Below are 72,089 nucleotides of genomic sequence, written 5' to 3' on the forward strand. Positions count from 1 at the left end.
GAGATACAACACTAACAGTCTTCAGAGAAGAGGAGATACAACACTAACAGTCTTCAGAGAATAGGAGATACAACACTAACAGTCTTCAGAGAAGAGGAGATACAACACTAACAGTCTTCAGAGAAGAGGAGATACAACGCTAACAGTCTTCAGAAGAAAAAAAATACAAATTAAGTCAAAAAAAGAGAGGAAGGAGAAGCATGGTGTCAATTTTCAAGGGAATAATTTTGATAGTGGTACAATATGCAAAATGCTATAATGTACACTTGTTACAGGACTCATAAAAACTATATGAAGATGAGAATGGAGTAGATCTTACCTGTGCTATGTAGAGTCTGGAGATGAGCGTCTGTATCTCAGTGGAACCAACCAATGATGGTTTTTCCAATGCCCATTCGCTGTTTATATATACTTCATTGTGCTTCCCCAATTCAAAGGTAATCCTAGATGGTCTGTTTTCAGTGATGCCTCAACCAATGAGATTACACGGAGGCAGCGACGCCTACAATACAAGCAAGCTTTCAGAGAAATGACAGCCAGGCTTTTGACCAATAAGGCTATTCCAAGTTGCACAATTAGACAAACAGGAACTTGGCATCATCTCAGGGTTGTTGGCATGATATCAGATTAATTAGAAGAATCAAGTTTTTTTTTTATATGTTGTGGTCTCTGCTCCTGTGCTCTGTGCACTATGCAGTGTACACCTTCCCACTCGCACACAGACACCACCCCCTCCCCTGATACTTAAAACAACAAATAGATGAAAGATCACTTCTTCCCCTCTGACATCAAGCAGTTTCAACTGGCTATTTGCATTTGAGGTTTAGTCATATGGACACCGATACACATTGAGACATTATTTTACTGAAATAGATACCCTTTTTATATCTCAACTCCCAAAATTCAGAACAGAACAGAACAGACCCTACTAAAACGGGAGTATCAATGAACATGATTGTGGAAAATGAATGCTCAATTCTGTCGCGTGCGGCATCGCGGTACCATGTCAATCTAGCAGCATTTTTGCCACAGACTGTTATGCGCTAGCTGTCTAGTCTGTGTTTTATAAATGTGCAATGAACATAAAAAAATATGCAATTGTATACATAGCCGCGGGAAGTAGAGGTGCTGAGGGTGCCGCAGCACCCCCTGAAAAATCTGAATAAAAACAATATATAATAAAACTAAAAAAGATAGACATACAGTTGAAGTCGGAAGTTTACATACACCTTAGCCAAATACATTTAAACTCAGTTTTTCACAATTTCTGACATTTAATCCTAGTAAAAATTCCCTGTCTTAGGTCAGTTAGGATCACCACTTTATTTTAAAAATGTGAAATGTCAGAATAATAGTAGAGAGAATTATTTATGTCAGCTTTTATTTCTTTAATCACATTCCCAGTGGGTCAGAAGTTTACATACACTCAATTAGTATTTGGTAGCATTGCCTTTAAATTGTTTAACTTGGGTCAAACGTTTCGGGTAGCCTTCCACAAGCTTCCCACAATAAGTTGGGTGAATTTTGGCCCATACCTCCTGACAGAGCTGGTGTAACTGAGTCAGGTTTGTAGGCCTCCTTGCTCGCACATGCTTTTTCAGTTCTGCCCACACATTTTCTATAGGATTGAGGTCAGGGCTTTGTGATGGCCACTCCAATACCTTGACTTTGTTGTCCTTAAGCCATTTTGCCACAACTTTGGAAGTATGCTTGGGGTCCACTTTGCGACCAAGCTTTAACTTCCGGACTGATGTCTTGAGATGTTGCTTCAATATATCCACATAATTTTCCTTCCTCATGATGCCATCTATTTTGTGAAGTGCACCAGGCCCTCCTGCAGCAAAGCACCCCCACAGCATGATGCTGCCACCCCCGTGCTTCACGGTTGGGATGGAGTTCTTCGGCTTGCAAGCCACCCCGCTTTTCCTCCAAACATAACGATGGTCATTATGGCCAAACAGTTCTATTTTTGTTTCATCAGACCAGGGGACATTTCTCCAAAAAGTACGATCTTTGTCCCCATGTGCAGTTGCAAACCGTAGTCTGGCTTTTTTTATGGTGGTTTCGGAACAGTGGCTTCTTCCTTCCTGAGCGGCCTTTCCGGTTATGTCGATATGTGACTTGTTTTACTGTGGATATAGATACTTTTGTACCTGTTTCCTCCAGCATCTTCACAAGGTCCTTTGCTGTTGTTCTGGGATTGATTCGCACCAAAGTACGTTCATCTCTAGGAGACAGAACGCGTCTCCTTCCTGAGCGGTATGACGGCTGCGTGGTACCATGGTGTTTATACTTGCGTACTATTGTTTGTACAGATGAACGTGGTACCTTCAGGCGTTTGGAAATTGCTCCCAAGGATGAACCAGACTTGGCTGATTTATTTTGATTTTCCCATGATGTCAAGCAAAGAGGCACTGCTTTTGAAGGTAGGCCTTGAAATACATCCACAGGTACACCTCCAATTGACTCAAATTATGTCTATTAGCCTATCAGAAGCTTCTAAAGCCATGACATTATTTTCTGGAATTTTCCAAGCTGTTTAAAGCACAGTCAACTTATTGTATGTAAACTTCTGACCCACTGGAATTGTGATACAGTGAATTATAAGTGAAATAATCTGTCTGTAAACAATTGTTGGAAAAATGATTTGTGTCATGCACAAAGTAGATGTCCTAACCGACTTGCCAAAACTATAGTTTGTTAACAAGAAATGTGTGGTTGAAAAACTAGTTTTAATGACTCCAACCTAAGTGTATGTAAACTTCCGACTTCAACTGTATATAATAAAATAAAAAAAGTAAAATAAAAATATTTTATCACAAAAATAGTACACTGGGCCTTTACTAGTCCTGTATTAGCGGACCTACAGTGGGGGAAAAAAGTATTTAGTCAGCCACCAATTGTGCAAGTTCTCCCACTTAAAAAGATGAGAGAGGCCTGTAATTTTCATCATAGGTACACGTCAACTATGACAGACAAAATGAGGAAAAAATTTCCAGAAAATCAAATTGTAGGATTTTTAATGAATTTATTTTCAAATTATGGTGGAAAATAAGTATTTGGTCAATAACAAAAGTTTCTCAATACTTTGTTATATACCCTTTGTTGGCAATGACACAGGTCAAACGTTTTCTGTAAGTCTTCACAAAGTTTTCACACACTGTTGCTGGTATTTTGGCCCATTCCTCCATGCAGATCTCCTCTAGAGCAGTGATGTTTTGGGGCTGTCGCTGGGCAACACGGACTTTCAACTCCCTCCAAAGATTTTCTAGCTAGGCCACTCCAGGACCTTGAAATGCTTCTTACGAAGCCACTCCTTCGTTGCCCGGGCGGTGTGTTTGGGATCATTGTCATGCTGAAAGACCCAGCCACGTTTCATCTTCAATGCCCTTGCTGAAGGAAGGAGGTTTTCACTCAAAATCTCACGATACATGGCCCCATTCATTCTTTCCTTTAAACGGATCAGTCGTCCTCGTCTCTTTGCAGAAAAACAGCCCCAAAGCATGATGTTTCCACCCCCATGCTTCACAGTAGGTATGGTGTTCTTTGGATGCAACTCAGCATTCTTTGTCCTCCAAACACGACGAGTTGAGTTTTTACCAAAAAGTTCTATTTTGGTTTCATCTGACCATATGACATTCTCCCAAGCCTCTTCTGGATCATCCAAATGCACTCTAGCAAACTTCAGACGGGCCTGGACATGTACTGGCTTAAGCAGGGGGACACGTCTGGCACTGCAGGATTTGAGTCCCTGGCGGCGTAGTGTGTTACTGATGGTAGGCTTTGTTACTTTGGTCCCAGCTCTCTGCAGGTCATTCACTAGGTCCCCCTGTGTGGTTCTGGGATTTTTGCTCACCGTTCTTGTGATCATTTTGACCCCACGGGGTGAGATCTTGCATGGAGCCCCAGATCGAGGGAGATTATCAGTGGTCTTGTATGTCTTCCATTTCCTAATAATTGCTCCCACAGTTGATTTCTTCAAACCAAGCTGCTTACCTATTGCAGATTCAGTCTTCCCAGCCTGGTGCAGATCTACAATTTTGTTTCTGGTGTCCTTTGACAGCTCTTTGGTCTTGGCCATAGTGGAGTTTGGAGTGTGACTGTTTGAGGTTGTGGACAGGTGTCTTTTATACTGATAACAAGTTCAAACAGGTGCCATTAATACAGGTAATGAGTGGAGGACAGAGGAGCCTCTTAAAGAAGAAGTTACAGGTCTGTGAGAGCCAGAAATCTTGCTTGTTTGTAGGTGACCAAATACTTATTTTCCACCATAATTTGCAAATAAATTCATTAAAAATCCTACAATGTGATTTTCTGGAATTTTTTTCTCAATTTGTCTGTCATAGTTGACGTGTACCTATGATGAAAATTACAGGCCTCTCTCATCTTTTTAAGTGGGAGAACTTGCACAATTGGTGGCTGACTAAATACTTTTTTCTCCACTGTATATAGACATCTGTATAATTAAGAACAGTATCTTGCAGGAATCAATAGTTGGAATTGTAAGAGTTGTTGCCCTGTCCCTTTCTCTGTGATCGTCATTCTAATGGAATCCAGAAAGAACAAAACCCTGTCCTCAAACATTTACATCAAAAGGTTCAAAGTTATGGGCAAAGACCCAAAATATCCACATCAAAGAAAATATTTTTCTTGATCAAATAACATAGAAAACCACCACTTTTTGTGCAGTATTATTTTACCGTCCTTACAAACCACTTAATGTAAATGTACATTACTGTATTGTACAGAGGCTGGTCATCTAGGTTTCTACCTGTAGACTTTCTATCACCATGAAGAAAAACAATGCACAATACAGTAATTGAATACATTGAGACATGAAGTGGTTTGTGATGATGTGATGTGATGATGTGGCTCAGTTGGTAGAGCATGGCACTTGCAACGCTAGGGTTGTTGGGTTCAATTCCCACGGGGGACCAGTATGAAAATGCATGCACTCACTACTTACTGTAAATTGCTCTGGATAAGAGTGTCTACAAGAAACTGGAAAACATACCAAGCAAGTATTTTTATATTCCACAAGTATTATCAGATTAACTGTTTTGTACAGAACATTATTACACTCAAGCTACAAATGCTCGTAAACACTCAAATAGAAATCACCCCCCCCCCCCCCCCCCTTCCCGCATTTGTTTGTATAAGGAATTGGCACATTGTTCTGAGAAATAAGCTCATTTTTATCCACGTAGGCCACTTGATTTCACCATCTAAACAAAGTGAACAGACTATTTTGTTCAAACAGTTGGAGACAGACAGGGGGGTGTAATTCATAACTGTTCAACTGTTCTACCTTGTTAGCAAGCAAATAGATCCAAGTTGGCTAGACTTTAAATAGAAACATTTGCTGGCTACTCACTAGCAGTGGGCTTTTTTTGAGAAATTGTTTGAAACCTGTGTTCATTTTCTATAATGCCTGCTACCAGACGTTGGTCATTATTACATTTTACATTTACATTTTAGTCATTTAGCAGACGCTCTTATCCAGAGCGACTTACAGGAGCAATTAGGGTTAAGTGCCTTGCTCAAGGGCACATTAACGTCATTTAGCAGACGCTCTTAGCCAGAGCGACTCACAAATTGGTGCGTTCACCCTATAGCCAGTGGGATAACCACTTTACAATTGGGGGGGGGGGGGGGGGGGTAGAAGGATTCCTTTATCCTATCCCAGGTATTCCTTAAAGAGGTGGGGTTTCAAATGTCTCCGGAAGGTGGTGAGTGACTCCGCTGTCCTGGCGTCGTGAGGGAGCTTGTTCCACCATTGGGGTGCCAGAGCAGCGAACAGTTTTGACTGGGCTGAGCGGGAACTATGCTTCCGCAGAGGAAGGGGAGCCAGCAGGCCAGAGGTGGATGAGCGCAATGCCCTCGTTTGGGTGTAGGGACTGATCAGAGCCTGAAGGTACAGAGGTGCCGTTCCCCTCACTGCTCCATAGGCAAGCACCATGGTCTTGTAGCGGATGCGAGCTTCAACTGGAAGCCAGTGGAGTGTGCAGAGGAGGGGGGTGACGTGAGAGAACTTGGGAAGGTTGAACACCAGACGGGCTGCGGCATTCTGGATGAGTTGTAGGGGTTTAATGGCACAGGCAGGGAGGCCAGCCAACAGCGAGTTGCAGTAGTCCAGACGGGAGATGACAAGTGCCTGGATTAGGACCTGTGCCGCTTCCTGTGTAAGGCAGGGTCGTACTCTCCGAATGTTGTAGAGCATGAACCTGCAGGAGCGGGTCACCGCCTTGATGTTGGCGGAGAACGACAGGGTGTTGTCCAGGGTCACGCCTAGGCTCTTCGCACTCTGGGAGGAGGACACAGCGGAGTTGTCAACCGTGATGGCGAGATCATGGAACGGGCAGTCCTTCCCCGGGAGGAAGAGCAGCTCCGTCTTGCCAGGGTTCAGCTTGAGGTGGTGATCCGTCATCCATACTGATATGTCTGCCAGACATGCAGAGATGCGATTCGCCACCTGGTTATCAGAAGGGGGAAAGGAGAAGATTAGTTGTGTATCGTCAGCGTAGCAATGATAGGAGAGACCATGTGAGGATATGACAGAGCCAAGTGACTTGGTGTATAGGGAGAAAAGGAGAGGGCCTAGAACTGAGCCTTGGGGGACACCAGTGGTGAGAGCACGTGGTGCGGAGACAGCTTCTCGCCACGCCACTTGGTAGGAGCGACCGGTCAGGTAGGACGCAATCCAGGAGTGAGCCGCGCCGGAGATGCCCAGCTCGGAGAGGGTGGAGAGGAGGATCTGATGGTTCACAGTATCAAAGGCAGCAGACAGGTCTAGAAGGACAAGAGCAGAGGAGAGAGAGTTAGCTTTAGCAGTGCGGAGAGTCTCCGTGACACAGAGAAGAGCAGTCTCAGTTGAATGACCAGTCCTGAAACCTGATTGGTTTGGATCAAGAAGGTCATTCTGAGAGAGATAGCAAGAGAGTTGGCTAAAGACGGCACGCTCAATAGTTTTGGAAAGAAAAGAAAGAAGGGATACTGGTCTGTAGTTGTTGACATCAGTGGGGTCGAGTGTTGGTTTTTTGAGAAGGGGAGCAACTCTCGCTCTCTTGAAGACGGAAGGGACATGGCCAGCGGTCAAGGATGAGTTGATCAGCGAGGTGAGGTAGGGGAGAAGGTCACCGGAGATGGTCTGGAGAAGGGAGGAGGGGATGGGGTCAAGCGGGCAGGTTGTTGGGCGGCCTGCAGTCACAAGTCGCAGGATTTTATCTGGAGAGAGAGGGGAGAAAGAAGTCAAAGCATAGGGTAGGGCAGTGTGAGCAGGACCAGCAGTGTCATTAGACTTAACAAACGAGGATCGGATGTCGTCAACCTTCTTTTCAAAGTGGTTGACGAAGTCATCCACAGAGAGAGAGGAGGGGGGGGGGGGGGGGGGGGAGGATTCAGGAGGGAGGAAAATGTGGCAAAGAGCTTCCTAGGGTTAGAGGCAGATGCTTGGAATTTAGAGTGGTAGAAGGTGGCCTTAGCAGCAGAAACAGATGAAGAAAATGTAGAGAGGAGGGAGTGAAAAGATGCCAGGTCGGCAGGGAGTTTAGTTTTCTTCCATTTCCGCTCCGCTGCCCGGAGCTCTGTTCTGTGAGCTCGCAGTGAGTCATCAAGCCACGGAGCTGGAGGGGAGGACCGAGCCGGCCGGGAGGATAGGGGACACAGAGAGTCAAAGGATGCAGAAAGGGAGGAGAGGAGGGTTGAGGAGGCAGAATCAGGAGATTGGAGGGAGAAGGAGTGAGCAGAGGGAAGAGATGATAGGATGGAAGAGGAGAGAGTAGTGGGAGAGAGAGAGCGAAGGTTGCGGCGGCGCATTACCATCTGTGTAGGGGCAGAGTGAGTAGTGTGGGAGGAGAGCGAGAGAGAAAAGGAAACAAAGTAGTGGTCGGAGACATGGAGGGGAGTTGCAGTGAGATTAGTAGAGGAGCAGCATCTAGTGAAGATGAGGTCGAGCGTATTGCCTGCCTTGTGAGTAGGGGGGGACGGTGAGAGGGTGAGGTCAAAAGAGGAGAGGAGTGGAAAGAAGGAGGCAGAGAGAAATGAGTCAAATGTGGACATAGGGAGGTTGAAATCCCCCAAAACTGTGAGGGGTGAGCCATCCTCAGGAAAGGAACTTATCAAGGCGTCAAGCTCATTGATGAACTCTCCAAGGGAACCTGGAGGGCGATAGATGACAAGGATATTAAGCTTAAATGGGCTAGTGACTGTGACAGCATGGAATTCAAATGAGGAGATAGACATATGGGTTAGGGGAAAAATTGAGAATGTCCACTTGGGAGAGATGAGGATTCCTGTACCACCACCCCTCTGACCAGATGCTCTCGGGGTATGCGAGAACACATGGTCAGACGAGGAGAGAGCAGTAGGAGTAGCAGTGTTTTCAGTGGTGATCCATGTTTCCGTCAGCGCCAGGAAGTCGAGGGACTGGAGGTTGGCATAGGCTGGGATGAAGTCAGCTTTGTTGGCAGCAGAACGGCAGTTCCAGAGGCTGCCTGAAACCTGGAACTCCAGGTGTGGGCTGCGTGCAGGGACCACCAGGTTAGAGAGGCAGCAGCCACGCGGTGTGGTGCGTTTGTGTAGCCTGTGCAGAGAGGAGAGAACAGGGATAGGCAGAGGCATAGTTGACAGGCTGTAGCAAATGGCTACAATAATGCAGAGGAGATCGGAATGAAATGAACTAAACATCTGGGAGAGAAACTTATACCTCAGAAACTATAATTGTTTCACTGAACCACCCGAGCAAAAACTCTACCAACTTCCACCTTAGAAATCAGAATTGTTGTGAACCACAGCGGTTCAATGTTTAAAGGAATAGACTCAACCCACTTTATTCAGCTAGCTAACTATGACACCATAGCTAACTAGCATGCTAGCATCCAAAAAAAAACACCGTTTAGCACCAACACTTGGTCACAACAAACCACCAATAGTGGTTTGTTGTTTTTAACGTTGGCTAGCTTTAACTCCCAAATATAACTCTCCCAACTTCCACCTCAGAAGCTATAATTGTTGTAAACTACAGCGGTTCAATGTTTCTAGGAATAGACTAACTCAGTTTATTCAGCTAGCTAACTAGGTGCAGTATTATTCCGTGAAAAACGTCCGGGCACCTAGTCATAAGACGCCACAGCCAGCTAGCATGCCGGGCTCCAACTACACGGTTTAACGCCAATACTCTGCCACAACAAACCACCAGTGTATCAACGCGCAAGCAGATCGTTCGTGTCCGTGTCGAACGTTGTGGGTTAGTCCCGACAGCTTGAGCGAGTCCGTCGTCAACTTATTCAGCCAGTTAGTTAGCTAGAATAGTTAGCAAACTAGCTAGCCATTGCTTTCAGACAAAGAAGAACCCCTCCTTTCACGGCACGAACACACATAGAGAGCCAAACGAACGTTAACTAGTCACCCATGTCCCAAATTCCTTGAACGACTCGGGCTATCAATATGTAAAAAGCAAAACAAATGTAGGTTATGACTTACCCCTATCAGCTACTGTTAGCTAGCCAAGTGCAAAGCTAGCCACTGAATTGACTCAGCCAGTTCGCGTCTGTTCACACGGTCGTTCCAGCTATTGTTTACTAGTAGCCAACCAGGTAGCAACAAGCTAGCTAATATTTCAAGCACAGTAGCCACTTGCTACCTAACGTTAACGGTTCAGACAATGAGGTTAGGAAAGAGCTGAATGGTAGGCAATTATTGTATGTAATTATTGTAGGCAGCCAGCTGGCGTAATTACAGGCACTCTCAGGCGTGAAATAACTGTACCGTTGCTAATAGCTACTCGCCAGCTAGTCCCGGTGGTGGGTTAGCTAGCTAGCTTCGTGCAACGCTGGGCACAGCCGAATACAATACTAACCTACAATAATTACATACAACAACCCACAATAACTAACTACAATCTAAATACGTAGTTTAAGCCTTACTCGACGAAGCCCAAGCTATGTGTAAAGCCAAGCTAACCCGACGCCAAGCCAAGTTGACTCCCCGTCCGTGAATACTTAAACAATACGTAAACAATACAATACTTACCTACAATAATTGTCTACGGTTCCTCCTCTTGGGGACAACAGTGCTGTAAGTCACATCATCACCATTGCACATCCATTATTAGTGGATGTGCATGGTTCTGGTTACATTTGTAACAAAAAATGGCATTTACATAGCAACACTTGAAAGCAGATCAGGTGATTATTGAAAAAAAGCAGGTTAAACTATTTTGATAAAATAATACAATTATTAGTGGGTCTAATGGTTGAATGCTTATAATTAGCCTAGGTGTAATTTTACAAGCCCGAAATTCATTAGATTATTCCCGACTGGTTGAAATGCAGTGTATTAACCGTTTAATTGTGCAACAAAGCTTATTTAGAAGAAATATATATATATATATATATATATATATATATATATATATATATATATATATATATATATATTCAGACCCCTTGACTTTTTCCACATTTGGTTACTCTACAGCCTTAATCTAAAATTGATAAAATATTACCTACACACAATACCCCATAATGACAAAGTGAAAACATGTTTTTAGAAATTTTAGCAAATGTATTAAAAATAAAAACAGAAATACCTTATTTACATAAGTATTCAGACCCTTTGTGATGAGACTCGAAATTGAACTCCAGTGCATCCCGTTTCCATTGATCATCCTTGAGATGTTTCTACAACTTGATTGGAGTCCACCTGTGGTAAATCTAATTGATTGGACATGATTGGGAAAGGCACACACCTGTCTATATAAGGTCCCACAGTTGACAGTGCATGTCAGAGCAAAAACCAAGCCATGAGGTCGAAGGAATTGTCCGTAGAGCTCCTAGACAGGATTGTGTCGAGGCACAGATCTGGGGAAGGGTACCAAAACATTTCTGCAGCATTGAAGGTCCCGAAGAACACAGTGGCCTCCATCATTCTTAAATGAAAGAAGTTTGGAACCACCAAGACTCTTCCTAGAGTTGGCCGCCCGGCCAAAGTGAGCAATCGGGGGAGAAGAGCCTTGGCCAGGGAGGTGACGAAGAACCCAATGGTCACTCTGACAAATCTCTAGAGTTCCTCTGTGGATACGGGAGAATCTTCCAGAAGGACAACCATCTCTGCAGCCCTCCACCAATCAGGTCTTTATGGTAGTGGCCAGACGGAAGCCACTCCTCAGTAAAATGCATATGACAGCCCGCTTGGAGTTTGCCAAAAGGCACCTAAAGACTCTCAGACCATGAGAAACAAGATTCTCTGGTCTGATGAAACCAAGATTGAACTATTTGGCCTGAATGCCCAGCCAGAGCCCGATCGAACATCTCTGGAGAGACCTGAAAATAGCTGTGCAGCAACGCTCCCCATCCAACCTGACAGAGCTTGAGAGGATCTGCGGAGAAGAATGGGAGAAACTCACCAAATGCAGGTGTGCCAAGTTTGTAGCGTCATACCCAAGAAGACTCGATGCTGTAATCGCTGCCAAAGGTGCTTCAACAAAGTACTGAGTAAAGGGTCTGAAATCTTATGTAAATGTGATATTTCCGTTTTTTAATTTTTAGCAAAAAAAAATTAAAACCTGTTTTTGCTTTGTCATTATGGGGTATTGTGTGTAGATTGATGAGGGGGGAAAAACTATTTAATCAATTTTAGAATATGACTGTAACGTAATAAAATGTGGAAAAAGTAAAGGGGTCTGAATACTTTCCCGAAGGCACTGTATATATAGTGAGTCGCACATAAGTTGCCATATCGCCCAGCCCTAAGCTGGTGGCACATGTTTTCGACAAATACCATAATTTGTCATCAATTTATACATAAACTTCTATTCTATTATGTATTATATTGTTCATTTTTGTATTTGAAATTGTTCCATTCTTTTTTTACATACAATACTAACTATTACTGTATTTGTAAATAACATGAATAATAAATAATATGTGAAATATCCCTCTCCTTTTTAGATACATCCTTCCTTTCCTCTCTTTGTACCCCTGCATGTTTTACTTGTCAAATGTTTGCCTTTGCATTTCAAAAAGCAGCCAAAGGCTTTGTCTCCCGAACTTTAATCCAAGCTACATTTATTTTCCATCCCCCCCCCAGGTGACGATCATCATCTACCTGTCAGTGGTGGGCTCTCTGCTACTCTACATGTTGTTCCTGCTGCTGGTTGAACCTCTCATCCGTAAACATGACCCCTACATCCAACCCCTTCACAACGAGGAGGACTCTGAGGTATATGAACAGATATACACCACACAGAGGAAACAAACTGGGGTTAGTAGGTGAAGATATGGTCTCTGCTTCTTAACATCTGCAACACAATGTTACGTCTGTAGGGAGGCTGTGGGATGTGAGGGTTATGAGGAACAATTCTACAGGTTTGCTGGTTTTTTCGTCACTAACACTCTATCTGTCTCTCTCTCTCTGTCTCTCTCTCTCTCTCTCTCTCTCTCTCTCTCTCTCTCTCTCTCTCTCTCTCTCTCTCTCTCTCTCTCTCTCTCTCTCTCTCTCTCTCTCTCTCCCCCCCCCCCCCCCCTTAGCAGCCTGAGTATGCTGCTGCTGCCCAGGGAGGCAGAGGTAACACGGTACTGGAACGGGTAGAGGGGGCCCAGCAGCGTTGGAAAAAACAGGTCCAGGAACAGCGCAAGACTGTCTTTGACCGACACAAGATGCTTAGTTAAACCCCAATGTCTGACTTCAGATCAGAGGCTAGAGTCACCTCCCAAGCTTTGTCCACATCTGCTGCTGTTGTACTGTCATTAGCTACATTGTTGTTGTTCAGGATTTCAGTTCCTTTGCCATTTCAGTACGTTCCCAGCGCATTTAGGATTGTTTATGAGCGTTACGGTAATTCTGTTTGGAACGGTCGCTGGTCCAATGTCCTTTGTTACCAAAATGGTGGTTGCTGTCATGAGAATATAGATGTGTATCAAAATGAGGAGTATAGCCAAACAGCATAGTGTAAGTTGTGGTTGCATCATCATCTCTGCATCATCTGCATGGAAAGATCAAACGGAAAATGGAACTGGATATATTGCAAACACAGTATCAAAAATAAGCTGCTTAAGAATATTTTTAACAAGCTTAAGCACCTTTTTTAAAATCATTTTTAATCCTCATTGTAGCATTGTTGTATTGTGAAGCTACCTCAGCGCACCAGATACTTTAGGTAGGCTGAACGCTTGTGAATGATAGGCTCACTAAATAGGCTGCCGGTATGTAATTGGTTACCTTAATTATTAGCTGGTGCCAAGCAATGTTCATTCCTTAGTTTAAGCACGACGCCAGGACAGCGGAGTCACTCACCACCTTCCGGAGACATTTGAAACCCCACCTCTTTAAGGAATACCTGGGATAGGATAAACTAATCCTTCTACCCCCCCCCCCCCCCCCCCCCTAAAAAAATAAAAATAAAAATAAATAAATTGTAAAGTGGTTATCCCACTGGCTATAGGGTGAATGCACCAATTTGTAAGTCGCTCTGGATAAGAGCGTCTGCTAAATGACGTAAATGTAAATGTAAATGTAAGCACTGTTTATCAGAACCACAGCTCACTGCTTGTGGTTCATTTTGCACTTCGTGATGATATCCTTTGCACTTAAAGACACAAGAAAGGAAAAGGTATTCCTTTATTTAGCCATGTAATGATGATTGATAGTTTGGCTGGCTTTGAAATATTTGTTGTTTGAGAGGCTGTCTCTACCTGGAGTGGACACAGACAAGTGACACCTCTGAGGATGCTAAATGTGAATGGCTTAGCTTTTAACGCTCATTGTAATGTAGTAATTAACTGTAGAATCACTGGTTAATATTTTTTGGAATCACTGGAATGCCAAAGGGCTTTATATGATTCCAGAGTGGAATGTTGCAGTCAGTGGATTGTCTCACATTCCATTAACTAGCACTAACTGAGGCTCTGTGCAATGTGTGTGCAGGGGGGTTATTTCCAGTCACAGGTCAAGTTATGCTAGCCTGCTTTACCTCAAACACACACACATTGAGAATTGATTAAAATGTCTGTTTAATTATTTAATTATTATTTAATTTATGTTTTAGCTGATGTATTTTAAAGCAGATGTACTCTTAATTGACATTGTTTTTATATGATAGGCCTGTATGTTGATGTTAAAGACATCAACTGATATGTGTGTTTTGATATAGGCTAGGATTTTATTACATTGTTTATCATTTCATTTGGACTCTGTTATCAGATCTTGCAATGTTGAAATAATGTCTGTGTAATTGTCTACATCATGCTTGGAAAACAGTAAAAATGTCCCTTGGTTGAGCTTATATTATCCTGTTATTTGGTGAAATCTGTGTAACATAGTTTGACTGAAGCTGCTTATGTATTTATAGATGATGTTAGACCCCTTGTTGTCACTTGAGTTACCTGCCGCCATAGCCCTCATCTTCAGTTGTGCCTGTACTACTCATGACCACTAGATGGCCACACAGCACATAATCATTTGGAAATGTATATAGGCCTATGTTAGGTACGTTATTAACTGGGCCTGGGGCCCATGATTTATAACACCGCACCATTCACATTTTGTCAATACAACACTTAGCTTTAGTCCATGACCATAATGTATTTTTTATCTTTGACTTAGAGAGCTATTTTCTTTGTACTTTTTAACTAAGATTGAGGTGGCGAGAGTATTGAGGGTGACTAACAGGGTAGGGGTGGATGGGGGGTATTGGGGGTGGATGGAGGGTATTGGGGGTGGCTAAAGGTACGGAAGGGTGGGGTTGAGAGGCAGAGATGGGGGTAGAGGGTGGGGTGGAGGGTTGAGAGGCTGGGGGGAGGTAGGGGGTAGAAGGGGGAAGAAGGTCAGGGGAGTCCTCCTGAGGCAGAGGAGAGAGGGAGGGAAAGAGCTGTGGATGTTCTTTCTTGCCTTCAGTGGCCAGAGCATTGCTGCACTGTGACACAGTGCAGATGAAGGAGAGTGTTTCTACCATAGAGTGCCAACCCAAACTAGTCTACAGTATAAACATTCTTCATCTGAACAGCACAGCGAGTGGGCAGCCTGGAACACAGAGGTTGCTTCCCAAATGGCACCCCCTCCCTACTGCCTGTGGTCAAAAGCAGTGGTGGAAAAAGTACCCAATTGTCATACTTGAGTAAAAGTAAAGATACCTTAATAGAAAATGACTCAAGTGCAGGTCACCCAGTAAAATACTACTTGAGTAAAAATCTAAAAGTGTTTGGTTTTAAATATATTTAAGTATCAAAAGTAAATGTAATTGCAAAAATATACTTAAGTATCAAAAGTAAAAGTATAAAATCCTTATATTAAGCAAACCAGACGGCACCATTTTCTTGTTTTTTTATTGATTTACGGATAGCCAGGGGCACACTCCAACATTCACACGATTTACAAACAAAGTATGTGTTTAGTGAGTCCGCCAGATCAGAGGCAGTGGAGATGACCAGGGATGTTCTCTTGATAAGTGTGTGAATTAGACAATTTTCCTGTCCTGCTAAGCATTCAAAATGTAACGAGTACTTTTGGGTGTCAGGGAAATTCTATGGAGTGAAAAGTACATTATTTTCTTTAGGAATGTAGTGAAGTAAAAGTAAAAGTTGTCAAAAGTAAAGTAAAGTAAAGTACAGATAACCCAAAAAACGTGTGTATTAAGTGTGTTTAAAAGGTTTGATAATATTCTGGGTCGGTAGTGCAGCTGTCCTGTGTCATCACACTGGGTGACTGGGACACACTGCTGCTGAGCTGCCAGGGGATTTCTTACATAGCTCCCTCTAGAGGTGGGAATGAGAAGGGTGGGGAAGACTACACACATCAGGGCCCTCATAGCAGATTCATGGTCTGTTTAAAGGGATGGGGTGACAGGGAAATTCTTGGTCTGTTTAAAGGGATGTGGTGACAGGCAGATTCATGGTCAGTTTAAAGGGATGGGGTGACAGGCAGATTCATGGTCTGTTTAAAGGGATGGGGTGACAGGCAGATTCATGGTCTGTTTAAAGGGATGGGGTGACAGGCAAATTCTTGGTCTGTTTAAAGGGGTGGGGCTACAGGCAGATTCATGGTCTGTTTAAAGGAATGAGGTGACAGGCAGAGGGTATGGCTGTCCACTCGGGATCTGCCCCTCCGGGTGGAGTCCCGCAAACTTTCCCCCCGTTTTATCGGCCCTTTCCCCATCTCTAAGATTCTCAGTACCCGCTGCTGTTCGTCTTCTGTTGCCCCGCACCCTCCGTATACATCCCACTTTTCATGTATCAAGGATTAAACCTCTGTCTCACAGCCCTCTGTCTCCACTTTCCTGCCGTCCTGTACCTATCTGACTCTGACCTGGTTTACGAAATTCTGCCTGCCCTGACCCTGAGCCTGCCTGCCGTTCTGTACCTTATTGACTCTGCCCTGGATTACTGACCTCTGCCTGCCCTTGACCTGTCGTTTGCCTGCACCCTGTTTTGTAATAAACATCTCTGATTCGAACTGTCTGCATCTAGGTCTTATCCTGAGTCCTGATACTAATTATTTATAATGTGTGTACTTTTGTCCATGCTCAGTAACTGCCTCCATGTAGTGGAGCCCATGCCAGTGCAGGGCCATGATGTGGAGGCCTACTGTCTGCTGTGTGAGTGCAAGTATGAGGAACGCAGCAGCAACACCATCAAGGTACTACTGACCCTTTACAATGACACAAATAGTTGATTTCAACTGATATTACCTGGTAAAAATGGACAGGTTTTAATGCTAAAAAGACTATGGTATAAGGAAGGAGTATGATATTCAAGAAGTTACATCCATTACTAAAGGAACAGATTGACTGGCTATCCATACAGCAGACACTCCCCTCCATATTTATTTGGATTTAAATGTGGCTCTATACCCCAACATTTTGGATTTGAGATTTTTTTTACATTATATGAGGCGACAGTACAGAATGTCACCTTTAATTTAAGGATATTTTCATACATATCTGTTTTAGTGTTGCACAGTATACCAGTACCACGGTAATATCACGGTACCAAAACGTCATGATACTTATGATACCAACATTTTAGAATACCGTAGTACCGTTTCATAAGATACTACCACATCTTTCAGCCCTATTGATTTACTCAGCCTCTGAGTGCCAGAGAGGGAAAATGGAGCACAGCTTCGCGACAGGCATGCTTACAGCTTTACAACAATGAAAATGTCTCTAGCCCATTCAAAACATATGGCCCATATTACGGAGCTACCTTTTTTCAATCTGTCGCGGATTTTCTCACATTTTATATAATTTCGCAAACCATGTCGCGGGCTGTTTTAAACTAATCCCGGGCCACTAATTATTGGTTTGATAATAAACAACCTTGTTCAGTCATGTGTTTCAGATTATATTTTTCTAAATAGGAACTGAGTGGTGAATAATGTATTGTGTCATTTTGGAGTCACTTTTACTGTAAATAACAATAGAATATGTTTCTAAACACTTCTACATTAATGTGGATGCTACCATGATAACGGATAATCATGAATGAATCGTGAAAAATTATGATCATACCCACAAAATCATGAATAAAGACCATACGTTACCGCTAAAGAAATGCTAACCTCTCACTATTACCAATAATACTTAATGGGGGGTATGATATTTGTGCCTCTAACTTTCTCATTAATCTTTATTCACAATTCATTCATGATTATTCCTAATCATGGTAGCATCCACATTGATGTAGAAGTGTTCAGAAACATATTCTATTCTTATTTACAATCAAAATGACTCCAAAATGACAGAATACATTATTCACCATTAAGTTCCCATTGGGCAAAACATAATCCGAAACACAAACAAAACAAACAGCATATGCATCCAAGAAGTTTGTAGTGTCACAAGCTTGATGTAGTCATCGCGTGCTAGGAATATGGGACCAAATACTAAACTTTTGACTACTTTAATACACTATAAGAGAATTGTGCTTTCATTTCTAAGCAGTAAAACAGATACAGATGTAGGATCTTAATTTGACCAGTATTGTCTTTGCAAAAGAATCCTGCAGCAACAGGATTTGAACCTTTTGTCCATAATGTGCTTGATCAGTGGTTAAACTATTAGCTAGACAAAAGTAGACTTTATGAAAGTGCAGTACTGTTAATATAACCTTGGTTTAGTGTGGGTTTTCAGTGAATTTATGCGGTGTAGGAAAATTGTCAGCAACAAAAGTGATCAAATTAAGATCATACAGTGCCTTGCAAAAGTATTCATCCCCCTTGGCATTTTTCCTATTTTGTTGCATTACAACCTGTAATTTAAATTGATTTTTATTTGAATTTCATGTAATGGACATACACAAAATAGTTCAAATTGGTGGACCTGCCAAGAGAGGGCCGCCCACCAAAACTCACGGACCAGGCAAGGAGGTATTGACTTTGGGGGGGGTGAATAGTTATGCACGCTCAAGTTTTCTGTTTTTTAGTCTTATTTCTTGTTTGTTTCACCCAAAAAAATATTTTGCATCTTCAAAGTGGTAGGCATGTTGTGTAAATCAAATGATACAAACCCCCCCAAAATCCATTTTAATTCCAGGTTATATCTGTATACCCTCAAATAAAAGGTGGCATTCTGTATTGTTGCCTATTATGAAACATTTGATATCAAATCCAAAATGCTGCAGTATAGAGACAAATTTTAACATTTTAGCTTCACTGTCCAAATAAATGAGAGAACCAGACTGAGACCATTGTGCAGAAATGCAAGTTTTTATTTAGGCCTTAATGTTCATCAGTAAAATTCATTAGAATTTCATTAAGGTATGTGATGGCCGAATGTTTTACATTATGGCTGGCTTACTGGTAACTGATCTTTTACATTATGGCTGGCTTACTGGTAACTGATGTTTTACATTATGGCTGGCTTACTGGTAACTGTAAGTGTAGTAGAAGGTTCCACTACTCAGACCGCAGGTTACGCTGTGACTGCCAGACTTGAGCTCAGTGGTGCAGGTTCCCAGGTGGTCATCGAAGTTTAGGTCCTTGTCCCAGATCTCAAACTTCAAGGAAGCACTGGATGGCACATTCAGAAAGTTGAATACGGCACTCCAGGATGGATTACGAGTATCCTTGTGCCAGTCTGTCATGCCACCGGATTCGCCACCACACCAAACCTTGACATAGGGGTCAGGGTAATTACCAGCAGGGTCCCCTTTAAGGCCGCTGGCATGAAGGCCGGACACTCTGACGTTTGCACCATGGACGCCAGCCAGCATACAGAGAAACAGCAGTCCCAGAGAGAGGGAGGCCATGGCTTTCAAATGGGGAAAGCAAACTAAGAGAGGGAAAAAATAGAGAAGAGGAGATAAAAAACTAACAGTCTTCAGAGAAGAGGAGATACAACACTAACAGTCTTCAGAGAAGAGGAGATACAACACTAACAGTCTTCAGAGAAGAGGAGATACAACACTACCAGTCTTCAGAGAAGAGGAGATACAACACTAACAGTCTTCAGAAGAAGAAAGATACAAATTAAATCAGAAAAAGAGATGAAGGACAGGCATTATGTCAATTTTCAAGGGAATAATTTTGTTAGTGGTACAATATGCTAAATGCTATAAAGTACACTTGTTACAGGACTCATAAAAACTATATGAAGATGAGAATGGAGTAGATCTTACCTGTGCTATGTAGAGTCTGGAGATGAGTGTCTGTATCTCAGTGGAACCAACCACTGATGTTTTTTCCTATGCCCAATCGCTGTTTATAAATACTTAATCGGGTAACCCACAGATGGTCTGTTCTCAGTGATGCCTCAACCAATGAGAGCACATGGAGGCAGCAGCACCTACAGTACAAGTGTTAAATGTTAACCTTTAATGCTGATTAAACGACGGCCAGGCTTTTGACCAATAAGGCAATTCCAAGTGGCAAATTTAGACAAACAGAACTTGGCATCATCTCAGGGTTGTTGGCATCATCTCAGTTACCACCTGCCCTTGAGCCACTTAACCCCCAACCTGCTCCAAGCGCTGCTCTGTGCCATGTGCAGCACTGGGTCAGCCACAGAGCATCACCTCTGGAGCAGGTTAAGGGTTAAGTGGTCTGCTCAAGGCCCCTCTGAGTAGGTGGCACCTGTTTTCGACAAATATCATAATTATGTCATGTATACATACATTTCTATTGTGTTGTCTATTCTACACTGAACATAAATATCAACACAACATGTAAAGTGTGGGTCCCATGTTTCATGGGCTGAAATAGAAGATCCCAGAAATGTTCCATACGCACAACAAGCTTATTTATCTCAAATTTTGGGCACAACTTTGTTACGTCCCTGTTAGTGAGCATTTCTCCTTTGCCAAGATAATCCATCCACCTGACAGGTGTGACATATCAAGAAGCTGATTAAACAGCATGATCATTACACAGGTGCACCTTGTGCTGGGGACAGTAAAAGGCCACTCTTAAGTTTTGTCACACAACACAATGCCACAGATGTCTCAAGTTTTGAGGGAGCGTGCAATGTTATTTCTGTTCAGTGTATAAATAACAAATAATATGTGAAATATCCCCCTCCTTTTTAGATACATCCTTCCTTTCCTCTCTTTGTACCCTGCATGTTTTACTTGTCAAATGTTTGCCTTTGCATTTCAAAAAGCAGCCAAAGGCTTTGTCTCCCGAACTTTAATCCAAGCTACATTTATTTTCCATCCCCCCCAGGTGACGATCATCATCTACCTGTCAGTGGTGGGCTCTCTGCTACTCTACATGTTGTTCCTGCTGCTGGTTGAACCTCTCAACCGTAAACATGACCCCTACATCCAACCCCTTCACAACGAGGAGGACTCTGAGGTATATGAACAGATATACACCACACAGAGGAAAAACACTGGGGTTGGTAGGTGAAGATATGGTCTCTGCTTCTTAACATCTGCAACACAATGTTACGTCTGTCGGGAGGCTGTGGGATGTGAGGGTTATGAGGAACAATTCTACTGGTTTGCTGGTTTTTGCGTCACTGATTAACAGGTATGTGTAACGTCTTGTACACACACTGACTCTCTCTCTCTCTCTCTCTCTCTCTCTCGCTCGCTCTCTCTCCCCCCCCCTTACAGGACATGAGACCGCAGCCTGAGTATGCTGCTGCTGCCCAGGGAGGCAGAGGTAACACGGTACTGGAACGGGTAGAGGGGGTTTGATGAACAAATGAATATCGTGAGATATACAGTGGGGAGAACAAGTATTTGATACACTGCCAATTTTGCAGGTTTTCCTACTTACAGAGCATGTAGAGGTCTGTAATTTTTATCATAGGTACACTTCAACTGTGAGAGACGGAATCTAAAACAAAATCCAGAAAATCACATTGTATGATTTTTAAGTAATTAATTTGCATTTTATTGCATGACATAAGTATTTGATACATCAGAAAAGCAGAACTTAATATTTGGTACAGAAACCTTTGTTTGCAATTACAGAGATCATACGTTTCCTGTAGGTCTTGACCAGGTTTGCACACACTGCAGCAGGGATTTTGGCCCACTCCTCCATACAGACCTTCTCCAGATCCTTCAGGTTTCGGGGCTGTCGCTGGGCAATACGGACTTTCAGCTCCCTCCAAAGATTTTCTATAGGGTTCAGGTCTGGAGACTGGCTAGTCCACTCCAGGACCTTGAGATGCTTCTTACGGAGCCACTCCTTAGTCGCCCTGGCTGTGTGCTTCGGGTCGTTGTCATGCTAGAAGACCCAGCCACGACCCATCTTCAATGCTCTTACTGAGGGAAGGAGGTTGTTGGCCAAGATCTCGCGATACATGGCCCCATCCATCCTCCCCTCAATACGGTGCAGTCGTCCTGTCCTCTTTGCAGAAAAGCATCCCCAAAGAATGATGTTTCCACCTCCATGCTTCACGGTTGGGATGGTGTTCTTGGGGTTGTACTCATCCTTCTTCTTCCTCCAAACACGGCGAGTGGAGTTTAGACCAAAAAGCTCTATTTTTGTCTCATCAGACCACATGACCTTCTCCCATTCCTCCTCTGGATCATCCAGATGGTCATTGGCAAACTTCAGACAGGCCTGGACATGTGCTGGCTTGAGCAGGGGGACCTTGCGTGCGCTGCAGAATTTTAATCCATGACGGCGTAGTGTGTTACTAATGGTTTTCTTTGAGACTGTGGTCCCAGCTCTCTTCAGGTCATTGACCAGGTCCTGCCGTGTAGTTCTGGGCTGATCCCTCACCTTCCTCATGATCATTGATGCCCCACAAGGTGAGATCTTGCATGTAGACCCAGACTGAGGGTGATTGACCGTCATCTTGAACTTCTTCCATTTTCTAATAATTGTGCCAACAGTTGTTTCCTTCTCACCAAGCTGCTTGCCTATTGTCCTGTAGCCCATCCCAGCCTTGTGCAGGTCTACAATTTTATCCCTGATGTCCTTACACAGCTCTCTGGTCTTGGCCATTGTGGAGAGGTTGGAGTCTGTTTGATTGAGTGTGTGGACAGGTGTCTTTTATACAGGTAACGAGTTCAAACAGGTGCAGTTAATACAGGTAATGAGTGGAGAACAGGAGGGCTTCTTAAAGAAAAACTAACAGGTCTGTGAGAGCCGGAATTCTTATTGGTTGCTAGGTGATCAAATACTTATGTCATGCAATAAAATGCAAACTAATTACTTAAAAATCATACAATGTGATTTTCTGGATTTTTGTTTTATATTCCGTCTCTCACAGTTGAAGTGTACCTGTGATAAAAATTACAGACCTCTACATGCTTTGTAAGTAGGAAAACCTGCAAAATCGGCAGTGTATCAAATACTTGTTCTCCCCACTGTATATATAAAAAAAAAAAAAAAAAATATCATGAGTGTGAACCTGGCCAGTCCACCGGAGGACTCCTTTTTGGAGTGGGACGGCATCTCAGAACAACAGGTGAGTTAGCTTGAATTGTGTTGAATAACGTAACAGAATAATGTGATTACATGACAAATGTCATGGTACATCTAGATGGAGCCTCAGTGAAAAGACATGTAAAGTGAATAATCTCTCTGGGTTTCTGCTCCGCGTGTACTCCTGCTGCTGTGTGTAAACAGAGGAGGACCAGTCGGTCTATAAAATATCTTGACACGTCAACGCATCGTACCGCTCCCCCTTATGGAATGAAAACTCCTATTATAAAAAAACACATTCTTGCAGGATGAGTGGTACGTTATGAAATAAGTTATAAAATACATGTATAAAACACTAAACTTACTAAATCAAATATCTACAAAAGACATACTCTGTATTAACACTTAACCTAAGTCATACGAAACACACCTACTCATTCAAGGGTTTTTCTTTATTTTTACTATTTTCTACATTGTAGAATAATAGTGAAGACATCAACACTATGAAATAAAACATATGGAATTATGCAGTAACAAAAAAAGAGTGTGCAAAGCTGTCATCAAGGCAAAGGGTGGCTACTTTGAAGAATCTAAAATATATTTTGATTTATTTAACACTTTTTGGTTACTACATGATTCCATGTGTTATTTCATAGTTTTGATGTCTTCACTATTATTCTACAATGTAGAAAATAGTAAAAACAAAGAAAAACCCTTGAATGAGTAGGTGTGTCCAAACTTTTGACTGGTACTGTATATTAAAATGTATGCAAGTCACTCTGGATAAGAGCGTCTGCTAAATGACTAAAATGTAATACATGGGCTAAACCTACTACGAACACAAATACACAATTAGAACAAACAAGTTCAAAAATAGTTGTTTTTATTAACTGAAAATAATCAATACAATGTCAATGGAATACACAACATTTCTGAAGCAGGATTGACCCATAACTGGAGTAACCCCATATGTCTTGGACTGATTTAAAACAAATGCCGGGGGACACTTTCAAAGCCACTATCAAAAGCAGACATTACTTCCCCAAGTCAATGGTACTTAGCTACTCATAACTCTATCACCTAAATACATTTGTGCTAGAAACAGATGTACCTAGACGTGCTAGAAACAGATGTACCTAGACGTGCTAGAAACAGATGTACCTAGACGTGCTAGAAACACATGTACCTAGATGTGCTAGAAACAGATGTACCTAGACGTGCTAGAAACACATGTACCTAGACGTGCTCGAAACAGATTATTACCAAAGCCTTAGGTAATAAATCATTGCTTTTCATTATAATTTTAAAGTGATGTCACCTCTATTTAGGTGATAGAATTATATGGATCACCCTAATGGAGTTTCATTATTATCTCATGACAGTTTGTAATGTACCCAATGCAATTAAAGATCATTAAACAGTACTGATTTACCACGTATTAGGCTCACAGCGTCTGCTAAAACCAACAGGTGACCTGGTTGGTAGCCTGGATCCAAACTGAATATTGTTTCACTTCACGTATATTTAATATTTCACTTCACGTCTATTTAAAATTGCACCGCTCATATTTCCATATTGTAACTATGATGTGATATACAATAACTAGGGTCCTGTGTTTTGCACAGTCATGTGACATGCCTGGATTTTAACCTTTATTTAAAGCTTTTTCATCAAACTGTCCCCTTTTCTTTTCATGTCAGATCGTCCTGCACCATCCTCAGACAATTGTTTTCATTTTTGGTGTAATTCTCATTTCTGGAAAAGGCTTAAAATACAGGAAAACATCTTGCTAGGTCACATGATAGCGCAAAACACAAGGCCCAAATGTGCCTCTGCTCTCTTCTCCCTTTCATCCACATCAACCTCTACAGTTTCTCCATCTCCAACACTGAGAAAGGTATTATAGTGTTTTTCTCCAACACTGCAAAGGTATTTCCTTGGGTTGTTTTTCTTTATGGTTGTACATTGTACAAATACTTATTTTTGATGCCATTCCTGTTGGTGAAACCAACTGTAGCCATTCCTGACTTGACACTACACTTCATCTTAGGCAAAAGGCAGAGAAATTACAACCATAGCCATTGCTGACATTGAAACACATCGTGAAAAAATTTAAACAACCGGAACAACTCAGTTTGGATCCAAGCTAGTTAGACTTGGGGGGGGATCAGATGACATCCGACTGGCAATGAAGTGGACACCAAATGAGACCTAAGGCTTTTCCAATTCTAAGACGAATCATATAATGAAAGTAGCACAATAAGTGAAAAATGCCCAAGCAGGCTGTACTTACCAGGATTTCAGATATATACATTTCATTGAATTAATTTAAAAGAGGAAGAAAATGGGCAGAAACAGGGAGGGACTAGCTGGACACTCATTTCCATTGTCAGTTGCAAAATGTTTTCAATGGTTTTCAGTTGCCTGCCCTAAGGAATACGACCATGGTTAAATGAGTTAAAAAGGTATGCCTGTCGTTTAATTTCGCTCCTCTCTTCCGAGTGATGTCTTGCTCGTTGAGGTTGGGTTCTACTCGTTGGGGGTTCTACTCATTGGGGTTGGCGTCAGGGTACACAGACAGGTCAAAGGTTAGTACTTTGCTGATTACGCAATCTCCTTGCTGTGGGGGGGGAAAGAGTGGTGCTGTCAGTTTTGCCCTTATTTCATAGAAAACAGCTAACACACATAGCTACATTTTATTCTCGAAAAGGGAAAGTAATGTTTTTATGTGAAAGCATTAAAAATGATTTATGGATAGGTGTGTTGCATCTTATGTGTATGCGGTGCTCGTGTGTGTGCTTTGTTGTGTCCGTGTGTGTTCATACCTCTGGATAGACCCCGATGAGCGAGTCAGCCTTGGTGTAGAACTCTTCCTTCAGAGAGATCACTATAGCCTGAGTGTTCACTGACTGGTCCTTAATGTAGTTGGCCACCTGCAGAGCCATATATTAAGAGAGTTAGTACGTTGAGTTTTTCTTTAAAATGATGATGCATTTACATAACCTACATTCCATGGCATCCATGTTAGCTCCCCATGGGCAATATTGACCAATAGCAGTTCACTGAATTTTTAACAATGATAAGTACAATATTCAAAATTCTCGTCATGAATGGAACGCTCGAAGGCGCCAACATTGCATCCATTCTTAAAGTTGGCCCAACACTCTAAATATATTACTCTGTTCACCTGTATAGATAGACAACATTAGACATAATAGCATGGTAATTACATAAGTGATGTAGTTGGCCACCTACAAAATATGGATGCACAACACATTAGACATGACAATAACATGAGGTGCGTCTGAAATGACACCCTATTTCCAACCTATCCCCTATATACACTGAGTGTACAAAACATTAAGAACACCTGCTCATTCCATGACAAACTGACCAGATGAGTCCAGGTGAAAGCTATGATCACTTATTGATGTCACTTGTTAAATCCACTTCAAGCAGTGTAGATGAAGGGGAGGAGACAGGTTAAAGAAGGATTTTTAAGCCTTGACAATTGAGACATGGATTGTGTATGTGTGCCATTCAGAGGGTGAATGGGCAAGACCAAATAATTAAGTGCCTTTGAACGGGGTATGGTAGTAGGTGCTAGGCGCACCGGTTGGTGTCAAGAACTGCAACGCTGCCAATTTGATACAACTGTGGGACGCATTAGTCAACATGGGCCAGCATCCCTGTGGAACGCATTCAACACCTTGTAGTCCATGCCCCGACAGGGGGGGGATGCAAATCAATATTAGGAAGGTGTTCCTAATGTTTGGTATGCTTAGTGCAGTTACAGTGGCTTGCGAAAGTATTCACCCCCCTTGGCATTTTTCCTATTTTGTTGCCTTACAACCTGGAATTAAAATGGATTTTGGGGGGGTTTGTATCATTTGATTTACACAACACGCCTACCACTTTGAAATCGCAAAATATTTTTTTTATTGTGAAACAAACAAGAAATAAGACAAAAAATATAGAAAACTGGAGTGTGCATAAATATTCACCCCCCCAAAGTCAATACTTTGTAGAGCCACCTTTTGCAGCAATTACAGCTGCAAGTCTCTTGGGGTATGTCTCTATAAGCTTTTTTGTGCCCATTCTTCAAGGCAAAACTGCTCCAGCTCCTTCAAGTTGGATGGGTTCCGCTGGTGTACAACAATCTTTAAGTCATACCAGACATTCTCAATTGGATTGAGGTCTGGGCTTTGACTAGGCCATTCGAAGACATTTAAATGTTTCCCCTTAAACCACTCAAGTGTTGCTTTAGCAGTATGCTTAGGGTCATTGTCCTACTGGAAGGTGAACCTCCGTCCCAGTCTCAAATCTCTGGAAGACTGAAACAGGTTTCCCCTCAAGAATTTCCCTGTATTTAGCGCCATCCGTCATTCCTTCAATTCTGACCAGTTTCAGTTGAGAGGTGTTGGGTTTGCGCCAGACATAGCGTTTTCCTTGATGGCCAAAAATCTCAATTTTAGACTGATCTGACCATAGTATCTTCTTCCATATGTTTAGGGAATCTCCCACATGCCTTTTGGCGAACATCAAACGTGTTTCCTTATTTTTTTCTTTAAGCAATGGCTTTTTTTCTGGCCACTCTTCCGTAAAGCCCAGCTCTGTAGAGTGTACGGCTTAAAGTGGTCCTATGGACAGATACTACAATCTCCGCTGTGGAGCTTTGCAGCTCCTTCAGGGTTATCTTTGGTCTCTTTGTTGCCGCTCTGATTAATGCCCACCTTGCCTGGTCCGTGAGTTTTGGTGGGCAGCCCTCTCTTGGCAGGTTTGTTGTGGTGCCATATTCTTTCCATTTTTAATAATGGATTTAAATGGTGGGATGTTCAAAGTTGCTGATATTTTTTTATAACCAAACCCTGATCTGTACTTCTCCACAACTTTGTCCCTGACCTGTTTGGAGAGCTCCTTGGTCTTCATGGTGCCGCTTGCTTGGTGGTGCACCTTGCTTAGTGGTGCTGCAGACTTTCAGAACAGGTGTATATATACTGAGATCATGTGACAGATCATGTGACACTTAGATTGCACACAGGTGGACTTTATTTAACTAATTATGTGACTTCTGAAGGTAATTGTTTGCACCAGATCTTATTTAGGGGCTTCATAGCAAAGGGGATGAATACATATGCGTGCACCACTTTTCCGTTATTTATTTTTTTGCATTTTTTGAAACAAGTTATTTTTTTCATTTCACTTCACCAATTTGGACTATTTTGTGTATGTCCATTACATGAAATCCAAATGAAAATCCATTTAAATTACAGGTTGTAATGCAACAAAATAGGAAAAACGCCAAGGGGGATGAATACTTTCGCAAGGCACTGTAATTAGTGCATGCACCTTAAGAATAGGGTGCCATTTTAGACTCAGACATAGGAGTTAAATAACAATTAAATAGTAAACACATATGGACATTTTACAAGATTAATAATTGTAGTTTATGCAACAGGGTTTTAGACACAGACCTTGCCAATGTTGGTGTTGTCCAGTGCAGCATCAATCTCATCCAGGACGAAGAATGGGGCAGGCTTGTAGCTGTGTATGGCGAACAGCAGAGCCAGGGCGGCAACAGTCTTCTCCCCTCCAGAGAGGTTGTCCATGGGTCTGAACCTCTTTCCAGGGGCAACACAGTTATAGTTTATCCCATCCAGGTAAGGCTCCTCAGGGTTCTCTGGCCCAAGGAAGGCCTGGGGGGGTAGACAGCAATTTAACCAACATGTACACAGAGGTGCAGCCAAATATCACAACATCCAAGAAAAAAAGTTAGTTGTCTCGCTCACAATTAAAAGCTGATGGTTTTATTTCTTTAGACTGAAAGCATAACTTTTAGTCCCTATTTTTTAACATTATTTTGAATAAGTTACATTTAGTTTCTTCTGGGAACACAGTTAACCATGTAAAAGTCAGTCCCTGCCAAGGACACTCCATTCGACTCAACCTAATAGGGCAAAACAATGTGCTATCTGGTCACAAAGAGTGATACCTGGGCAGAGCTGTTGCGTGACAGGGCTTTGTAGATCTCATCGATGTTGGTGGATACAGCCTCAAAACAGGCATTGAAGCGGTCAAACCTCTCCTTCTTGATCTGCTCAAACGCCTGCTTGGCCTTCTTGGCTCTCTTACGGGCCGCCTCAAACTCTAGAATACAGAATACAGCATCATGAACACATTATGCAATAATGATACATTCTTTCTTGTTTCAGTAACATTGTATACATTCAGTGAGAAAGAGAGCGATTAAGTTAGCCCATGCCTCCAGACTCAAGTGTAAGCCTGGGTTCTACCTTTCTCAATTCCTCCCCCGCACCGTCCTCCTCTGTCCCTGACAGATTCTAGTTTCTCCATGGCCTTCATGTTGGGTTCCACACCTTCCAACTAAACCCTGCCCTCCTCCTCTCCCTCTTACCGTCGCTGGTCTCCTGGAACTTGTCCCTGACAGACTCTAGTTTCTCCATGGCCTTCATGTTGGGTGCACTGATCCTCTGCAGTATAGACTGCTGTTCGTTGAGACGCTGCTGCAGTGTGTGCATCTCTGCCTTGATCTCATCCTCCGCCAGCGCGTCCTGAGAGAGAGCAAACACACACACAAACAAAATAGGTGACTCAAATCCTCGTCTCACACTATTTCAAACTCGCCTAAAAACAACCCTATTGCTGGGTATTGAATCATGATTGAAACAGCTACACACAGATACAGAGTCTGATTCTATGGGGAGAGAGAAACTCCGTCCCATTTCTCCAAACATCTCCCAACTTGCACACTCCCAGACACAGCCTTAGTATGCAGGGTTCAGGCATGTGTGTACTTCTTACCTTGAGGTCTTCAGACAGGTTGCTGTAGTCGATCTCTATGAGAGCCTCTTTAGCCAGGACAGTACTGGACGTTCTCTGACTGCTATTAGACTCATCCTGCTGGGAGCTCCCCTAGAGGGAGAGAGAGAGAACAAAGTGAGGCAGTCAGGTCGGTCGAGTCAGGTCGGTGAGAAGGAGCGAGAGAAAGAAAGAAAGAAAGGTGCGAGAGAGAGTGAGAGAGCGAGAAAAAGAAAGTGTGTTTAGTACCTCTCCCTGGCCGATGTCGTCCATGGTCCCAGAACGTAGCGGCAGTCTGATGTCCTGCATCTTACAGGCCTGCAGCAGGTTGTGGCGGTCGCTGCGTTTCTGCTCCAGCTTGGTTTCAATGGCCGTCACCTCTTTCTGCAGCTGGGTCAGCTCCCTGAGGGAATAATACACATTGGTCAAACAATACTGCCGCAAACTACAATGCTACAAACTACTAGCCATCTTTCGGAGTCAGCTCGCTGAGGTAAACACAAGCACACACAGTTGTCAAACACTGAAACAAAATGTCAATGCTACAAATGTTATTTTTTCTTAGAAACACATAAATAAAGCAATGTAGTAAGTCAAAAAATATGCGCCTTTTAGAAAAAAATTAGAATGAGGGTTTTGGTTTGCGTGGGCGTGTCTAAGGTCTGAGACTCACTTATTGGCTCCTCCCAGTTTCTTACGTATCTCCTCCATCTGGTGGTTCTTGTCGTTGACCTCTGACTTCTTGGTGAGGTGCTGGTTCTTCAGGTCCTGCAGCTGGGCCATGGTCTCATCTATGATCTTCATGTGGCGGTGCTCCTCCTAGGAAAGACAGGGAGAAAAATAGTTAAAAACCAACCCTTCCAATCTGATCAACAAAGAAAGAAATTACACATTTGATTGACGCCATCGGTCTGAGAATTTAGCGCCTTATTGCAAACAGGATGCATGTTTTGGAATATTTTGATTCTGTACAGGCTTCCTTCTTTTTACTCTGTCATTTAGGTTAGTATTGTGGAGTAACTACAATGTTGATCCATCCTCCGTTTTCTCCTATCACAGCCATTAAACTCCAATGGTTTTAAAGTTACCATTGGCCTCATGGTGAAATCCCTGAGAGGTTTCCTTCCTCTCCGGCAACTGAGTTAGGAAGGACGCCTATATCTGTAGTGACTGGGTGTATTGATACACCATCCAAAGTGTAATTAATAACTTCACCATGCTCAAAGGTATATTCAGTGTCTGCTTTATTTTTACCCATCTACCAATAGGTGCCGTTCTTTGCGAGGCATTGGAAAACCTCTCTGGTCTTTGTGGTTTAATCTGTGTTTGAAATCCACTGCTCGACTGAGGGTCCACTCCTTACAGATACTTGTACAGTGCAGTCGGAAAGTATTCAGACCCCTTCCCTTTTTCCACATTTTGTTACATTACAGTCTTATTCTAAAATGGATTAAATAAAACAAAATTCCTCATCAATCTACACACAATATCCCATAATCACAAAGCGAAAACAGGTTTAGACATTTTTGTAAATGTATAAAACATAAAAAACATAAATACCTTATTTACGTAAGTATTCAGACCCTTTGCTATGAGACTTGAAATTGAGCTCGGATGCATCCTGTTTCCATTGATCATCCTTGAGATGTTTCTAGGTAAATTCAATTGATTGGACATGATTTGGAAAGGCACACACCTGTATATATAAGGTCCCACAGTTGACAGTGCATGCCAGAGCTGGCCGCCTGGTCAAACTGAGCAATCGGGGGAGAAGGGCCTTGGTCAGGGAGGTGACCAAGAACCTGATGGTCACTGACAGAGCTCCAGAGTTCCTCTGTGGAGATGGGAGAACCTTCCAGAAGGACAACCATCTCTGCAGCACTCCATCAATCAGGCCTTTATGGTAGACTGGCAAGACGGAAGCCACTCCTCAGTATTAGCCACATGACAGCCCACTTGGAGTTTACCAAAGGGCACCTAAAGGGCTCTCAGACCATGAAAAACAAGATTCTCTGGTCTGATGAAACCAAGATTGAACTATTTGGCCTGAATGCCAAGCGTCACGTCTGGAGGAAACCTGGCACCATCCCTACGGTGAAGAATGGTGGTGGCAGCATCATGCTGTGGGGATGTTTTTCAGCGGCAGGGACTGGAAGACTAGACATGATTGAGGGAATGATGAACGGAGCACAGTACAGAGAGATCCTTGATGAAAACCTGCTCCAGAGCGCTCAGGACCGCAGACTGGAGCAAAGGTTCACCTTCCAACAGGACAACGACCCTAAGCACACAGCCAAGACAACGCAGGAGTGGCTTCGGGACAAGTCTCTGAATGTCCTTGAGTGGCCCAGCCAGAGCCCGGACTTGAACCCGATCGAACATCTCTGGAGAGACCTGAAAATAGCTGTGCAGCGACGCTCCCCATCCAACCTGACACAGCTTGAGAGGATCTGCTGAGAAGAATGGGAGAAACTCCACAAATACAGGTGATTCAACAAAGTACTGAGTAAAGGGTCTTAATACTTATGTAAATGTTATATATTTCAGTTTTTTATTTTTAATAAATGTGCTAAACATTCTAAAAACCTGTTTTTGCTATGTCATTATGGGGTAGTGTGTAGATTGATGAGGGAAAAAAACAATTTAATCAATTTTAGAATAAGGCTGTAACATAACAAAATGTGGAAAAAGTCAAGGGATGTGAATACTTTCTGAAGGCTCTGTAGTTTAGAAGCCGTTTACAATAACCTCTACCTTCTTGAGTCTCTATATATTTCCATAGTGTCTCTACCTTCTCAAGTCTGTATCTCAGCCTCGTCTTACCTTCTTGAGTCTCTCTATCTCGGCCTCGTCCTTCTTGACAGTCTGCTCCCACATCATGACCTTCTCCTGGTCCTCCTTCAGCTGGTTCTTCTCATAGTCCAGCTGGATGCCCAGACGAGTCTTCTGGGTCTCAAACTCCAGCCTAAAGGACACACAGACAGACACAAGCTAAGTAAACCCACTCAGAGAAACAGAGACAGACTAGGCCCAAAATGGCTGATGTTAGGTCAAACTACCCAGAAAAACAGAGACAGGCAAGTCACAAAATGGACGTCTGCAGTGCTTTAAAAACAGGTTGACTCGGTTCATATTGACCCATAGAGGATGACGAGACTCACCGTTTCTTGGCGATCTCGTTCTGCCTCTTGACCTTCTCCTCCTCGAACTCTCTGATGTTCCTGACTCCGATCTCCTTACAGAACTCGATGAACACCTCATCTTCCACAACGTTCATACGGTCTCTCAGATCATTGACCTCCTTCTCACGGGATTGGATGATCCTCTTGATGTCGTTGATGCGAGGGCAGAAGTTAGCCAGCTCACTCTCCAGCTTGGACTTCTCCTACAGGAGGTTACTAATTATAGGTCATCATGGAACCACAAATGGGCACTTAGAGCCACATGTTGGTCCAGAGCCACAAGGTTCAGACCCTTGGCCTAGGGCTGCTACAAAACAAACTGACTACACCATACCTGCATGTTGAGGGAGAGGTGTCGTGTCTTGGTCTGTTCCAGGTCGCTCTGGGAGTATTTGAGTCTCATCTGGAGGCCGTGGGCCTGAGACTGGACCTGACGCAGCTCTGCCTCCTTCCTCTTAGCCTTCATTTGCTCCTGTAGACATGAGAGAGAGGTGCATCGTGGTTAATGTAGTGAGCACCCTCCACAGATTTCTGATACAAAAGTGTATTTATTTTGCACAGATACATCACACATACACAATAGTCAATGAACGGAAGGTAAACAAGCCCAGCACTGGCTTATCAGCACCCAGATTCATGTGCTTTTCAGGAAAGAAACCATATACACAAACCCCCATTCATTGTACAGGCCTGTAAAAAGTTTAGAGACAGGTTACCTTGAGTTCCTCAGTGAGTTTCTCCTTCTTGTCCTTGAGTTTGTCCACAGCCTTCTCATCCCAGCGCCTGGCCTTAGCCTTCAGATCACTGGCTCCACCCGAGATCACACCAGACTTCTGGAAAAGAGTACCATCCAGGGCCACCGTCTGGAGAGAGAGGGGGGGAGAGAGGATGGAGAGAGGGGGGGAGAGAGAGGATGGAGAGAGAGGGGGGGAGAGAGAGGATGGAGAGAGAGGGGGGGAGAGAGGATGGAGAGAGAGGGGGGGAGAGAGGATGGAGAGAGGATGGAGAGAGGGGGGGAGAGAGGAGGGAGAGGATGGAGAGAGGGGGGGAGAGAGGATGGAGAGAGGGGGGGAGAGGAGATGGAGAGAGGGGGGGAGAGAGGATGGAGAGAGGGGGGGGAGAGGATGGAGAGAGGGGGGGAGAGAGGATGGAGAGGGGGGGGAGAGAGGATGGAGAGGGGGGGAGAGAGGATGGAGAGAGGGGGGGAGAGAGGATGGAGAGAGAGGGGGAGAGAGGATAGAGAGAGAGTGAGAGCGCGAGAGGGATAGATGGATGGACAGAGAGAAAAAGAGAAATGTAGTTAGGTTGCATAACTTTCAATCAACCAGTGAAGGTGTGTGTCCATGTATTTGTACCTTGTGTCTGTAGGGCCCTCCGAAGGCAATGCGTCGAGCGTCCTCTACGTTCTCACAGACCAGTGCATTACCACAGGCGTACTGCAGGGCCTTCTTAATGTGAGGCGGCTCGTAGCGGATCACATCTATCACCAGCTTGGCTCCACGCAGCTCACGCAGCTTCTCATCTGTAGGCTTCACCTGGAGACACACAACACAGACACACGGACAGTTAAGACTGATACAACACAGAGAGACATGGACAGTTAAGACTGATACAACACAGAGACACAGACAGTTAAGACTGATACAACACAGAGACACGGACAGTTAAGACTGATACAACACAGAGACCCGGACAGTTAAGACTGATACAACACAGAGACCCGGACAATTAAGACTGATAAAACACAGAGACACGGACAATTAAGACTGATACAACACAGAGACACGGACAGTTAAGACTGATACAACACAGAGACACGGACAGTTAAGACTGATACAACACAGAGACCCGGACAATTAAGACTGATAAAACACAGAGAGACCCGGACAATTAAGACTGATAAAACACAGAGAGACACGGACAATTAAGACTGATACAACACAGACACGGACAGTTAAGACTGATACAACCACAGAGAGACACGGACAATTAAGACTGATACAACACAGAGAGACACGGACAATTAAGACTGATACAACACAGAGAGACACGGACAATTAAGACTGATACAACCACAGAGCCACAGACATTTTGACTGGACTGATACAGGTCTGTCGGTGTTCACACGCACATAGACGCTCTGCCATTGTGGAGTCCCGGGCGACATATACAGGGGGAAAGTTCCTAGAGAAGGTCAAATGCACTTTTTTTTTTTTTTTTTACTGACTGGTCTGCTGCATGTAAAAAAAATTCACAAGGAAACAGTAAACCAAACAATCAGTCCAAAAATTCTAACTTAATAGTTGAGGTAAGTGTGTGCATCTTAAGCTAGGACTCTACTCTATGTAAATGACCAGTGTGACCAGTCCCATTAACCACAGTCTTCCCCAGTGTTTAACCTCCAGATAGACAAGGGGAAGGAAGGTCTCCAGCTCTCCTCTCTGCTCCTTGATGTACTGGATGCAGACTCATTCATTCATTCATCCATCCATCCATCCATCCATCCATTCTTAGCATCCTACCTCCAGATAGTCGAGGGGCAGGAAGGTCTCCGGCTCTCCTCTCTGCTCTTTGATGTACTGGATACAGTCTCTACCGGTCTTCTCTGAGTCCACGATAATGGCGTCCATGTTCTTGCCCAGCACCTTGGTCACAGCGATCTGAAACTTCTTCTGAGTGGGCTGACACAGGTCGATCAGACGGCCGTACTGGAGGGAACGTGTGGGGAGAGAACATGAGCGTTGGAATATGGAAAAACCATTTCACCATTACTTCAATGTTCTGATGGCTCAGTTAGTAGAGCATGGCGCTTGCACTGCCAGGGTTGTATGCACGTACAGTGAGGGGGAAAAGTATTTGATCCCCTGCTGATTTTGTACGTTTTCCCACTGACAAAGAAATTATCAGTCTATAATTTTAATGGTAGGTTAATTTGAACAGTGAGAGACAGAATAACAACAAAATAATCCAGAAAAACGCATGTCAAAAATGTTATAAATTGATTTGCATTTTAATGAGGGAAATAAGTATTTGACCCCCTCTCAACCAGAAAGATTTCTGGCTCCCGGTGTCTTTTATACAGGTAACGAGCTGAGATTAGGAGCACACTCTTAAAGGGAGTGCTCCTAATCTCAGCTTGTTACCTGTATAAAAGACACCTGTCCACAGAAGCAATCAATCAGATTCCAAACTCTCCACCATGGCCAAGACCAAAGAGCTCTCCAAGGATGTCAGGGACAAGATTGTTGACCTACACAAGGCTGGAATGGGCTACAAGACCATCGCCAAGCAGCTTGGTGAAAAGGTGACAACAGTTGGTACGATTATACGCAAATGGAAGAAACACAAAATAACTGTCAATCTGGGAGCCTGGGGCTCCATGCAAGATCTCACCTCGTGGAGTTGCAATGATCATGAGAACGGTGAGGAATCAGCCCAGAACTACACGGGAGGATCTTGTCAATGATTTCAAGGCAGCTGGGACCATAGTCACCAAGAAAACAATTGGTAACACACTACGCCGTGAAGGACTGAAATCCTGCAGCGCCCGCAAGGTCCCCCTGCTGAAGAAAGCACATATACAGGGCCGTCTGAAGTTTGCCAATGAACATCTGAATGATTCAGAGGAGAACTGGGTGAAAGTGTTGTGGTCAGATGAGACCAAAATCGAGCTCTTTGGCATCAACTCAACTCGCTGTGTTTGGAGGAGGAGGAATGCTGCCTATGTCCCCAAGAACACCATCCCCACTGTCAAACATGGAGGTGGAAACATTATGCTTTGGGGGTGTTTTTCTGCTAAGGGGACAGGACAACTTCACCGCATCAAAGGGACGATGGACGGGGCCATGTACCATCAAATCTTGGGTGAGAACCTCCTTCCCTCAGCCAGGGCATTGAAAATGGGTCGTGGATGGGTATTCCAGCATGACAATGACCCAAAACACACGGCCTAGGCAACAAAGGAGTGGCTCAAGAAGGAGCACATTAAGGTCCTGGAGTGGCTAGCCAGTCTCCAGACCTTAATCCCATAGAAAATCTGTGGAGGGAGCTGAAGGTTCCAGTTGCCAAACGTCAGCCTCGAAACCTTAATGACTTGGAGAAGATCTGCAAAGAGGAGTGGGACAAAATCCCTCCTGAGATGTGTGCAAACCTGGTGGCCAACTACAAGAAACGTCTGACCTCTGTGATTGCCAACAAGGGTTTTGCCACCAAGTACTAAGTCATGTTTTGCAGAGGAGTCAAATACTTATTTCCCTAATTAAAATGCAAATCAATTTCTAACATTTTTGACATGCGTTTTTCTGTATTTTTTTGTTGTTATTCTGTCTCTCACTGTTCAAATAAACCTACCATTAAAATTATAGACTGATCATGTCTATGGTCCTCTGTAGCTCAGCTGGTAGAGCACGGCGCTTGTAACGCCAAGGTAGTGGGTTCGATCCCCGGGACCACCCATACACAAAAAAAAATAAATGTATGCACGCATGACTGTAAGTCGCTTTGGATAAAAGCGTCTGCTAAATGGCATATTATTATATTATTATGTCTTTGTCAGTGGGCAAACGTACAAAATCAGCAGGGGATCAAATACTTTTTTCCCCTCACTGTATGACTGTAAATCGCTTTGGATAAAAGCGTCTGCTAAATGGCATATATTATCAATATTCCAAGAGAAGAAACATGTCTAGAACACAACAGAGAACAGGTGTGAGGAGAGTAAAACAGAGAAAGCAACCCTGTCTCTCTACTGGACCTGTTGTCTCCACCTCTGAATTCTCGCCTAAGAAAAGCCAACTGACATCCTGAACTATTGCACCCTCTATAACCAATGTGATTACCATTTGACCCTGTTTGTAATCTATGAACGTTTGAACATCTTGAACAATCTGGCCTAAAAGGCCATGTACTCTTATAATCTCCACCCGGCACAGAGTACTGGCCTGTTTTTCCTAGCCACCGTGCTTCTACATCTGCATTGCTTGCTCTTTGGGGTTTTAGGCTGGGTATCTGTATAACCACTTTCTGACAACTGCTGATATAAAAAGGGCTTTATAAAATAAATGTGATTGATTGACATTGACCGGCATAGAAAGCCAACTCTGTGGTTGTCCTGCGCTAGCATCCAGTCCCCAGTCCTACCACAGATCCGGGGTCGAGTATCTTCATGCTCTCTATGATCTCTGCTTTGTCTGGTAGCCTCTAGCCTTTACAGCGAACTGTGTGGTAACTATATGCTAGCTGCTAGCCTCCAGTGATCCTACCACAGATCCGGTGTGCAGTCTCCTGATCCTCTCCATGATCTCTGCTTTGCTCTAGCTAGCCTCTGATCCCTAGCCTCTACAGCCAACTCTGTCGTTACCCTATGCTAGCCTCTGATCCCTAGCCTCTACAGCTAACTGTCGTTACTCTATGCTAGGCTCTGATCCCTAGCTACTACAGCTAACTGTCGTTACCCTATGCTAGGCTCTGATCCCTAGCTACTACAGCTAACTGTCGTTACCCTATGTTAGGCTCTGACCCCTAGCCTCTACAGCTAACTGTCGTTACCCTATGCTCTGACCCCTAGCCTCTACAGCTAACTCTGTCGTTACCCTATGCTAGGCTCTGACCCCTAGCCTCTACAGCTAACTCTGTCGTTACCCTATGCTAGGCTCTGATCCCTAGCCTCTACAGCGAACTCTGTCGTTACCCTATGCTAGGCTCTGACCCCTAGCCTCTACAGCGAACTCTGTCGTTACCCTATGCTAGGCTCTGACCCCTAGCCTCTACAGCTAACTGTTGTTACCCTATGCTAGGCTCTGATCCCTAGCCTCTACAGCCAACTGTCGTTATCCTATGCTAGCCTCTGACCCCTAGCCTCTTCATTTAACTCTGTCGTTACCCTATGCTAGCCTCCAGGTCTTACCACAGATCCGGGATACAGTCTCTTGATGCTGTCCATGATCTCTGCTTTGCGTGCCTGCCTGCTGTTCTCCTGTCTGTCGATCCTGGCGTCTCCTAGCTGCTCCATCACCTAGGGAACAGACACAGAGAGACAGGCTGTCAGTCAAATCTCTTAATGTCCTCAGGCCAAACCATGTATATGACAGGATCCTGGCACTTGCCATTTGCTAGAAAATCCATAGCAGCAAAACAGAACATTAAATGATAAGATTGTGTGTTTTTTTCCAGATTGGCATTTGTGATACAGCTATCATGTAATGTCAACACAACATGTTTTGTCTTTCCCAATGTGTTCCAGTATAAAACAATGACTGGTTGAATGATTGACAGATAGTGTTCCAGTACCTGGTTGAGTTCCAAGTTGATCTCGTCGATCCTGTTCTTGGCCCCCTCCACCTGCTCAGTCAGCTCCTCCTCCATTCTCTTCTGTTCATCCAGAGACTGCTTGCTTGTGGTAATGTAGTCCTCTAGCTTCTCAATACGCTTCTGGTTCTCCTCTATTTCACGGATCTTCTGCTTGATCTTGGCCTGCAGATGAACGTTATTCAAATGTTCATCTCTCTTTAGTCACTACTTCACCTTTTCCGTTGCAATACCTTTTTTTTAACATTGCGTGCCCCAATGAGCATAACCCTTTATTCTGTATCAGCATCCTTTACCTCAGTCTCCACTTTCTTTCTCTCTTCCAGGTCGAGGCGGTCCTGGTCTGCCTTCTGGTCTCTGTTGAACTTCTCCAGCTCCTGGGCAAGAGTGGCCGCCCGCTTACTGGCCTCCTCCTTCAGACGGTGGTACGCCTTCACCTGGAGAGGGAAGGAGGAGGAAGAGGTGGAGAGTATTAGATATTATAAACTGGGTAGTTTCACGCAAAACTACATGTTTACTGTTGTATGGCTTTGTGTGATGCCAAAGAAGAGCCCTTAAGGGTGGTATATTGGCCATTATAAACTAGGTGGGTCGAGCCTGAATGCTGATTGGCTGACAGCCGTGGTATATCAGACCGTATACCACAGGTATGACAAAACATGTATTTTTACTGCTCTAATTACGTTGGTAACCAGTTTATAATAGCAATAAGGCACCTCGGGGGTTTGTGATATATGGCATTGCGTCGTGCATAAGAACAGCCCTTATCTGTGGTATATTGGCCATATACCACACCTCCTCTGACATTACTGCTCAATTATACCACACCTCCTCTGGCATTATTGCTTAATTCACCTCCATATTTATTGGCGTGATGGTAAGTCTGCCCAACCTGGGATTTGAACCAGCAACATTCCCATACATGTTTTTCCTCCAGTGTGAGGTCCTGGCTCTATGCCTCCTTCATGCAGTCGTCAAACTCATCTGGCCATCTGACCCTACATAAGTCACTATAACCCCCTTATGATCCTTCATAGAGACTACATACAGTTGAAGTTGGAAGTTTACATACACTTAGTTTGGAGTCATTAAAACTTGTTTTTCAACCACTCCACAAATTTATTTTTAACAAACTATAGTTTTGGCAAGTCAGTTAGGACATCTACTTGGTGCATGACAAGTAATTTTTCCAACAATTGTTTACAGACAGATTATTTCACCTATAATTCACTGCATCACAATTCCAGTGGGTCAGAAGTTTACATACACTAAGTTGACTGTGCCTTCAAACAGCTTGGAAAATTCCAGAAAAGGATGTCATGGCTTTAGAAGCTTCTGATAGGCTAACTGACGTCATTTGAGTCAATTGGAGGTGTACCTGTGGATGTATTTCAAGGCCTACCTTCAAACTCAGTGCCTCTTTGCTTGACATCATGGGAAAATCAAAAGAAATCAGCCAAGACCTCAGAAAAGAAATTGTAGACCTCCACAAGTCTGGTTCATCCTTGGGAGCAATTTCCAAACGCCTGAAGCTACCACGTTCATCTGTACAAACAATAGTACGCAAGTATAAACACCATGGGACCATGCAGCCATCATTCCGCTCAGGAAGGAGACACGTTCTGTCTCCTAGAGATGAACGTACTTTGGTGCGAAAAGTGCAAATCAATCCCAGAACAACAGCAAAGGACCTTGTGAAGATGCTGGAGGTATCAGGTACAAAAGTATCTATATCCACATTAAAACGAGTCCTATATCGACATAACCTGAAAGGCCGTTCAGCAAGGAAGAAGTCACTGCTCCAAAACCGCCATAAAAAAGCCAGACTACGGTTTGCAACTGCATATGGGGACAAAGATCGTACTTTTTGGAGAAATGTCCTCTGGTCTGATTAAACAAAAATAGAACTGTTTGGCCATAATGACCATCGTTATGTTTGGAGGAAAAAGGGGGATCCTTGCAAGCCGAAGAACACCATCCCAACCGTGAAGCACGGGGGTGGCAGCATCATGCTGTGGGGGTGCTTTGCTGCGGGAGGGCCTGGTGCACTTCACAAAATAGATGGCATCATGAAGAAGGAAAATTATGTGGATATATTGAAGCAACATCTCAAGACATCAGTCAGGAAGTTAAAGCTTGGTTGCAAATGGGTCTTCCAAATGGACAATGACCCCAAGCATACTTCCAAAGTTGTGGCAAAACGGCTTAAGGACAACAAAGTCAAGGGATTGGAGTGGCCATCGCAAAGCCCTGACCTCAATCCTATAGAAAATGTGGGCAGAACTGAAAATGCGTGTGCGAGCAAGGAGGCCTACAAACCTGACTCTACACCAGCTCTGTCAGGAGAAATGGGCCAAAATTCCCCCAACTTATTGTGGGAAGCTTGTGGAAGGCTACCCGAAACGCTTGACCCAAGTTAAACAATTTAAAGGCAATGCTACCAAATACTAATTGAGTGTATGTAAACTTCCGACCCACTGGGAATGTGATGAAAGAAATAAAACCTTAAATAAATCATTCTCTCTACTATTATTCTGACATTTCACATTCTTAAAATAAAGTGGTGATCCTAACTGACCTAAGATAGGGAATTTTTACTAGGATTAAATGTCAGGAATCGTGAAAAACTGAGTTTAAATGTATTTGGCTAAAGTGTATGTAAACTTCTGACTTCAACTGTAGGCTCCAACCTGGTTTTCCTCTAGAGTAAAAAAAAATATATGTTTTACTGTCACATACACCAGATCCTGTCCCTGGCTCTGGGCCTCCTCCTCCATGCTTCTCTCCCCATGACCCTTCATAGATCATAATGAAGCAACATACAGTAGATCCTTATGACCCTTCATAGGCTCCCAGTCTCTCACCTGATTTTCCTCCAGTGTGAGGTCCTGTCCCTGGCTCTGTGCCTCCTCCTCCATTCGGTCGTCGAACTCCTGCCGGGCCATCTCCACAGCGCCCTGTTCTTTCTCCAACTCATCCATATCCCCCTTCCTCTTCTTGTACAGCTTCTGGGCGTTCTGGAGGGACTTCTTGGCTGCTTCTAGTTTTTTGATCTTGTGTGATGTGTTTTCTTTAGCCTTGATGTACTGGGGTCGCTTTTGGTTCAGCTCAGCGTCCTTCTCCCTGTAGGGGGAAGAGAGAGAGGGGGGTACGATATTCACTATTTAACTTCCAAAATGGCAACTATTCCACCTGGCCTATCAAATCTCCACAAATTCTTAGGCTCCTTCTTCACAGTCTATCCCTCCTTCCCCTAGCTCCCTACTCCCTGGTCTGTCATCATCCTCCCCAACTCTTTATCCGTCCCTACATCATCCCCACTTACTTGATCTCTTTCTCCACAGTCTGTTGGTCTCTCATCATTCGTCCCAGCTCTTTCTTCTTCTCCTTCAGTTCCTCCTCCACGTGGTCCATCTTCTTGCGGTCCTTGTCGATCTCCTTGTTGCGTTGCGACAGCTCGCGATTCAGCTTCTCGATCTCGGCATCATTGTGATACAGCTTGAACAGCTGCATCTGGACATGAGCTTTCACCACCTCGTCCTTCAGACGCTGGTAACGCTCAGCCTTAAGAGGGGAAAGTTAATGTGTGTGTGTGTATTGAAGAAAGAAAAAAACAAGGCCTGCACTTCCTTTTTCAGGTGAAAAGAAAGGAACATGTTTATTCCATTTCACAGGACTAACATTTTGAACAACTGGGCTTCATCAATGTCAGACGATAGTGACAAAATGTGTGTCATAAGAACCACAGCAAAGGACTATATATACAGTGAGGGAAAAAAGTATTTGATCCCCTGATGATTTTGTAAGTTTTCCCACTGACAAAGAAATGATCAGTCTATAATTTTAATGGTAGGTTTATTTGAACAGTGAGAGACAGAATAACAACAACAAAAATCCAGAAAAAAGCATGTCAAAAATGTTATAAATTGATTTGCATTTTAATGAGGGAAATAAGTATTTGACCCCCTCTCAATCAGAAAGATGTCTGGCTCCCAGGTGTCTTTTATACTGGTAACGAGCTAAGATTAGGAGCACACTCTTAAAGGGAGTGCTCCTAATCTCAGTTTGTTACCTGTATAAAAGACACCTGTCCACAGAAGCAATCAATCAGATTCCAAACTCTCCACCAAGGCCAAGACCAAAGAGCTCTCCAAGGATGTCAGGGACAAGATTGTAGACCTACACAAGGCTGGAATGGGCTACAAGACCATTGCCAAGCAGCTTGGTGAGAAGGTGACAACAGTTGGTGCGATTATTCGCAAATGGAAGGAACACAAAAGACTGTTAATCTCCCTCGGCCTGGGGCTCCATACAAGATCTCACCTCGTGGAGTTGCAATGATCATGAGAACGGTGAGGAATCAGCCCAGAACTACACGGGAGGATCTTGTCAATGATCTCAAGGCAGCTGGGACCATAGTCACCAAGAAAACAATTGGTAACACACTACACCGTGAAGGACTGAAATCCTGCAGCGCCCGCAAGGTCCCCCTGCTCAAAAAAGCACATATACAGGCCCGTCTGAAGTTTGCCAATGAACATCTGAATGATTCAGAGGAGAACTGGGTGAAAGTGTTGTGGTCAGATGAGACCAAAATCGAGCTTTTTGGCATCAACTCAACTCGCCGTGTTTGGAGGAGGAGGAATGCTGCCTATGACCCCAAGAACACCATCCCCACCGTCAAACATGGAGGTGGAAACATTATGCTTTGGGGGTGTTTTTCTGCTAAGGGGACAGGACAACTTCACCGCATCAAAGGGATGATGGACGGCGCCATGTACCGTCAAATCTTGGGTGAGATCCTCCTTCCCTCAGCCAGGGCATTGAAAATGGGTTGTGGATGGGTATTCCAGCATGACAATGACCCAAAACACATGGCCAAGGCAACAAAGGAGTGGCCTAGCCAGTCTCCAGACCTTAATCCCATAGAAAATCTGTGGAGGGAGCTGAAGGTTCCAGTTGCCAAACGTCAGCCTCGAAACCTTAATGACTTGGAGAAGATCTGCAAAGAGGAGTGGGACAAAATCCCTCCTGAGATGTGTGCAAACCTGGTGGCCAACTACAAGAAACGTCTAACCTCTGTGATTGCCAACAAGGGTTTTGCCACCAGGTACTAAATCATGTTTTGCAGAGGGGTCAAATACTTATTTCCCTCATTAAAATGCAAATCAATTTATAACATTTTTGACATGTGTTTTTCTGGATTTTTTTGTTGTTATTCTGTCTCTCACTGTTCAAATAAACCTACCATTAAAATTATAGACTGATCATGTCTTTGTCAGTGGGCAAACGTACAAAATCAGCAGGGGATCAAATACTTTTTTCACCTCACTGTATGGAGGAAGGGATGGGAGTATGTCAGTCTAACAATCTCATTCTCAAAGTCCCACCAGAAGATTAAAATGTGAGTGAAGGGGGAGAGGTTGACAACTTATGAGAGAGAAAGAGAAGGGTGCGGTGCCATCAGACAGGCTGTGTCCTCCATACCTCCTCTTTCTCTTGCTTGGCCTCTTTGCGTTCGGCAGCTATGTTTTTCTTGCGGTGGTAGTTGAACTGTGTGTCCTCCTCAGCCTTCACCATCTCTTTCTTCCTGCGGTCGTACTCCTGAGCCAACTCCCCAGACCGGGAGATCTCCTCAAACAGAGCTGTACGCTCCTTAGGGTTCTTCATGGCTATGGACTCCACAGCACCCTGATTGGGGAATACATAGAGGTCAGAGGTTACTAGCACTGTCGTACATAGGGTAAGAGAGGTCCATGGACAAACAGTATCTAGAGTTCTATATTACTGTGTGTGTGTGTGTGTGTGTGTGTGAGTTCTCACCTGGAAGACAAGGAAGTTCCTGGCCTTGATGAGGATGCCTAGTTTCTCCAGCTCCTCGCTGTACTCTGCCAGATTCACCACCTTACTGTTGATTCGGTACTCTGACGATGAGCCTAAGACGTGTAGAGAAAGGGGTAAAACCAATGTTATATGTATTACTTTGTGTGTCCTAAGCTCTTCACTGTCCTCAGCCAGACACCCCACCTTACTGTTGATTCGGAACTCTGAGGAGGAGCCTGACACACACAGACAACATGGAAGATGGTTGTTATGGCCATCAGACTGATGCAGATCCTTACTTTATCTACAGTATATTTTTGACCAGCACTAGTTCTCAAGTTTGGGATGTGCATATCAACCTTGTTTGCTCCATCAGATATATAAACACATCTTCAAAGAGGACCAGACAAAATTGACTTAGGTGTCATATTAACCACACAGTTTATCTCTACCAATGGATCTGTGTGGAGAAAGTCAGTGGGGACTGCCAAGGCATACCAATTATGATTCTGGTGAAGGTGCGCTCTTCTCCACTGTCCTCATGGTACACCATGCTCACAAACGCTCTGTTGGCTGCTGGCTTCCCCACGGGCGCTCCGTGGATCAGGTCCTTCAGAGTCTTCACACGCAGGTTACTGGTCTTCTCAGCCAGCACAAAGCTGATGGCGTCCATGAGGTTGGACTTGCCTGGGATGTAGAGAATATGAATGGGAATGGAGTCAGTGAATGAACTACTCAAGTCTTGCAAATATGGTTTCTTTGGAAAAGGACGTAACTAGCTGGCTAGGTTAAGACTACATAATAAAAGTATTGATCTAATGTTTATGCATGTGAGGTCTCATTTATTTGTTCCCATTGACTGCGTGACTGGCAGGGAAGGAAATGTGTAGGGCGAGTCCGTTTTGTGTGGGCCGGTGCACCGGGTGAGCGGAGTTTACACATTGTAGACCATTTCATTGGTGCTGAACTCTCCACCACCCGGTGCACCGGGCCATGCAAAACGAACTAGGCCATTGATAGCTTGCCAGCTAAACATTATGGAGGCGTGGCTAACTACAGTTATAGCTAAAACATGTAGCTAATATTAATTAATATGCATGTACATTGATGTCTTTGTCAACAAAGTAACAAGTATTATTGATGCATTGCAGCTTGAAAAATGTAGCAAATAGTCAACCCGGCAGTAAAGTAAGCATTAGCTAGCTAGAATACTTGCAATATTGACCATCACTTACCGGATCCATTGGGTCCAATAATCGCGGTGAACTTGTGAAAGGGGCCGATGATTTGCCTGCCCTTGTAAGATTTGAAGTTTTCGATCTCTATTAGCTTCAAATAACCCATTATGATCAGATCTCTTGTGCGAAAACAAGGAATCTGTGTTGTTGTGCTAGCAGCTAATGTTGCTAATGCTAGCTAGCTAGCTAGTTATTGAACTCGTACCATGCACGCAAATTGTAAATATGTGTTACAAATAATCAAAAGTTACATTATCTAGCTTTCAAAATGTTCGAATGCACCATTTTACAGTCCTACTGCAGGACTGGTGACCACTGAGCGAGCTTAAGTGAACTTCTCGCGATATGTTGCTGCTACAATTTATCCAAATCCCATAATAAACTTAAAGCGTTTATGTTTATTTCGCACATTCCATAAATACAATTATTACAGTGAAACTGATATTAGACCGCAATCATGTTAGAAGGTTTAAATGCCAAAGCAACCAAATAACTGTTTTGTTTAACTTTTCTGCCACCAACAGCCCGGTTCAAAACTGTAGGGAGAATGTATATAGTAGCCTGAGAGGATGGAAGTTCAACATGCAGTTAGATGTAGTATGCTAATGTTAACTAGCTGGCCTGGCGCATCGTTGCCCATGAAAGGAAGTTAGGCTAGCGAGCAACTATTTTAGCCAGGTAGCCTAGGACAACAAAAACTACAAGCATGTACTGTATGACAGAGTCATAGACCGTTTAGGCAACATGAAAGAGGAGGATGGCATCGGCATTTCTCTACAAGTAAGATGAGTCAACATGTTTTTTATACTTGCACACACACACACATTCAAATACAGAAATCAGTACCATGGACAGCCACATCATATTTAGCTTACGTTGAATGGACTAAATTGTTTTTGGAATCTTTTAGTTGTCACTGTATTAGACTAAACAGAGGTGATTTGATGATGTTGCAATGTAGAAGTTGAAATGTTGCTGGAATAGTGGTGGCAGCTCCTGTTTTCTTTGCAACTTGCGGTAACTCTCCGTGGTTCTAAATCAAAGGTTGTTTAGTAGTCCGAAAATGTCAGAAACATTACCTTGCTTGACCATGCTTTAGGTCATGTAACTGTTTGTTGCATGCAATATGTTTTGTGGACTTCACTGGACTGATGTTGCTCTCTGGTTTTGTGATGAAACAAATGTGTGGTTGAATTTATTCTGCCACTGTGTCTTCTTATTGTCTCGGCCTTAGGCCTATATATCACGGTGTCAAGGCATATGAACTAACAGGTTATAGATCAAACAGTGCAATTATTACAACACAGGTTTTAATATGGCTTTTTTTTCTTCCTGGATTGGCTTCCATGGTGATTTTACCCATGCACTGCTACTGTAGACAGAAGAACCAGCTTTTATTTACAATAATGCATCCCATTTATTTATCTTTTCCAATACAGTACCAGTCAAAAGTTTGGACACACCTACTCATTCCAGGGTAAAAGACCAAGTCCATATTATGGCAAGAACAGCTCAAATAATCAAAGAGAAACGACAGTCCATCATTACTTTAAAGACATGAAGGTCAGTCAATCTGGAAAAGTTCAAGAACTTTGAAAGTTTCTTCAAGTGCAGTCGCAAAAACCATCAAGCACTATGATGAAACTGGCTCTCATGACGACCGCCACAGGAAAGGAAGAGCCAGAGATATCTCTGCTGCAGAGGATAAGTTCATTATTAGAGTTACCAGCCTCAGAAATTGCAGCCCAAATAAGTGCTTCACAGAGTTCAAGTAACAGACACATCTCAACATCAACTGTTCAGAGGAGACTGCGTGAATCAGGCCTTCATGGTCAAATTGCTGCAAAGGAACCACTACTAAAGGACACCAATAAGAAGTGACCTGCTTGGGCCAAATTGGAGTTCCAACCGCTGTATCTTTGTGAGACGCAGTGTAGGTGAACGGATGATCTCCGCATGTGTAGTTCCCACCGTGACACATTGAGGAGGAGGTGTGATGGTGTGGGGGTGCTTTGCTGGTGACACTGTCTGTGATTTATTTAGAATTCAAGGCACACTTAACCAGCATGGCTACCACAGCATTCTGCAGTGATACGCCATCCCATCTGGTTTGGGCTTAGTGGGACTATCATTTGTTTTTCAACAGGACAATGACCCAACACACCTCCAGGCTGTGTAAGGGCTATTTGGCCAAGAAGGAGAGTGATGGAGTGCTGTGTCAGATGACCTGGCCTCCACAATCCCCCGACCTCAACCCAATTGAGATGGTTTGGGATGAGTTGGACCGCAGAGTTAAGGAAAAGCAGCCAACAAGTGCTCAGCATATGTGGGAACTCCTTCAAGACTGTTGGAAAAGCATTCCAGGTGAAGCTGGTTGAGAGAATGCCAAGAGTGAGCAAAGCTGTCATCAAGGCAAAGGGTGGCTACTTTGAAGAATCTAAAATCTAAAATATATTTTGATTTGTTTAACACTTTTTTGGTTACTACATGATTCCATATGTGTTCTTTCATAAAAAACCCTTGAATGAGTAGGTGTGTCCAAACTTTTGACTGGTACTGTATGTTGAGAGTGACTCAAGAATAAGTGCTGATGCAACACCAGCAGGAGGAAGAGGAGAGAACAGCAGAGTTGAACTGGGCCATCCGACAGCGGGCAGAAGACAACCGGGATGCTGATCTCAATGTTGACCGGCAGGGGGAGCTCATGTTGTCCATTCCCATCCCAGAGTCTGAGATGGGACCTGCCAGTATGCAAGTGTCCCAGGTATGAGAGATGACACTCAGGGTTGGGTAGGTTACTTTCTAAATGTAATGCTGAATTGAATGTCATTGAGAAAACGGAAAGGTGTCATCATGTATTTTTTTCCCCCGCAAACATCATTTCTGAATTTAAAAGTCACCCATTAAGTAATTATCTACTTTTTCAAAAGTATCTGTAATCTGATTACGATATTTTTTATGTTAGAGTTTTTTGGTAATCAGATTACATGTAACTGATTACATTGAATCAGTTATGTCCCAACCCTGATGACACAAGATATCAAAGTGTTAAGGGAAATCGGGAAATATGTTGGAATTAATGAATAATCCATTTCTCACACAGTTATTCTGTAGATTAGAAGAGACGCTATAGAAGTGAAGTCATATCTCCTGACCTAGATTTGGGATTACTTTTTCATTTTAAAGCATTTGACCAAGAACCATATACACGGCACTGGTTTGAGTCTGACCTAGCCTGTTTGCTGACGGTGTGTTATATGGACATACTGTATGTCTGTGCATATGCTGTGCTCAGGGAGAAGAAAGCATTGGAGACAATGAGAAGAGTAGGACTGTTCAGTTAGACACTGGAAGAGGAGTGGAAGAGGGCTGGCCACATCGCACTCAATAACTACTACCATATTCAGGTAAATACACACACACACATACACACACATACACAGAGGGCTGCCCACATCGCACTCAACAACTACTTACACGCTCATGTACACACACACACACATACACTCTAACACACACACACCAGCCTAGGATGCACATCGGGAAGCCAGTCTGGTGAGACTGTGAGCCGTGACATGGTGTGTACTCGGACAGGGTTTTTTATTTTAATTACAAAACGCATTGAAGAAATTAAACGATGCCGTACACACTCACTCAGGGGAGATGGCGAGCACATTAGATGCGCACACACACACACACACATTATGCGTGGGCAGAGTGAGTCTCCTTTTATAAAAGCTTTTCCCCTCGTCTCATTTGCCTGACTGACTTGGTATGAATAGATTCATCCCAGTGGGAAGCATCATTATAAATGCTTATGGTCACGCTGTTTTTCATGTCAATTATGTGGTTTCTGTTAATTACCCATTATGCTCATTAGCTTTGTTGCACTACAGACACAGACATTGTGGTTCAGACAGAGATATCTCCAGAGCCCTTTTTGCAGGTCTCTTGACTTAGGAGGTTCAACCAGCCTGATCTTGTGAGCTGACATTCTGTTTCACTAAAGTGAAACAACATTTTATCAGAGCGGTCAGTCTGATTACGAGTCTATGGCTGACCCTTGCTCGAGGTAAAAATTGCTCGTAATGACAAATCTAAAGTCAGACTACACATTACCTCAAAAAAGTAAGGGAGAAGAGAACATGTTAACCTGGCCCTGTGTCGATGGATAAGGGGAAACTTTGACCTAATCCTCAGGCAATCCCTAGAGGGAGGTCTGCCGTCTGTTTGGAGGTCCTTGACCCCTTTGGTCTAACTAACCCCTGACCCTTGATCTGATGTGTTTTTTTCTACTAATACATTGTTATTGATTACTGCATTGTTGGGTTTTGAGTTTGAAAGAAAGGCATTTCACTGTACTTGTGCATGTGACATTAAAACTTGAAACTCTATCCCTTCTTTGACCCACATTCAAAGGCTGCAGAGCGGGCAGAGGAGAGAGGAAGGAGGGCGAGGAGATGGTGGAGGTGTGGCACGTCAGACATCCTGACAGAGTTTTCCCGAGGTTGCAGAGAGAGAAGGGGGTGGAGCCGGGGGACCGGGGGGCAGGCCCAGGGTTCTGACGGACAGGGGGAGAAATTAGCCCAGAGCAGCTGAGCGCCATCCGCAGGCAGAGAGAGAAACAGCGTCTAGAGCAGGGGAGTCAAACGTCCGGCCCGCGGGCCGGATCAGGCCCGCAAACGGGTTTAATCCGGCCCGCGAGATGATTTTGTAAAGTATAAAAATGAGCTGCAATTTTTCAATAAAAGAAACTGCTGTTCCAATTGTGTCCACTGGATAGCGCAATAGCAATTGTGTTAAGCAAGCAAACTGTTTATACCGGGGCAGAGCAAATAGGTCAAGCAAGTGCAGCCAATCCGGATGAGCTACTTTGTTTTGCCCGCGATATTTATTACGGCTTCTACTTTTAACATTATGTGCTTTGCACCCTCATTGCCCCAATATGTCTCTGTCAAAAAAGAGAAAAGTGGACGCAGAGTGCAGAGTGTTCCAAGAAAAATTGTCATCCTTCTATTTATTCACGGAATTGAATGGGAAAGCTGTATGTTTGGTGTGTTCACAGCATGTTGCAGTGCTGAAAGAATATAACCTTCGTCGCCACTATGTGAGTCTTCATGCCGACAAATATGACAACTTTCAAGGACAGCGGAGAAGAGAGAAGGTGAATGAACTGTTGGCGGGTCTGAAGAAACAGCAGTCTGTGTTTACTCACAGCCGAGACATCAGTGACGCTGCAGTGAAAGCTAGCTACCTCATTGCTAATGAAATCGCAGTGGCTTCAAAACCATTTAGTGAGGGTGAATTTGTAAAAACATGCATGATGAAGGCAGCGGAGATTGTGTGCCCTGAAAAGCACCAGGCTTTTGCAAATATCAGCCTGACAAGAAACACAGTTGCAGACAGGATTTCCGATCTTTCAGTGGATTTGGACAGCCAGTTGAAGCAAAAAGTAAAGTAATTTATTGCGTTTTCGGTTGCAATTGATGAAAGCACGGACATTACAGATGTTGCACAACTGGCCATTTTCATCCGCAGAGTTGATGACACATTGACCGTGGAGTTGGTGCCGATGACAGATGATATTTTCACTGCACTCGTCAGCGCGCTGGACAGGGTCGGAGTGGACTGGTCCCGCGCTGTCAGCCTGGCTACAGATGGTGCGCCCTCAATGATCGGGAAAAAAGCAGGCGTTGTGACAAAGTTCAGAGAGAAAGTGCAATCTGCAAATGGAGGACGTGATTTTTGGACTTTTCACTGTATTTTGCACCAGGAGGCTTTGTGTTGCAAGTCATTAAAGATGGATAACGTCATGAAGGTGGTTATTATTTTTATTATATTATTATTATATTATTATATTATATTATTATTATATTATTATTATTATATTATCCAAACTGTTAATTTCATCCGATCCAGAAGCCTGAATCAACGTCAGTTTGACAGCCTTCTCAGAGAGAAAGACCACATCTATGGCCTGCCATACCACACTGAGGTAAGATGGTTAAGCCGAGGTGCTGTGCTGAGGCGTTTCTTTGATTTTCGAGAAGAAATTGAACAGTTCATGGAAGAAAAGGGCAAACCAGTGTTAGAATTTCATTCCGCAGAATGGATGCAGGACCTTGCATTTATGGTGGATGTTACAATGCACCTGAATAACTTGAACAAACAGCTGCAAGGGTGCAACAAAGTTGCCACGCAGTATTATGACAGCATACGTTCTTTCAAGTTGAAGCTGTCATTGTGGGAGACGCAACTCGCCGGTGGTGATGCAGCTCACTTCCCCTGTCTGAAAAATGTGTGCGCGACCCAACATGTGGCAGACATGAAGCGGTTCAAAGATAAAATAACGGGACTGTTAAGGGAGTTTGAGCAACGCTTTCAGATTTTTGGTGAACTGGAGAAAGACTTCAACGTTTTTTGTTCGCCATTAACCGTGAATCCCTCTGATCTGCCCGTCAGCATCCAACTTGAAATAATAGACTTGCAGTGTGACTCGGATTTGAAGGGCAAATTTGCTGCAGCTGGCTTGGACACATTTTATCAGAATCTCTTGCCAGGTTACCCCAACTTGACAGCCCTCGCTGCAAAACTGTTGTGCATGTTTGGAACCACATATCTTTGTGAGCAAGTTCTCTGTAATGAGCATAAATAAAACAAAGCTGCGCTCAAGGCTCACGCACAAGCACTTGAATCACATCCTGAAGTTGGCTGCCACTCAGGATGTGACGCCTGATATTGATGCGCTGGTGAAAGCTAAAAGATGCCAGGTATCAGGAGTCAAATAAACTATGCAACCCCACTTAAAGTGCTGCATGAGACACCCTGATATAGTTCTGTGATCTGTGATATACTTCTGTGAATCACTGAGGCATTGTGTGTTGTTTGTCCTCAGAATTTCAAATAACTTGAGGTGTTTTATGATTAATAGTGATGTTGTGCTGTTGGACACACTGTCCTCAGGCTCCAGCTTTATGTTTATATGTTTTTATGTTGATGTGCTATTGTTTTTAATTGATTTTAATTTATTTGTATATTTAACCTATTCTTGACTCTGTGGTTCTTGCACTTGTTTGGGGAACAGGATTTCATTATTTGTATCTACATTTCTGCCTGAGAAATGACACCCTGATATAGTTCTGTGATCTGTGAAACAGTTCTGTGAATCACTGAGGCATTGTGTGTTTGTGTGTTCTTTTTCTTTAGAATTTTCAAATAAACTTGAGGTGTTTTATGATTAATAGTGATGTTGTGCTTGTACTATTTTGGACACACTGTCCTCAGGCTCCAGCTTTATGTTTTATGTTGATAGTATTAAAACAAAGAAAACAATCTGAAGTTGTTGTTTTTAAGTTATATATACCATGATTTTACCGGTCCGGCCCACTTGGGAATAGATTTTCCTCCATGTGGCCCCTGAGCTAAAATGAGTTTGACACCCCTGGTCTAGAGAGAGAGGTACTGAGAACCTTGGCTACCTGTAAACGTTTACTTTAATTTTAGTGCAAATCTTTAATTGACACATATATATATATATAGTAAAATCAGTTCAAAATTAGCATGCAGCTCAAAGAGAGCACATTCATAGAGGTTCTATTGATTGTTGTGATCAAAGAAATAAGATTGTCTCACAACCATAGAGATAAGATTGTCTATTTCACAACCATAGAGATAAGATTGTCTATCTCACAACCATAGAGATAAGATTGTCTGTCTCACAACCATAGAGATACGATTGTCTGTCTCACAACCATAGAGATAAGATTGTCTATCTCACAACCATAAAGATAAAACAATCATCATTGTTGATTCATCTACAGTTCTCATCATGAACTCCTTGGATCTTCACCCTTTCTCATATTTCTCCTGTTTTCCCAAATGACATTTTAGAGACTAAGGGAGAGCGAAAAGCAGAGAGACGCTGCCTGGGACTTCCAATGCATGGAGCAGACCAGACATGGCGAAGAGGAGGAGAGGAGAGCAATGGAGCTGCAGAAGGAGGAGGATTGAGATTGACCGATACGACGAACAGCTGGCCAGAGAGCAGCGCAAACAGTAAGCATAGAACGCAACCACACTGAGACACTTCACTCCTTACATTCTTTCTTCGAGAGCATCCTGACTGGTTGCATCACCGCCTGGTATGGCAACTGCTCGGCCTCCGACCGCAAGGCACTACAGAGGGTAGTGCGTACAGCCCAGTACATCACTGGGGCCAAGCTTCCTGCCATCCAGGACCTCTATACCAGGCGGTGTCAGAGGAAGGCCCTCAAAATTGTCAAAGACTCCAGCCACCCTAGTCATAGACTGTTCTCTCTGCTACCGCATGGCAAGCGGTACCGGAGCACCAAGTCTAGGTCCCTAAGGCTGCTCAACAGCTTCTACCCCCAAGCCATAAGACTCCTGAACAGCTAATCATGGCTACCCAGACTATTTGCACTGCCCCCCCACCCCATCTTTTTACGCTGCTGCTACTCTGTTAATTATTTATGCATAGTCACTTTAACTCTACCCACATGTACATATTACCTAATCTACCTCAACTAGCCGGTGCCCCCGCACATTGACTCTGCACTGATACCCCCCTGTATATAGCCTCCCTACTGTTATTTTATTTCACTTCTGCTCTTTTTTTCTCAACACTTTTTTGTTGTTGTTTTATTTTACTTTTTTATAAAAAAATAAATGCATTGTTGGGTAAGGGCTGTAAGTAAGTATTTCACGGTAATGTCTACACCTGTTGTATTCGGTGCATGTGGCAAATACAATTTGATTTGATTTGATACTTGGTGAGAGATATCTTGCCACATAAACATACACAACAGAGACACACAAACACGTTACTGTCAAAGTACAAAGAGATACCGTACATGGTGAAAGAATTGAAAGTCTGAGTTTTCACATAAAAAGAGAGACAGTTTTATTGTAAAACAGACTGTGACAGTGTATTTGAACCATCTTGTCTCCACCAGTCAGCAGTACCTGGCCAAGCAGCTGTACACCAACCGGCCCACGGCCCAGTACTTCACCCAGCTCAGCAGCAGCTCACGCTGAGGGGGATCACCAGCACAGACTCACCACACAATACTGGATCTCAAATTCAGATGATAGGCACAACACAACAAGAAAATAAAGTTTATGATATAGGCATACATTATATGTTTTCTTGTCTTTTATCCCTAAGATTTAGTCACTAGGTCAAATGTTGCAGTGTTCTGCAACTTATTCTCTCAGGAGCTGTATTTTAGGTATAAAATGGACACCATGACTATCTAGCTATTCTTTTATGTTTCATGTGTAGTGGTCAGTATCTAATTTCGCTTATCTTTTCAAGATAAACATGCATGTCACCATCTTTAGACATCGATGCTATGAGTGATTCTAATGATGACACAACCCAATGACGCCTCTTTTGGTTCAGATTGTTCCAAGTTCTTTATTTATTTAATCAATCACATATTTAGTTACAAGTAGCTGATTCATAATGCAGATAGTTACATTGTCATTGGACCCATAACATACAGTACAAGACCCCCTCCATACAGTGACCCGCTCCCTAACCAAACCCCGTCCACTTCAGTCTCAACCAATGGCACGAACACACTAGCCCAGTCCCAGATCAGTTTGTGCTGTCTTGCCAACTCCTATGACTTTAGCATGATAATAACCATAGGAGTTTGCTATACAACCCAAACCGATCTGGGACCAGGGTATGAATACACTACTGTACCTTCCAATCCCCTGGTCCCCCAGTTCCATTTTTGCTAATGGTGCAACCCAAACAAAGCACACACAGGCACTCTGTCTCCCCTCAGGCAGTGAAATACACAGTATCCCTCCCCTCCCTCCATCATGAATGTAAATCCATAAATGTCATGTCCTAAAGAAGCTGCTGCTGTCATTCTCGTCTATATATCACTTTTTTTATTTGATTTTATGTTGTAAGTATAAAAATCAGAGGGGAAAGAACCAAACGCTAGCGCTAACCCTGGTTTAGTCGATCCCCTCACTGACCACGTAGGAAGCAAAGCAGAGCCAGATAGATAGAAAGGCAGGCAGGCAGGCAGTAGAGTGAGTATCTGTGTGTTCAGTAGTTCACTCATTCAAAGCAAACGTTTGTCCTGACAACACACCATGACAAACACAGATGGTTAGCAGCTAGATAGGCTGTGTCACTATTGGCGCTCCTATTCCCCATATAGTGCACTACTTTTGACTAGGGCATGTGGGTATTTTTCTGAACACATAGGGCTCTGGTCATAAGTAGTGCACTAATAGGGTGCCATTTGTGACGCAAACCATAGTTGTGATAGAATAATTGGCATATTACTTCATTTTGTCATTTTATCATTCCCATATGAAAATAGATTTCTAAAAAGAAATGTTTTTGTCCTGAGTGTGTCTGTAACAGCAAACTACAGGGAGCTGGGCTCACTCAAACCTCAAACCTCTTGTTCAGACCTACTGTCTTTCTGCCAGCCAGAGACAATCCCATTTCTCTATCCCATGTCCCTGGGGATGCACTGAACAGTAACAGCTTGGCTTGCAGTCAGACCTGGGTTCAAATAGCATTCGCTTTCTCTCAAATACTTAAAGCTGTGCTTGATTGAGATTGCCTGGCTCAATGGAACCAATAGAGTAGTCCCAAAAGTGCAAACCTTGGTCTCCGCCCATCCGGCAATCCAGGCAGGCCCAATCAAACTCTTCTTTAAAATAAAAATAATCTTATTTTAACCTGGGTCTGTCTTAGAATAGACTGTAGGCTAGTTTGACTGGGTGAGCAGTGAGAGCAGAGCCAGCACATTGCATATGCTCCCTGTGGTGCTTCATCACAAGCTAGCTCACTGCATCCCTCCCTGCCTCATCATCATCACACTGCCTCAGCACAAAAAAGTGTACGAAATGGCAACCTATTCCCAAAATCAGTGCACTATATAGGGAATAAGTTGCCTTTTCAGACACAGTACATAGACTCTCAACAGATACTCACTGGACTGCAATGCTTAAAAGGACACTTAACAAATTGGTGAAGTGCCCCTTTAAAGTCAGGAAACAAAACATTGATGTACATGATGAACATGAACCTACTTTTAACCTCTGCTTTCAATAGGTTGGTTTTGATTCTACTGTATATTTTAAAATGACATTAGCTACTGATTAATCTCGACATCCAAAACCAAGTCTCACATGCGCACTTCTACTACTAGTGATGTAAAATGTATATTTTTTGTTTTCTTTTAGAGCGTTTGCGATTCAAGGAATGGTGTGAGGATTTCTTTTTTGCCTTTTAGTTTTTTTCTTTACTATTAACAATACATTTTAAACAGCCAAATCACCATCATTATTTGTCAAAGCAGGAAAATATGAATTCATAGGTTTGTTGTTACAAAACAAATAAAACATTTAATGACTTTTTAAGTAAACTTTAAAGTAAACTTAAGACAGAGTTTTAAAACCCACACATTTTTATCAAACAAACTCATATGTTGGGTTGTATTTACATTCAGTGACATCTTTCTATATCTCTTTCTTCTCCTATATAAATACCTCTGTTCTCCTTTTCTCTAAATTATTGTTTCTGTCTGCTTCTTGTCATCATTCCGACCGTTGTCTGATTCAAAACAAAGGGTTTTTGGCATGTAAATATTATTTCCACCCAGCCCTACAAAGAATACATCCTATACATTAGATGCAAAAAGCTACCAATCTACGCGTTTGCCTTTCAGCCCAATCTGCTGATCAGGTAAGCCTGTTTTGGATTGCCAGCGTGCATTGTTCAGGGCCTGAAAGGAATATCGAGAGAGAGAGAGAGAGAGTGTGTGTGTGTGTGTGTGTGTGTGTGTGTGTGTGTGTGTGTGTGTGTGTGTGTGTGTGTGTGTGTGTGTGTGTGTGTGTGTGTGTGTGTCCGTGCTTCTGTGTATTTCACTCCCAGCTAGCTGTAAATATATAGAACTACTGCTCCCTACCACACATTATGGCGTGCAGTAGTGTTATGTTATGTTATACTATGACATGAAGAGGTATGGGAAAGATTACATTTATCAGCTGACATAGTTTAATACACCGTAGAAAGAGACACAGACAGAATAGATACAGAAAGCTAGTACACAAAGAGGTCTACATATAAATTACAATATCATACCAATAATGACGTCACACTTGTGGTGAAAAGGAGAGAGTAGAGTACAGTAGAGTAGAGAGAAGTAGAGTAGAGAGGAGTAGAGAAGAGTGGAGTAGAGTAGAAAGGAGCGGAGTAGAGAGGAGTAGAGAGGAGTAGAGTGGAGCGGAGTAGAGAGGAGTAGAGAGGAGCGGAGTAGAGAGGAGTAGAGAGGAGTAGAGTGGGGTAAAGTACAGAGGAGTAGAGAGGAGCGGAGCAGAGAGGAGTAGAGAGGAGTAGAGTGGAGCGGAGTAGAGAGGAGTAGAGTGGAGTAGAGTAGAGAGTAGAGAGGAGAGGAGTAGAGTGGAGTAGAGTAGAGAGGAGTAGAGAGGAGTAGAGTGGAGTAGAGTAGAGAGGAGTAGAGAGGAGTAGAGTGGAGTAGAGTAGAGAGGAGTAGAGAGGAGTAGAGTAGAGAGGAGTAGAGAGGAGTAGAGAGGAGTAGAGAGGAGTAAAGTACAGAGGAGTAGAGAGGAGCGGAATAGAGAGGAGTAGAGAGGAGTAGAGAGGAGTAGAGTAGAGAGGAGCGGAGTAGAGAGGAGTAGAGAGGAGTAGAGTGGAGCGGAGTAGAGAGGAGTAGAGAGGAGTAGAGTAGAGAGGAGCGGAGTAGAGAGGAGTAGAGAGGAGTAGAGTGGAGCGGAGTAGAGAGGAGTAGAGAGGAGTAGAGTGGAGTAAAGTACAGAGGAGTAGAGAGGAGCGGAGCAGAGAGGAGTAGAGAGGAGTAGAGTGGAGCGGAGTAGAGAGGAGTAGAGTGGAGTAGAGTAGAGAGTAGAGAGGAGAGGAGTAGAGTGGAGTAGAGTAGAGAGGAGTAAAGTACAGAGGAGTAGAGAGGAGTAAAGTACAGAGGAGTAGAGTGGAGCGGAGTAGAGAGGAGTAGAGGAGTAGAGTGGAGTAGAGAGGAGTAGAGTAGAGAGGAGCGGAGTAGAGAGGAGTAGAGAGGAGTAGAGTAGAGAGGAGTAGAGAGGAGTAGAGAGGAGTAGAGTGGAGTAAAATACAGAGGAGTAGAGAGGAGTAGAGAGGAGTAGAGTGGAGTAGAGTAGAGAGGAGCGGAGTAGAGAGGAGTAGAGTGGAGTAGAGTAGAGAGGAGTAGAGAGGAGTAGAGTGGAGTAAAATACAGAGGAGTAGAGAGGAGTAGAGAGGAGTAGAGTGGAGTAGAGTAGAGAGGAGCGTAGAGAGGAGTAGAGTGGAGTAGAGTAGAGAGGAGTAGAGAGGAGTAGAGTGGAGCGGAGTAGAGAGGAGTAGAGAGGAGTAGAGTGGAGTAGAGTAGAGAGGAGTAGAGAGGAGTAGAGAGGAGTAGAGTAGAGAGGAGTAGAGAGGAGTAGAGAGGAGTAAAGTACAGAGGAGTAGAGAGGAGCGGAGTAGAGAGGAGTAGAGTGGAGCGGAGTAGAGAGGAGTAGAGTGGAGTAAAGTACAGAGGAGTAGAGAGGAGCGGAGCAGAGAGGAGTAGAGTGGAGTAGAGTAGAGAGGAGTAGAGAGGAGTAGAGTGGAGCGGAGTAGAGAGGAGTAGAGAGGAGTAGAGTGGAGTAGAGAGTAGAGAGGAGTAGAGAGGAGTAGAGTGGAGTAGAGTAGAGAGTAGAGAGGAGTAGAGAGGAGTAGAGAGGAGTAGAGTGGAGTAGAGTAGAGAGTAGAGAGGAGCGGAGTAGAGAGGAATAGAGTAAGGATGTAATCTGGTGCTCTGTGTAGAGGGCCAGTAGGCACTGGAACTCATAGTGAACATGTAGTACAGATCTATAATACTGTATATGGCTAGATAGAGAGACGTAATGCACATATATACACTGACTTGCTTGCTTGCTATACAGCATTTCAACAGCTAACTCTTTCTCTTAAGCATCCAATTTATTTATAGTATGAAGACCTGGCTAAAATTATGATTATCTTGATTTATGGAGAAAAAAATCAAAATATGAATAATCTCATATATGCAAATTATAAAAAAATAATAATAGTTCAAAAATGAGAAAATATAAGCAAAACTGATTGCCAACCCCCCCCCCCCCCCCAAAAAAAATGGTCAGATGGAGAGATAACATTGTTGAATAACAGATGTATCTGAATGGTCAGTAGTATATTGATCATATAGTCAGTGAGTTTATGGATGGAAAAGTCAGTCAAGTAGATAAACCCATGTATTATTGATAGCTAGGAGTGGGTGGGCAGTGGGCATGTTTGTATTGTTGACATGTTGTACTGTACCTGACGTGGTTGACAGAGATGTTTTGGTCTGACAGACAGTCCCATTGCCTTAGTAACCGTTAATCTAAAATGGCCACCTCTAACTAACTAGCCTAATCTAAAATGGCGGCCGAGTTGGGCAGGCCGTTGGTGGTGGGGGTGGGATTGAGAGGGGAGCTTTCCTGCAGTGTGCCCGGGTCCGGGGTGGCTTCGCTGGGCCGGCTGTACTGGCTGACCAGGGAGTCTTCCATGTTCACCTCGGTTACAGCAATGCTACCGTTGTTATAGCCATCCAGCTTGCTCTCATCACACAGAGACGGCTGGCTGGCTGTCCGCTTCTCCTCATTGTCACTACAGGATGGAGGGACAGAGGGAAAAATTGAGAGAGAGGGAGGGGGTAGAGAAAGACAGATAGAGAGGTATAGAAAGAAAGAGAGAGAAAGAGGGACGTGAAAGGAGGTTGGTAGGTGGGAAAGATTGTTACTATGTGTGGGTGGTTCACCAGTGGAGGCTGCTGAGGGGAGGACAGCTCATAATAATGGCTGGAACTGAGAAAATGGAATGGCATCAAACCATGTGTTTGATGTATTTGATACCATTCCACTGATTCCGCTCCAGCCATTACCACAAGCCCGTCCTCCCCAATTAAGGTGCCACCAACCTCACATACCAAGGTCAGACATTGTATTGTATCACACAGCCATAGGAAGGGTATTGGCTAGGTATACTGGGGAAAGGAGAGGATAAATGGGAGAGCCTCTACAAAAAACATTCACTATTTCGACTCAGTTGCAGGGAATGCATGCACAGTAGAGCACCTTACAGTATACCTTTCTAGAGATCTGGCAAAGCAGGGGAAAGCATTAGGGGAAAGAGGAACAGTAATGAACACGAGGTTGGGATAAAAACATACTTTTATATTTTCAATCAGGGAATCAAAGCGATCATGTTGATTTTGGCATGACATTAAAAAAATGCTAATTTGGGGGGTATTGACTTGCATTGTTTAAAAAAATAATAATCTTAAATTAGCATTTTCATGACAGCAGCCAGGTGAACAAAGCCAAAAGATGGATTGCTGTCTTACCTTGTCCAAAGACTGCTTACAGGGTAAGGAAACCAATATGTCATTTTGTAACTTGGGTAAACTATCCTTTTAAGTCTGTGCTAATATTCAATGATTATATAATCTACAGGCTTGAAGGGATATTAACAGATGATCAATGCATAATAATCAATTTATCATCTGATTAGACAGGCCAACCTGTACTCTCCGAATGTTTCATCCTTCATAGGGCGTGCCTCAGAGTCTACCTGACCCTCCTCCTTATCTTTGACTGAGAGAGAGAGGGGGAGGGAGGGAGGGGGGAGAGGGGGGGGGGGGGGGGGGGGGGGAGAGAGAGAGAGAGATTATTGAATTTCAGTATCTGTTCATTAATCAGTAGAAGCTCCTTTCTAAGCTAGTGGATGGCTTAGGGTTTGGTAGACACTGGCCAGGTAGTGAACTAGCATCAGAGCAATATAGAGGCTATGTGTTGTGCTTTCTTAGAGCGACCTGGTCTGTTACATGTAATGTGATTTGTCAGAAACTACCTGGCATATAGGGTTTCTCACAAACAATCGGGTATGGCCCAACTCAGTGGCCTTGTGGTTAGAGTGTCTGCCCTGATATTGGAAGTTTGATTCCCAGCCAAGTCATACCAAAGACTGTAAAAATGGAACCCGATGCGTCTCTGCTTGGCACTCAGCATTAAGGAGAATGATTAGGGGTAAGGCCCTGCGATTGACATGGGGTGTACTTGTACATCAAGCTGTCTCAAGCTACAGAAACAGCCAAGGCTCCTGCAAGGCTACTTCCTTACTATCTTGTGTATGTGGTTTGTTAGAACTACCTACTGTAATATATGCAATTTGTTAGAAACTACATTCTACAGTACAGTCGTGGTCAAAAGTTTTGAGAATAACACAAGTATTGGTCTTCACAAAGTTTGCTGCGTCAGTGTTTTTAGATATTTTTGTCAGATGTTACTATGGTATACTGAAGTATAATTACAAGCATTCCATAAGTGTCAAAGGCTTTTATTGACAAATACATTAAGTTTATGCAAAGAGTCAATATTTGCAGTGTTGACCCTTCTTTTTCAAGACCTCTGTAATCCGCCCTGGCATGCTGTCAATTAACTTCTGGGCCACATCCTGACTGATGGCAGCCCATTCTTGCATAATCAATGCTTGGAGTTTGTCAGAATTTGTGTGTTTTTGTTTGTCCACCCGCCTCAATGGGATTAAGGTCTGGGGAGTTTCCTGGCCATGGACCCAAAATGTTGATGTTTTGTTCCCCGAGCCACTTAGTTATCACTTTTGCCTTATGGCAAGGTGCTCCATCATGCTGGAAAAGGCAATGTTCGTCACCAAACTGTTCTTGGATGGTTGGGAGAAGTTGCTCTCTGAGGATTTGTTGGTACCATTCTTTATTCATGGCTGTGTTCTTAGGCAAGATTGTGAGTAAGCCCACTCCTTTGGCTGAGAAGCAACCCCACACATGAATGGTCTTAGGATGCTTTACTGTTGGCATGACACAGGACTGATGGTTGCGCTCACCTTGTCTTCTCCAGACAAGGTGTTTTCCGGATGCCCCAAACAATCGGAAAGGGGATTCATCAGAGAAAATGACTTTACCTCAGTCCTCAGCAGTCCAATCCCTGTACCCTTTGCAGAATATCAGTCTGTCCCTGTAGTTTTTCCTGGAGAGAAGTGGCTTCCTCGCTGCCCTTCTTGACACCAGGCCATCCTCCAAAAGTCTTCGCCTCACTGTGCGTGCAGATGCACTCACACCTGCCTGCTGCCATTCCTGAGCAAGCTCTGCACTGGTGGTGCCCCGATCCCGCATCTGAATCAACTTTAGGAGACGGTCCTGGCGCTTGCTGGACTTTCTTGGGCGCCCTGAAGCCTTCTTCACAACAATTTAACCTCTCTCCTTGAAGTTCTTGATGATCCGATAAATGGTTGATTTAGGTGCAATCTTACTAGCAGCAATATCCTTGCCTGTGAAGCCCTTTTTGTGCAAAGCAATGATGACGGTACGTGTTTCCTTGCAGGTAACCATGGTTAACAGAGGAAGAACAATGATTTCAAGCACCACCCTCCTTTTAAAGCTTCCAGTCTGTTATTCTAACTCAATCAGCATGACAGAGTGATCTCCAGCCTTGTCCTCGTCAACACTCTCACCTGTATTAACAAGAGAATCACTGACATGATGTCAGCTGGTCCTTTTGTGGCAGGGCTGAAATGCAGTGGAAATGTTTTTTTGGGATTAAATTCATTTTCATGGCAAAGAGGGACTTTGCAATTAATTGCAATTCATCTGATCACTCTTCATAACATTCTGGAGTATATGCAAATTGCCATCATAAAAACTGAGGCAGCAGACTTTGTGAAAATTAATATTTGTGTCATTCTCAAAACTTTTGACCACGACTGTATATGTGATTTGTTAGACCTGACGTGGTTTATCTGGTATCTGGTGTTGTTGTAAGCATTTCACTGTAAGGTCTACACCTGTTGTATTCGGCGCATGTGACAAATACAATTTGATTTGATTTGTTATATTTACACCTACCTGAATACTTTCCCCCTTTGCGCCTCTTGATGAAGCAGAGAATTAGCAGTACCAGCAGCAACAGCACGATGGCGGTCACGAGCCCAATGAACCAGCCCTGAGTAGCAAAGCCTGTCTGCACATCCATCACCCCTAGTGAGGGAGAGAGGGAGGGCGAGTGAAAGGGAGAGAGGGTCGTAGCAGGGGATCGGAGAGAGATGAAAAGAAGAGAAGAGATTAAGAAGAGAGGGTGGCTATGGAGTGTTTGACTCCGTTGACCCCATTCCAGCCATTACAATGAGACCGTCCTACTATTGCTCCTCCCACCAGCCTCCTCTGGTGTGTGTACGTGTCTGCGTATGTGTGTGTGTTTTGGTGTGTTCGTGCCTCGTGCAACTGATGGTGTCTCTACCTGCTCCCTCGGTCCTGATCTCCGTCTCCCAGAAGGTATTGTTGCTGAAGGTGTGTGTGTGTGTGTGTGTGTGTGTGTGTGTGTGTGTGTGTGTGTCTGCATCTAGGTGTGTGTACAGCCTGTGATTCCTACCTGCTCCCTCGGTTTTCAGTCTCCCAGAAGGCGTTGTTGCTGAAGGTGTGAGTGTGTGTGTGCATGCAGCGTGCCTAGGTGTGTGTGTGTGTGTGTGTGTGTACTGTCTCCGGTACCTGCTCCCTTTGTCCTGATCTCCGTCTCCCAGAAGGCATTGTTGCTGAAGGTGAATCTGAGGCGGTACTGTGACCCTGGGGTTAGACCTTTCAGCTGGTAGAACGATGCAGACGAGTTCAGCTTCTCAGACTGCTTCCACTTCCCACCGCCTGAAGACAAAATAAACACTTTATTTGTTTATACATGGAAATAGACAAAAATATGAACTTTTCCTTCTTGTTCTTACAGACAGGGGAGTGAAGTTATGTTTTATAGTCTCCTCCAGAGAGACTATGACTATGTTTACATTTCACGTTTTACAAATGAGTTCGGTGTTCCCACAGTCATACTGTTGGTCAGCTGGTAGTGTATTGTTCTAGTTGAGGTATTGGACCTGGAAGCCAACACTCCTGTGTCTCTGCAGTCACACACACACGCACACATGCACACGCACACACATGCACACACACACACACACAAACAAACACACACAAACACACACAAACACAAACACACAAACACACACACACACACAAACACACACACACACACCAACACACACAAACACAAAGCTCGGAGGTACCTTGCTTATTGAGGTATTGGACCTGGAAGCCCACACTCCTGTGTCTCTGTCCTGGCACCCAGCTCAGGTTAACAGACTTCTCTCCTACAGACAAGCTGATGTTGGACGGAGGAGCTGGAATGGGTATAGAAGGGGTTAGGGTGATTATCATGAAACCAGTTTTAACCATGGCAGTAGCAAATTGAGTTAGAAAACCATGATGCATCTGCAACAATCAACTATCATTCTGAAGACTAAGATGTCTGGTTTATGGCACAGTGTCTTATTTTAAATACATTTTACATTTTTGCCAAAATGATATGGCATTTTTACCAAAATGCGTCCGGATTAAATACTCAGGTCATTTCATAAAATGTTACTTTAGAAAAACCAAACTCATTTGAATAAAACACAAAATATGTTGCTGTTGTTTGTCCATAAATCATAAAAAATGTATACTAGTTGAAGTTTACATGAAACTATAATATTTATTACATAAAAACACAGTGTCTGTAGACATGTTTCTCATTACCGTAACACTTTTTCAAGTTGCTGTAAAAATTCCAATCAAAGTTTTATTCACCCATGATACATCATGTAGAGGAGCAGTCCTTAGTTTCTTTATTATGCCTTCAGAATGAGGATCTTATTCTCAAACAACCTCTACAGTGCCTTACAAAAGTATTCATACCCCTTGGCGTTTTTCCTATTTTGTTGCATTACAACCTGTAATTTAAATGGATTTTTATTTGGATTTAATGTAATGGACATACACAAAATAGTCCAAATTGGTGAAGTGAAATGAAAAAAATTCAAAAAATTAATTACAGAAAACTGGTGTGTGCATATGTATTCACCCCCTTCGCTATGAAGCCCCTAAATAAGATCTGGTGCAACCAATTACCTTCAGAAATCACATAATTAGTTAAATAAAGTCCACCTGTGTGCAATCTAAGTGTCAAATGCTCTGTCACATGATCTCATTATATACAGTGGGGGAAAAAAGTATTTAGTCAGCCACCAATTGTGCAAGTTCTCCCACTTAAAAAGATGAGAGAAGCCTGTAATTTTCATCATAGGTACACGTCAACTATGACAGACAAAATGAGAAAAGAAAATCCAGAAAATCACATTGTAGGATTTTTAATGAATTTATTTGCAAATTATGGTGGAAAATAAGTATTTGGTCAATAACAAAAGTTTCTCAATACTTTGTTATATACCCTTTGTTGGCAATGACACAGGTCAAACTTTTTCTGTAAGTCTTCACAAGGTTTTCACACACTGTTGCTGGTATTTTGGCCCATTCCTCCATGCAGATCTCCTCTAGAGCAGTGATGTTTTGGGGCTGTCGCTGGGCAACACGGACTTTCAACTCCCTCCAAAGATTTTCTATGGGGTTGAGATCTGGAGACTGGCTAGGCCACTCCAGGACCTTGAAATGCTTCTTACGAAGCCACTCCTTCGTTGCCAGGGCGGTGTGTTTGGGATCATTGTCATGCTGAAAGACCCAGCCACGTTTCATTTTCAATGCAATGCCCTTGCTGATGGAAGGAGGTTTTCACTCAAAATCTCACGATACATGGCCCCATTCATTCTTTCCTTTACACGGATCAGTCGTCCTGGTCCCTTTGCAGAAAAACAGCCCCAAAGCATGATGTTTCCACCCCCATGCTTCACAGTAGGTATGGTGTTCTTTGGATGCAACTCAGCATTCTTTGTCCTCCAAACACGACGAGTTGAGTTTTTGCCAAAAAGTTATATTTTGGTTTCATCTGACCATATGACATTCTCCCAATCCTCTTCTGGATCATCCAAATGCACTCTAGCAAACTTCAGATGGGCCTGGACATGTACAGGCTTAAGCAGGGGGACACGTCTGGCACTGCAGGATTTGAGTCCCTGGCGGCGTAGTGTGTTACTGATGGTAGGCTTTGTTACTTTGGTCCCAGCTCTCTGCAGGTCATTCACTAGGTCCCCCCGTGTGGTTCTGGGATTTTTGCTCACCGTTCTTGTGATCATTTTGACCCCACGGGGAGAGATCTTGCGTGGAGCCCCAGATCGAGGGAGATTATCAGTGGTCTTGTATGTCTTCCATTTCCTAATAATTGCTCCCACAGTTGATTTCTTCAAACCAAGCTGCTTACCTATTGCAGATTCCGTCTTCCCAGCCTGGTGCAGGTCTACAATTTTGTTTCTGGTGTCCTTTGACAGCTCTTTGGTCTTGGCCATAGTGGAGTTTGGAGTGTGACTGTTTGAGGTTGTGAACAGGTGTCTTTTATACTGAGGACAATTTCAAACAGGTGCCATTAATACAGGTAACGAGTGGAGGACAGAGGAGCCTCTTAAAGAAGAAGTTACAGGTCTGTGAGAGCCAGAAATCATGCTTGTTTGTAGGTGACCAAATACTTATTTTCCACCATAATTTGCAAATAAATTCATTAAAAATCCTACAATGTGATTTTCTGGGGGAAAAATCTAAATTTGTCTGTCATAGTTGACGTGTATAGGTGAAGATTACAGGCCTCTCTCATCTTTTTAAGTGGGAGAACATGCACAAATGGTGGCTGACTGGTCTAAGGCACTGCATTGCAGTGCTAGCTGTGCCACTAGAGATCCTGGTTCGAATCCAGGTTCTGTCGTAGCCGGCCGTGACCGGGAGACCCATGGGGCGGCGCACAATTGGCCCAGCGTCGTCCAGGGTAGGGGAGGGAATGGCCGGCAGGGATGTAGCTCAGTTGGTAGAGCATGGCGTTTGCAACGCCAGGGTTGTGGGTTCGATTCCCATGGGGGGACAGTATAAAAAAATAATGTATGCAACTGTAAGTCGCTCTGGATAAGAACGTCTGCTAAATGACTAAAATGTCAATGTAAATGACTATTTTTCCCCACTGTATACACCTGTTCTGGAAGGCTCCAGAGTCTGCAACACCACTAAGCAAGGGGCGGCACCATGAAGACCAAGGAGCTCTCCAAACAGGTCAGGGACAAAGTTGTGGAGAAGTACAGATCAGGGTTGGGTTATAAAAAAAATATCTGAAACTTTGAACATCCCACGGAGCACCATTAAATCCATTATACATTTTTTTAAAGAATATGGCACCACAACACACCTGCCAAAAGAGGGCTGCCCACCAAAACTCACGGACCAAGCAAGGAGGGCATTAATCAGAGAGGCAACAAAGAGACCAAAGATAACCCTGAAGGAGCTGCAATGCTACACAGCAGAGATTGGAGTATCTGTCCATAGGACCACTTTAAGCAATACACTTCACAGAGCTGGGCTTTATGGAAGAGTGGCCAGAAAAAAGCCATTGCTTAAAGAAAAAAATAAGCAAACACATTTGGTGTTCGCCAAAAGGCATGTGGGAGACTCCCCAAACATATGGAAGAAGGTATTCTGGTCAGATGACACTAAAATTGAGCTTTTTGGCCATCAAGAAAACACTATATCTGGCGCAAAGCCAACACCTCTCATCACCCCGAGAACACCATCCCCACAGTGAAGCATGGTGGTGGCAGCATCATGCTGTGGGGATGTTTTTCATCAGCAGGGACTGGGAAACTGGTCAGAATTGAAGGAATGATGGATGGCGCTAAATACAGGGAAATTCTTGAGGGAAACCTGTTTGGTGCGCGTTGACAACAGTGGATCCATCAATTCAGGCTACAAGTGTAGGCCTAATGACAATCGCAGAATTTCGTTACACTACACGTAGGCTAGGTGATGTCTCTTTCCATTCAACAGTGCACTGTTGGGTTTGGATGCTGAAATTATTGTGTGAGTGAACGAATGTGCGGGTTTTATTTAACTAGGCAAGTCAGTTAAGAACAAATTATTATTTACAATAACGGCGTACTCCGGCCAAACCCTTCCCTAACCGGAACGACGCTAGGCCAATTGTACGCCGACCTATGGGACTCCCGATCACGGCCAGTTGTGATACAGCCCGGGATCGAACCCGGATCTGTAGTGACGCCTCTAGCCGCAGTGTCTTAGACCGCTGCGCCACTCGGTCCACTACAGTAGCCTACAGGAGCACCTTTTTTAAGTTTTTGACAATCAGATGAAAACATCATGACTGGTTGTGTTTATACATATACTGTAGCTCAGCTGGTAGAGCACGGCGCTTGTAACGCCAAGGTAGTGCGTTCGATCCCCGGGACCACCCATACACAAACATTTATGCACGCATGACTGTAAGTCGCTTTGGATAAAAGCGTCTGCTAAATGGCATATTATATTATGATTATTATAAAAGGCATAGGCGGTGTGTCCATAAGGCTAGAGGAATCTAAGCTTTCCCTAAAGTAAATTGAATTAAATTGCCAAAATTATATAGCCTAATTAGCTTACTCCTGTCTATACAGAAATAAATAAAAATCATTTAAAATTGGCTACTACACCAGAAAGCATGATTTGGCCACAGAGGATCATTAGCTTCTTTAAAAGAAGCTGTGGATTGTTTTAAATCGCATAGCCTACAGTTGGGAGGGCAGAGTGCGCTGCAAATACTAAATATACTGAACAAAGATATAAACGCAACATGAAACAATTTCAAAGATTTTACTGAGTTACAGTTCATATAAGGAAATCAGTCAATTGAAATAAATTAACTAGGCCCTAATCTATGGATTTCACATGACTGGGCAGGGGTGCAGAAATGGGTGGGCTTTGGAGGCCATAGGTCCACCCACTTGGCAGCCAGGCCCACCCACTGGGGAGCCAGGCCCAGCCAATCAGAAGGAGTTTTCCCCACAAAAGGCCTTTATTACAGACAGAAATACTCCTTTTGCTATAAAGAGATGAAAATGAAAAGACTCCAATCTGTCTTTTAGTTATCAAAATTCTTAACTTAATTGAGCGAACAAAAGCCTATCTTATTGGCACGAGCAGAGAACATTGGCCATATCATTGGACAATAATTTCCTCCTCCAGGTTAGATGGACGTCATATTGTATTTGTGTCTCCCCTTTTCGTAGGCCCATTATATGGATCAGACAACATCGTTTTTATTGATCTGTTTGTCAGTGTCAGCAGAGTAGGCTACCCTGTAATTTTTGTAGTATTTTAAAAAATGTGTGCGCACACGTGGGTGTCCCATACCAGTAAGAAATTACATCTACTTTCATCCCTGATTACAGTACTTATGATTATACTAAAATAAGGGATATTTTAATCAATTTTATTAAGATCAGTGATTTCAGTATTATGCAAGTCAGTTGGAATTAACAAATGACAGATTGATGATGTATTGGGTTACTGAATCTCTAATAGAGCTCAGTACAGTTTTTCAATGGCAAACTTTGCAACACTCATTACCGAAACATGCATGCTCATCTCAGAAACCTGCTTATCATTACCATAAGCACCAATATTTATGAAATATTAGGAAAAATAAAATGTGTACTTTAGTCATTTTGGCTTAATCAGAAGTGCCTTTTTTTCATATTTTTTTTCCCAACAAGATTCAGAAAAGGAAATGTGTTGCCATAATGAGATAAATTACAAAAGAAAAGTTTAGAATTAAATTAGAAATATATTTGTTTTCATTGCTATGTTTACCTCAAGCCTTTTAATTAGGTAAGCAATGTTAAAAAATATTAGATTTGTATATAACTTTTTTGGAACTTCGACATTGCTAGTTGTGGAAATTGTGGTAGAATGCATAATATTTTATCAATAAACATAACAATAATTATGAAATAGATAATAATAATATGCCATTTAGCAGACGCTTTTATCCAAAGCGACTTACAGTCATGTGCGCATACATTTTTACGTATGGGTGGTCCCAGGGATCGAACCCACTACCCTTGCGTTACAGGCGCCATGCTCTACCAATTGAGCTACAGATCCTAATCTTAGTGATCCAAGAGGATTAATATTTTGGGGGGTCAAGTGCCAGTTTCGTGAGAATCACTGAGTTAGAATGTCTTTCACCGTCCGTATCCTGTTAGTGTTAGCCCTCTCAGTCAGTGTGATAATATTACTTAACTCCTAATACTCCACAATGTAACCACAGCGTGATAAATCCACCAGTAAACAGTATGTTTTAATGTCTGTTTTTTTTTATGTCTGTGCAGCCGGAAGACACATTTCCACATTGTGTGGACAAAAACGTTTTTCTAATTCTAATCCTCCTGCAGTACTGCCTCCGTCCAGTGTGGTGGCGCCCTGCCTGGTGATGGGCTGTCAATCCATCAAACAATCAATTAATCAATCGACCAATCAATTAATCAATCAATCAGCTTGTTGGTGTAACCCTCTCGGTGTGTTAATGTAAATAATCCTCCTGAAGTACTACCTCCGTCCAGTGTGGTGGCGCCCTCCCTGATGATAGGCTCTCCGTCCCCGGCTGAGGTGCGCCCCCTCAGGTAGAAGCGGTAGCGGCTGTGGGGGTCCAGCTGCTTCAGGGTCAGGTGAGTGACCTTGTGGTCGTCTATGGTCTCCACCTGCATCGGGCTGTCATCACTCTTCACGACTACAGGGGAATAGAGAGGAGAAGTAGAACGGTGAATAACATTTGTCTCTGACAGAATTTGAGGAATGGTCTATAACGTTATATAGGTTTGGCTCTGACTTTCCCTTAGGGGACATTGGCTTCTGATGGATTGATGGAATATGATTGATATATTATCCACTAGCCATCTGTAGAAGTGACTGGTAATACATCAACAATATGTCACTGTGAAACAACAGGGTTAGAGATAGATCAATGATACCATATGATAATAAGTAGCACTGTTGTCTTCAACAAGACAAAGAAGCAG

General features: G+C 43.4%; 2 protein-coding genes and 1 long non-coding RNA gene across 3 annotated transcripts; 1 reads left to right on the plus strand and 2 right to left on the minus strand.

Moving 5' to 3' along the window:
- Positions 1 to 15,277: 15,277 nt before the first annotated feature.
- LOC311148163 (putative protein 2) lies at positions 15,278 to 21,131 on the plus strand (the record flags this gene model as incomplete). The annotated part of the gene is made up of 3 exons (XM_084185052.1): positions 15,278 to 16,629; positions 20,653 to 20,784; positions 21,048 to 21,131. The coding sequence occupies exons 1-3, from the start codon at positions 16,495 to 16,497 to the stop codon at positions 21,129 to 21,131; spliced, it is 351 nt and encodes a 116-aa protein (XP_084041178.1). The 5' UTR covers positions 15,278 to 16,494.
- LOC311147541 lies at positions 18,677 to 20,197 on the minus strand. The gene is made up of 2 exons (XR_014614802.1): positions 19,611 to 20,197; positions 18,677 to 19,264 (listed from the first exon to the last, which is right to left on the minus strand). It is a non-coding gene; the product is annotated as an uncharacterized lncRNA (long non-coding RNA).
- A 3,426-nt stretch (positions 21,132 to 24,557) lies between the features above and the next one.
- LOC311147281 (structural maintenance of chromosomes protein 1A-like) lies at positions 24,558 to 46,508 on the minus strand. The gene is made up of 23 exons (XM_084183962.1): positions 46,184 to 46,508; positions 45,447 to 45,635; positions 44,949 to 45,061; positions 44,613 to 44,816; positions 42,451 to 42,689; positions 41,990 to 42,248; positions 39,422 to 39,562; positions 39,108 to 39,290; positions 38,725 to 38,832; positions 35,342 to 35,527; positions 34,175 to 34,354; positions 33,536 to 33,682; positions 33,154 to 33,291; positions 32,799 to 33,022; positions 32,461 to 32,602; positions 30,311 to 30,456; positions 29,887 to 30,040; positions 29,641 to 29,751; positions 29,234 to 29,390; positions 28,811 to 28,965; positions 28,293 to 28,514; positions 25,644 to 25,751; positions 24,558 to 25,438 (listed from the first exon to the last, which is right to left on the minus strand). Exons 1-23 carry the CDS (start codon positions 46,290 to 46,292, stop codon positions 25,364 to 25,366), a joined length of 3,690 nt encoding a protein of 1,229 aa, XP_084040088.1. The 5' UTR covers positions 46,293 to 46,508; the 3' UTR covers positions 24,558 to 25,363.
- Between the last annotated feature and the right edge of the window lie 25,581 nt (positions 46,509 to 72,089).

This window comes from Coregonus lavaretus, assembly GCF_964263955.1.
Source record: "Coregonus lavaretus genome assembly, chromosome: 20".
NCBI lineage: Eukaryota > Metazoa > Chordata > Actinopteri > Salmoniformes > Salmonidae > Coregonus > Coregonus lavaretus.

Bases quoted from the DNA above. Each gene is read 5' to 3' on its own strand.
- LOC311147281 (XM_084183962.1), bottom strand. From the start codon at position 46,292: ATGGGTTATTTGAAGCTAATAGAGATCGAAAACTTCAAATCTTACAAG. The intron at 45,062-45,446 runs GTATGCCTTGGC...TACACGTCTTAG, and splicing joins CTTCACCAGAATCATAATTG to GCTCATCGTCAGAGTACCGA. The intron at 32,603-32,798 runs GTGAGTCTCGTC...TGTGTCCTTTAG, and splicing joins AACGAGATCGCCAAGAAACG to GCTGGAGTTTGAGACCCAGA.